The sequence below is a fragment of the Lycium ferocissimum genome, chromosome 11 (assembly GCF_029784015.1).
Source record: "Lycium ferocissimum isolate CSIRO_LF1 chromosome 11, AGI_CSIRO_Lferr_CH_V1, whole genome shotgun sequence".
Lineage (NCBI taxonomy): Eukaryota > Viridiplantae > Streptophyta > Magnoliopsida > Solanales > Solanaceae > Lycium > Lycium ferocissimum.
This window is the reverse complement of record NC_081352.1, coordinates 22,434,836-22,506,924: the sequence shown is the minus strand read 5'-3', so window position 1 is coordinate 22,506,924 and position 72,089 is coordinate 22,434,836. Positions and strand designations below refer to the sequence as shown.

Here is a 72,089-nt window from a genome sequence, read left to right as displayed (position 1 = left end):
GCAATAAAATTCTTTGTTCTTCAAATGATTTAGTAAAATATAATAGCTAGTAAATGAGATACAACAAGCTAGCTTTATTTTTAAGAGTTGTGAACCTAAATGAGATGATATATTGAAAGAAAATTGCATGTCTTGCTCTTCAAATGCCCGGCGCTCAGAAGTTTTGTTATTTGTGTTGCTTTAAATACTTAAATTTGAACTTTTATATTTTTGTGCTGAATATCTCTTGCATTTATCCTGTTTCTCTCTTGATATGGTTTGGTTTGCCTAAAACCTTTTGTTTTATTATGTTGATCGTGCTAAGAATTGGCTTGTTGCTTTAGTCAAGCCACTGGCCCGATTTATTGATGTTGATTGATCTGAAAAAATCAGCTGTGAAGAAGATTTGCTTCTTTCTGGGCTATATAATATACTTCACTGCATTTTGTTATAGGTATGGATCATCCACGGCTGTCCGTACATCCTGGTCCAGAAGTGTACGATGTGTTAACACTCAGCAGACACATCGATCACAGGGTGTGTGGGATGAGACCTTGATAGGACCGAAAGCGTGCCTATTTCCATGTCGTGCGGATCGCGATTTCTGGAAGCACGTGAGGCTTCATCCTTTGCATCCCCGCATACTTGACTACTTTAGTAGGTGTGGATTTAGTGGAGTACTAGAGGTAGGATAGTACTAGAGGTAGGATCTATCCCGTATGACTAGGGAGTCATCGCCGCACTTATAGAGAGATGGCGTCCTGAGACGCATTTCTTTCATTTGCGTACGGGTGAGGCAACCATTACATTACAAGATATTGAAGTCATGTTTGGCATGGTTGTAGATGGTTACCCCTTAATTCAAGCTAATGCTAGAAATATAAGTCTTATGGAGTGGCAACAATTGATCCATGAGCTTCTTTGGTTGGGCACCCGATGAGGATTGTTTTGATGGTGTTAGTAGGTTCCAAGTAAGTAATTTACTTGAATATTTGGACGGCTTAGATGCCATTACAGATCAGACCACAGAAATTGATGTGCAAAAACGAGTTAGGTTGTACTTGCTATGGCTCTGTGGCGGCACTATATTTCCGGATAAGTCCAATAATTTGCTTAACTTAGATTATTTGCTTGACATGTGTGACCTTAACGCAATAAGTACACAAGCTTGGGGAGCGGCTGCGTTGTCATATTTGTATAATTCTCTGTGCCATTCTTCGATCACCAAGGCTAAGGATGTGTGTGGATTCATTCCCTTGTTGCAGGTACGTGACTTTTAAAATTATGTGATTTTATCTGGTTGTCTTATTTGATAGTTATAATCTTTATGTTTTTTTTTTTTTTTGAAATTTTTAATATAGGTCTGGGCTTAGGAGCGAATTATACCGTTGCAGCCACCACATACGGCTCTTCAGTTTCATACGGCTCTTGCACGAAAGTGGACTCATCGTAGAGTCAAATAAAATGAGGCACGTGACGTGCTAGCCATATGTAGGGATGTATTGGACAACCTAACAGATGATCAGGTAATTTATCATAATTATGCTTGTTATTGGCGTTTTGATATAATAGTTACGCATATGCGTAACTTCTTTTCTTTTATTATGATATAATTTTTATGTTCTTTCTATCATAGTTTGTATGGCAGCCTTATTCAGAGGCCATTATTAATCAACTCCCCGAGTGGTGTCGGCGTGGATGAGAGATTTGGATGGCGCAAGTGCCCCTCATTTGTAGGATCTACCGTGAGTGGCACATGGTAGACCGCATTCTCAGACAGTTTGGTAGGAAGCAACATATTCCGGGACCATGTGTTGAGATTCAACCTTTTCATTACAAACGTGACAAGCAGTATGCTATAAAAGAGAAAGATGAACATAATTTTATGTATATAGCTGCTTTATGGTCTGATCGTCGACAAAGGTTGATTCACGCCGATTATCAAACTGAAGAGCCAGGGGTACTATTAGAGTACTTTAGTTGGTATCAAAGTCACTCGCGCACTTTTATAGGAAATCCAGCGCATAATGTGGATAGAGGATACCAACACATGGCAGGCAGGCATGAGGAACTGGTACGTACATTACATTACTTTAATGTTTGATATTTTTATACATGTCGTAAACCACTATCATATCTTATTATTTAATTTATTTCAAGCTTTAGGACATCAAGAATCATATAAGTTGGCTTACGGTACCATCCAAGATCCCACTGATATGTATGCAACTGTTGAACGCTCTACCCATGTTGAAGAACCCACTGACGAAGAGTTTGATATTAGAGGTACTACGTATCTTCCCACTATGAATATTGGGTCTAAAAGAGGTACACTTCAACAAGAAACAATGGTAGGAGTTGATAGCCAGTCACATAATACGAGTAACTTTTACACACAATATGACGGTGTGGCTCCAAGGCGCTATCATAACTTTGATCGGAGTATGAAAAGCTGTGATATTCCGGGATCTAGTAATGCTCCAGGTACAAGTGAATTAGGTGGCGGCAATATCGTTCAACATCGCCCTGCTCAGGTGGAGTCATTTACGGAAAGGTAAATATAACGATGTTTTGTTCACTTAAATTAGGAGACTTCTAACTAGTTGTTCTTGAGATTTGAACGCCTTGAATTTTGCTATGTTTGTAGGTCTAATGATTTTGATGAGAATCCCATATTGACACAGCTCACACAAATTGTGAGCAACAACGATGCAGCTAATGATTAATCAGATGAGTCAGATAGTGATATCCCATTAGATCACGATGAGACAGATAATGATCAATCATCTGGTGATGATGGTCATTCTTATGAAGACGTTACTGCTCGAGGTGATGGTAACGTTAGCTATCATTCCAATTCGATTCCATATTTGGATAATACAGAAGAAGGCTCGGATGATTTTGCCTTCATGAGAGATCTTTGGTCCAGTTCGGCCTGCACTTTGGGATCGTAAAAAACCAGAATTTATCAATTCTTGTATTATGCAATTAGGTATATTATTTCAGAACAAACAACAAATGAAAGGTGCAGTTAGACTATACTGTCTCGAAGAAAAGAAAGAGTTCATTTCTGATCAGTCCAAAGCTAAATTTTGGAAGGTTATTTGCAAGCATCGTATGTTGGGATATGAGTGGATGATCCATTTTAGAGAGATTTCAAGTGGTATGTGGAAGACAGGAAAAATGATTAAGAAACACAATTGTCTCACAGATGATTACAAGGAGGATCATTCTAATTTGAGCAGTCACCTGATTGCTACTACGTTAATACCATGTATTATGGTGGACGCACACATCAATATTAAGGTTGTTCTGGAAAAAATAAAAGGGTTGTATACGTTTACTTTTAGTTATAGAAAAGCACAAAAGGGGCGTAAGAAAGCTTTTGAAATGGTATATGGAGATTTTGCAAGTTCTTTCAAGTCATTGCCCCGATACATGGCTGCCCTACAATATTTTAATGCGGGGACTGTAGTTGAGTGGGAGCACCAATCAACTACAATGCAAGGTGATCACATCTTCAAGTTTATTTTCTGGGCTTTTAAACCAAGCATCGATGGATTCAAATATTGCAGGTCAGTCATCTCAATAGACGACACTCATCTCTATGGTAAGTATGAGATGAAACTGTTAATTCTTTGTTGGAATTGATGCGAACAATAACATTTTTCCACTTGCATATGCTATTGTTGCACGCGAGAGCTTCGAGTCTTGGACGTGGTTCCTTTTGTTGTTGTGGAGACATGTTGTTTTTGAGAGAAGAGGAATTGGACTTATTCCTAACCGTCATCAAGGCATCTTGCAATGTGTCCAAACACACGAATGGTTACAACCACCATTCACACACCATAGGTTTTGTGTTCAGCATTTGAAAAGCAACTTTAATAAAAAGTTCCTCAACAGGGACCTTGAGAACCTGATGTGGTTGGCGGCTACAGAACACCAGAAGAAGAAGTACAAAATGAGGACGGAACAAATAAAAAGGTTGTCACCTCCAGCGCATCTATGGTTAAAAACTATTCCTGTGGAGAAATGGACATTGGTTAAGGACGAAGGTCATAGGTGGGGGGCTATGACAACTAATGTCTCCGAGTCTTACAATGGTTTATTGAAGAAAGCTCGTGGATTGCCTATTACTGCCATGGTCCGTATGTCGTTTAAAAATCTTGTTGATCGGTCTATTGAAAGAAGCTCCCTTGCTGCGTTATTGATTGCGGATAATAAGCCTTGGCCGCCCGTTATTGAAAAGAAGTTCAATGAATATTGGGAGAGGGAACGAAAGCACACTGACATGCGGCAATACAATTCAACAACTGGGGTCTTTGAGATTCAGACATTTGCACACGAAGGTAGGGGCGGAAATATTCATAAAGTCTCTGCTGAAGGGAAAAAGTGTTCGTGTGGGAAGTGGAGAAACTACCATATACCATGTTCACATCCCATTAAATTTTGTGATATCCGTGGCATTCAACCAAAGACCTATGTTAGCAAGTACTACAGTTGTAGGTTTTACAGACAAACGTATATTGGAAAATTTTCACCCTTAGGTGATGAGGCATATTGGCCACCTTCTCCGTTCAATTTAATTGCAAACACTGAATACGAGCGAACTTCAGGAGCGCGGAGTACAACTAGGAGGAGGAATGAAATGGATATAGCACTTGCTCACATGGTTAGGAAGTGTAGTAGGTGCAAGGAAACAGGTCATAACTAGAATCGTTGCCCCTTGCGAAATCAGTAGTTGTTTTTTTTCGTTATTATGTTTTTTGCCTAAGTTCTAGGTCATTATTTCCTTATGTAATCTTCTATGAATATGTTGTTGTCTTTATTGTGTGACATTTTATTCAGATAATGTGTGATGTTCACATATTATTTCACAAATTTTTAATTATTGTATGACTTTATTTGAGTTAAAATATTTTTGAATCAAACGTGGCACAAAATGAAAAACCAAAAATAAGTTAACATAGCAAATATATATATATATGGGAAATCGTGTACTTGTACATGATTTGCTAAAATTAAATTTTGTAAATCGTGTACAGGAACACGATTTGCAAAAAGAATTATATCAAATCGTGTCCATGTACATGATTTACCTTATACATATTTTTTTTTAAAGTTAACAGACGGGGACGTTAATTCAATTGGGGTAAATCGTGCAGGGGTGCACGATTAACCCCTTTTGGTCTATAAAAAATTTCACGACCCCTTTTGGAAAATTTGGTCCATTTTTGTGCCATTTCGGTGCTGGTATCTCCTCCACGTTATCACATTCATTCATCTAACTTCAGCACAAGGTTTGCCAGATTCTTGTAAGAAATAAAAAGGCGTTGCAAATAATTACCGAAAACACCATCTCCACAAAAAACCTCACGGGAACAACCATCTATCACAAGGTTCTCAAGTAGAGGGAATTTATTGATAAAATGCCACAATGTCCTTTATCTGACATAAACTTTGTGCCTTTGTCAAATTCTTGACAGTAGTCGTTGCAATGATTTCTACTTTGCAGTGTCCACCCACCCTGGAGTAAGTAAATACAAGAAATTTCAGAATTTTGGACTCTATTTGTGATAATTTACCACTACAATTAGTGAAATCCATCTTTCCAAATTTAGGCTTTGATTTGTATCAAGCACAACTCTTGTGGATAAGGCTCAATGATTTGCCCCTTGACTCGAAGTAAACGGAACATGAAATCCGAAAATACAACATCAATATCTATCTCGGCATCATATAAAAGAGTGACCTTAGATTAGAAAGCATTAAAATGTATGAACAATCTGATCACCCTGGATACTTAACACAACAAATGACTATATTTCACAAACTGAATTTGTTCCTTTTTGCCTTCAAAACACCTTTTATTTCTTTATTTGCATATAGTTCAGGCTATGCTAAGAGGATCAACTCTCCAAATTGACCTCTAATTGATGGATGAATCTCTATAATCCATAGATACTGGCTGGTTAGTAATCTTCTATGCTAACTATCTTGCCAAAATCCTAGTTAATGCATATTTATGAATCAATATCCACAAAGAGCGAAAGAGGTAAAAAGACAATCAGTCAGTGTAGTAAGACCGTATAATAAAACCTTTTGAGCAATACATATGTTAACAGAAACTTTGAAATCAATAAGTCAAACTTAGCCCAAGATGAATTCGACTTAGCTGTATGTTGTAGCAATGTCGAAATAGCCTTCTAGGTTAAATGCAACAGGCTATTTCCTTGCACTTAAGATTTTTCTAGCTTGAATAAGTAGATTAATAGATACATGACTGAAAGGGGGTCAGCAAGGAGTTCAATTTATTCATGAAAAAACAAAACACATTCATGAAAAATCATAGGTGTTTAAGATTGTATCTGATAATATATCAAATTTGTAAAGGTAAATAAAAAGATTACAGTATGTAATTATTTTCATCATAAAAAGGGATCCACCTTCAATTAACACATTATTTTGCAAAAGATCAATGCCGGGGAAAAGTTCGCTAGGCATCGAAAATAAATCAGTACAACAATGTCTGCACTAATCTCTGCGCAAAGGTAGAAGGGATTCTTTGAAATATGTAATTGATAAATAAAAACCCTAGGAAAAAAAAGTATGGATACCTTTTCAAACCGCCGTCTTTGTCAGAATGGTTTACGATGACGGTTTTGCAATAAGCGAGGTTTCTGAACTCTTCTTCAGAAGCAATCTTCCAAACTGTCGGCTTCTTCGATGATGGGGCTTTCTGATTTGATTAATAATGGCTTCAGAAATGGCAGGTGTGGGTTGCGGAAAAGGGATTGAGAAGGAAGATCAGTTCTTCCCTCGGATAATGAAGACGAAGAGACACAGGGTAATTAAGAAAATTGAAGACGTGTCGTTTAATATGTTTATTTGAAGATTAAAGACGCGACTTTTAATAATTTAATTTGATGAATAAAGCATATTTTGGGGAAAATAAGGGAAAAGGCCAAAAATTTGACAAAAAAGATAAATAAGAATTCTGCTCTATGGGGGCGCCACATAGGCGGGCCTATTGCCCAGATATATATATATATATATATATATATTAAGTGATTTTTTTCTATAATTTTGAACCCAAATTAGTTAACTTAATCACAATTTTGAGTGGGCTTTGAGCTTGGATGGTCAAAGTTGTCACATCTAGTAATTACAACACTTGAATGTCAAGTGTTGAAAGTACTAAAGGTGACAACTTTGACCAGCCCAAGTCAAAGTCCACTAAAATTTATGATTAAGTTAATTATTAAGTTAGTTTTTTTTTTTTTTTTTTTTTTTTTTTGTAATTTTGGACCCAAATTAATTAACTTAATCACAATTTTAGATGACTTGTTGGTACAAATAACTGACTTGTTGCAACAAGTAGGTTGCTAGTTGTAACAACTCATTATTTGTTGGAGACAGCTTCAGTTTTTGTCTCTGTCTCATAACAAAATGAAACAACCATGTGACTTGTTGGAACAACTAGCGTACTTGTTGCAACAAGTATGTAACTAGTTCCAACTACTTGGTTACTTGTTGGAGACTGCTTCAGTTTTTGTCTGTTTCATAACAAAATGCAACAACTAAGTGCCTTGTTGGAACAAATAACTGAGTTGTTACAATACGTAGGTTACTAGTTGCAACAGCTCACTTATTTATTGGAGACAACTTGCTTTTTGTCTCTGTTTCATAACAAAATGGAATAACTATGAGACTTATTGGAACAGCTAACGTACTTGTTGCAACAAGTATGTAAGTTGTTCCAACTACTTGATTACTTGTTGGAGACAGCTTCGGTTTTTGTTTGTTTCATAACAAAATGCAATAACTAAGTGACTTGTTAGAACAAATAACTGACTTGTTGCAACAAGTAGGTTACTAGTTGCAACAGCTCACTTATTTGTTGGAGACGGCTTCAGTTTTTGTCTCTGTTTCATAACAAAATGCAACAACTGAGTTACTTGTTGCAACAAGTAAGTTATTTGTTGCAATAGATTGGGTACTTGTTCTTCAGTCTTTGTTTCATCCAACAACGGTAAAATATGTCCTACAGGTGTTGTACTTGTTGCAGCAAGTAACATACTTGTTGCAACAAGTAACTCAGTTGTTGGAAAGAGTAGGAGCTCTCCAACAGATTTCACAGTTGTTGCATAAAGTACAACAGCTATTGTAAATTATTTATTCACATTTTTAGTAATTGTTGCAACAGATTAGTAAATCTGTTGCAACAACTTCATAATTTATTGTAATTGTTGCAGAAACTACAATAGTTGTTGCAAAAAGTTCAGAAGCTCTTATACAACAACTTTAGAACTTGTTGCAACAACTACAACTGCAACTGTAAATTGTTGGAAAATCAGCAACTAGGGCAACTATACCCAAATGAACAATTGAAACAAAACAGTATTGTTTTACTTACCAAATGAGCGAAAAACACTTATGAAGTAATGCCCAGTGCTACACGAATGACATTCAGTCAAAAAATTGCAAAATCGGATGATATTTTTTCTTGAGCAATGGCGGATGAAGAAGAAGAAGAAAGCAGCAATAATGCGGACCAAGAAGAAGAAAAAGGAAAAGAAAGCAGTAGTAGAAGAAGGAGAACAAGAAGCGAAGAGACGAGAGAGAGAGAAGAACCAAAAATGGAGAAAACGGCGCTGAAGAGGAGGTTTTTTTTTTTTTTTTTTTTTTTACCCATTTTGGTATTTTAGGGTTTATATTGGTTGGGTCAAAGTGTTAAAAATAAAACTTGGGGGCAAAGTGTTAAAAGTAAAGTTTAGGGTCAAAGTGTTAAAAATAAAACTTGGGAGCAAAGAGTTAAAAATAAAGCTGAGGGTGAAAGTGTCAAAAATGAAACTGTTGTGCAAACTCAAAACCCCTTAATCACCTCTACTCAATAATTAAAATTTGAGTCACCTCCACTCAACTTTGAAACTTAAAAGCCACCTCTAATTCAATAGCCCTCTCAAATGTTCATCTAAGCACAAGCTGTTGCGACACTGAAGTTCTCTTTCAAAGACGTTTTCGACAAAAACGTACTTTTCAAAATAAGTAGATTATAAAAGGTTGACCAAATAGGCTCTTACTACTTAATCTTAGGGCTTGTTTGATAGCTGGTTAGAGTTATGCAGATATTAGTAATAAATGGATTAGTTATGAGGGAATTTATATATTATTTTATGCATAAATTAGTTATGCAGGGTTTAATTATTCATGTATTAGTTATTCTATCTTTTATACTACATAAAATAATACATAGATTTCCTCATAACTTATAAATGTATTAGTTAGGCGGTTTCTAATTAATTGCAAACCAAACACCGTATTAATTTTACATATGAATAACTTACCTCCCGACTAGCTACCAAATGTGGTATTACTTATGCAGGATTTAATACATGTGCTACCAAACGAACCCAGTGTATGACTTCCTAGTAAACTACAATTACCTCCTCCTAATTTATCTCCTTCACGAGAGAAAACCATATACATTGTTTTTCTAATTAACATTCAGACTATTATTCGGCTGAATATTTATTAATGGTATAAGAAATTATAAAATTTTAGTCATTAAATAATTCCTAGAAAATTATTTCAATTGTTTTATTTGTCTCATTGTGGTGAAGAGGGTATATACACCACTCATACAAGTGATCCTATTTGACAGGCCAGCCAAATCGAAGTTGGTCTTATGCTCTTGGTCAAGTGGATTTTGCAATAATCCACTATCAGACGTGGCAACTCTGGATTGGCTGCAAGAGAGGAAATCAACTTGTTTAGACTTTTTTAGACATAATAATAATGTACCTACAAAAAAAATCTAGTCATAAATAGCGGTGTTGAATTTGGACAAATGAATGAGAATGCAAAAAATTAACAAATTATCATCCACCAATGAGGAAACAGATAATGATATTTTAGGATAAGGAATTTAGTCCTTCAGAGTCATATATATAGTGCAAGACCATGAAACTCAAGCCATAAATCAAATCTTCTTTCAGTGTAGTAGCAGCATTCAAGTGTATTTATATTTGTTTCTACAATGGCTGCTGCTACAATGGCTCTTTCTTCCCCATCTTTCGCCGGAAAGGCGGTAAAACTCTCATCATCGTCCTCTGAAATCACTGGAAATGGAAAAGTCACCATGAGAAAGACTGCTACCAAGGCCAAGCCTGTCTCCTCTGGAAGCCCATGGTACGGTCCTGACCGTGTCAAGTACTTGGGCCCATTCTCTGGTGAGTCTCCAAGCTACTTGACTGGTGAGTTCCCTGGTGATTATGGGTGGGACACTGCTGGACTTTCAGCCGATCCAGAAACTTTTGCTAAGAACCGTGAGCTGGAGGTGATCCACTGCAGATGGGCCATGCTTGGAGCTCTTGGTTGTGTCTTCCCCGAGCTCTTGGCCCGTAACGGTGTCAAGTTCGGCGAGGCTGTATGGTTCAAGGCTGGATCCCAGATTTTCAGTGAGGGTGGACTTGACTACTTGGGCAACCCAAGCTTGGTCCACGCACAAAGCATCTTGGCCATTTGGGCCTGTCAAGTTGTGTTGATGGGAGCTGTCGAGGGTTACCGTGTTGCTGGTGGGCCTCTTGGTGAGGTTGTTGACCCACTTTACCCTGGTGGTAGCTTCGACCCATTGGGCCTTGCTGATGACCCAGAGGCTTTTGCTGAGCTTAAGGTGAAGGAGATCAAGAATGGTAGACTTGCTATGTTTTCCATGTTTGGATTCTTTGTTCAAGCTATCGTCACCGGAAAGGGTCCATTGGAAAACCTTGCCGACCACCTTGCTGATCCCGTTAACAACAACGCCTGGTCCTATGCCACAAACTTTGTCCCCGGAAAGTGAAGTTCATAAGAATAGAGTCTCCTCTAGTATCAGATTGGATGATGTTCTTGTAAAGCTATTGTACATTACTGCAGATTATTTAAGAATTTTGATCAATTTTCTAGCTCTCAGTTATATTTTTTGTGCTATCCATAAATTAATACAAGGTAAGAGGTGTTTAAGAGGGAAAACTGGCAATTCTGAGGTACTATATATATATATAGTACTAACAACAAAGAATTCTAAGGTACAAACAATAAGTTGCAGCACAGAGGAAAGCATATAGAAGTAACTTATATTCGTACTTTTAAGCATTAAGAGAAGTTATTACAGACAAGGTATATATTTGATTCACAGATTTTTTTTGAACTAAATACTTATTTACCTGTCCTGACAATTTGAAGGAATGAACTTGGATATGAATTCGGACTAGATATATTTGATTCACAAATTTGAGCTATATGTATTTATTTCACGCAATTTTTTTTGCCTCTATTTATCGTTTTGCTCATGTACTTCAACTATTTCATGTTTTCATTTTATTAGGTAGACTTTTTCCCCATTAGTAATTATATTATACAAACTCCTCGCAAAAGAAAACATAACGAAAGGACAAAAAAGTGAACTCAATAAGAAACTTGTGGATTTCATTGACACAATATATAGTAAAACTCCAAATTTAATTAATTGGTGCAATTACAGTAAACTCTTGGAAATTAAATATTCATGGCATGGTCTATCAATAATAAGTTGAGATAGACACACTTAAAGAAAGAAGTGCTATTATACCTAGAGCCAAAGCTAGCCTAGTCTCCATAAGATACATTTGTAACTACTTTACAGCTTCAAAAACGACCTTGTTATAATTTGAATAATACTTCTTCTCCCATTTCATCCAATTATTAAAATTATGTAATTGACCAGTTTGTGATGATGGTATGTTCATTTCTTTAATACGCATTCGTAGAACTATCATGTTTTCATCCACAATCTTACTTCCACCATAATAGCCATCTCGATTTCTGCTTGCATTAACCACTAGCCTCGCCTTTCGTTTCAGGCTAGTGGGACATGAGGGAGGATTAATGCGCAAGCACCTAGTACTAAAATTTAAAAGCTTAGAACTAGAGATCAATGAAGTTATTTCCATTCTTCCTTAATAAACAAAAAAACAAATGAATTACAAGGCAGAAATGAGTTCACAACGTTTGAATGAGCTACTCAATCGATAAAGCTAAAAGGAGAAAGGAAGATGACTCTAATTTTTGGTGGACAAGAAAAAGAATTGACAAAAATATGATTTGTAATATTACATGTGACTAAATTGGAGTTGTATTTATAGAGGGGAGTGGAGGGAAAAAGTTTCTTCTTCGGTGCAGAATTCACGTCGCTGCAACTTTGAGACGATTATTGCACGTGAGTAGTGACAGCCGCAAATTAAAAGGATATAAGCCCATTCATAGACAAAGACATCGACAAGATGAGATTTGATTCTATGTGCCACTATATAGACTAAGACATCGACAAAATGAGATTTAATTCTATGTTATTTGTCTTTTAAAATTTATAACTCTTTAAAAATTATTTTTTATACTTAATTGTTGTGCCCTACTTTTTTCTTTTAGTGTATTTAAAAGAGATTTCCACTTTTATATTTGGTAACTCTTTAATTTTAATAACTCACTTGACATTTTTTTTAACTTTTCTTCTTCTTTTTATTTACAAGGTTAAGTTCTTGAATATGCCTTTTGTTAATAAGTATGTCGGGTATCGATTTGACAGAAAGAGAACACTTTAGAAAATACGCGGAGAAGTTGTAGGCGGAAGTTGAATGAAACCAAATTTACCAGCGGTTGAAAGTAAAGAATATTTCAATAGCACATTCATGACTAAGAGAATTGATCATGGATGACACGTAAAGTATCAAAGTATACATAATAATCTTTTCAAGAGAAATAATATCATCAATTAGCCGTAAGACCATCTCAACAGTGGGTAATGAGTCTTCTTTTCATGTAGAACTTCTTCTCCAAGATTCCAACCCGAAAAAGAACAAAATGAAGATAACGTGCTTTATATGTATATAAAGACTTTAATTTGATAATTCAAAGTCTTCTTATGTGTGAATGCAACCTCAGTATTATACCGTCCACAATGTATCCTGTACAAAGTTGTTACTACTTGTTACATTATCTTACTAATATTTTGTCCTTTATAAATGGATTAAAAATTGGTATTGAAGGTCATTCACAATGCATCCTGTAGTTGTTACATTATCTTAATATTTTGTTCAGTTAATAGCTTCCACCATAATAACCATCTCGATTATTTCTTCTTGCTTTAACCACTAACCTTAACTTTCGTTTCAGGCAAGTGAGAATTGAGGGAGATCTATCCATAGGAACCTAGTTCTAAAATTTAAAAGTTTGAAACAAGAGATCGATGAAGTTATTTCCATTCCCTTATAAACAAAGAACAATTGAATTTTAAGGTACGAATGAGTTTACAACGTTTGAGTAAACTACTCGATAAAGCTAAAAGGAGAAAAGGAGACGACTCTGATTGTTTATTATTGATGGACATGGAAAAGAATTAACAATAATATGATTTGTATTATTCCAAGTGATAATTTTGGAATTGTATTTATAGACCGGGGGGTGTTGAGACGATTGCTCGTGAGTCGTGACAGCAAGGAAGCCAATTCATAGACTAAATCGACAGGACGAGATATGAATCTATATTATTAGTCTTTTAAAATTATTATATTTCTTTCTTCTTCTGTTTTTTTTTTTTTTTTTTTGGGTCAAATTGCAATAGTATATTCATGACTAAGAGAATTGATTCTGGTGGAGACATAAATTATCAAAGTATAAGAATCTATTGAAGAGAAATAATATCACTTGAGTTCTACGACCATTATCATTATATAATAAGGCCTCATTTGTTTGCACTTATCGGCGTCCGAATCAATAGCTTCCGTGGGGTCGCATTTATTTGAATTAAGATCTAAGTACTTATCGTCCGAATATGTCTTAATCATTAAGATCTTCGAACCAAGTCTTAATATCATTAAGAGGTATTTTTGTATGGAACTTTTTTATTACCAGCTCCAACCCCAACCCTCCACCTCAACCCCACCCCTACCCGCTCTCCACTCCAACCCCACCCCACCACCCACCTACCCTCCACTCCAACCCCTCACTCCCCACCACCCCCACTCCACTACCAACCCCAATCCCACCTCACACCACCCACCCCCACTCCTCACCACCTACCCCTACGCCACACCACCCACCCCCACTCCCCACTACCCCCGCTTCCCACCACCAACCCCACCCCCACTCCCCACCAACCCCACCATCAACCCCTACCCCACACCACCCATCGCCACTACCCCCATCTCCCACCACCAACCCCACCCCCACTACCTCCCACCCCTCACCCCAACCACCCACTCACCCCTCCACCCCCACTCACTACCCACCACAACTACAAAACATCTCCACCATTACTAGTGAGCATAATCGTTTCATTTTTTTTAATCAAATAATATATTTTTTAATTAAATTTGTATGTATTTTCTACTATTTAGTTACTTTTTAATTTGAAATGTATATTTATTATGTTTAAATAAATACATTATGCATATTCAAATATTGAAAAACAAACAGTTTTAATCATTCAGTGTTCAGACCTAGAGACAACATATTAATGATTCAGATGTGCATTCAGATTCAGACGTCTTAGTCTTAATCTTAATGAAAACAAATGAGGCTTAAGTTGTGTTTTATGTAGAACTTTTTCTCCAAGGCTCCAACCAAAGAAAAAAAAATGAATATCACGTGTTTTAAATGTATGTATAGACTTTAATTGGTAATTCTCTTCTTTCTGGGACATGTATGAATGCAATTTCAGCGTTATACAATCCATAGTGTATCTGTAGTTGTTACATTATCTTAAGATTTGTCCCACATATAATTGGATTAAAAGATGGTATCTAAGGTCAATCCTTGAAAAGGAGCCTTGGAGTAACTGGTAAAGTTGTTGTCATGTGACCAGGAGGTTACGGGTTCAAGCCGTGAAAATAGCCTCTTGCAGAAATGCAAGATAAGACTACCCATAGAAGGATGTTAGTGCACCGGACTGGCTTTTAGCAGTGACATCATCCAAGGTCAATCCACAATGTATCCTTTAGTTGTTACATTAGCCTTATAAGATTTGCCCCATATAATTTGATTTAGAAACGGTATCGAATTCAGATTATAGTGCTTCTAAAAAATGTGAGACCAATTAAATTGAAAGAGCTGAGTTATAAAGTACTACTTAAGTCCCAATTTAAGTGTCTTAGTTTAATCAGACACAAAATTTAAGAAATAAAGGGAGATTTTTTAAATCTTGTGGTCTTAAATTAAAGATGTTTGTAGTCCTTTAAATCTAATGATCTTAAACCTGTCATGTAGAATGTTAGAATTGAAAAATTTACTAAATATAGAAAGAAAGAAAAATACTCTTTTTGAGACCGACAAAAAAAAAAAAGTAAGACACTTAAATCGAGAAGAATGGAGTATTCTGAAATAGTTGCACGTGGGAGCCGCAAAGAGATGGAAAGTGGATCCATTGATAAGGAGATACGATATATCATTAAACAAAGGGAATTAACAAACATGATCCCTGCTTTTTGGGCATAGGTTTAAAGTAATCTTTTAAGAATACGTTTGAGTAAATTTAGTCTTTTAAGTTTATCAAAAGAAAAAAAATAGTTTTCATCAAATATTTCAATAAATTTTATCATTTAGAGTTGGAGGGAATGGTAAAAAAAGAAAGAATAAGCAGATATACTAGAAAAGTATCATCCAATTCTAGAAATCACAATATAAGAAACTGCACTATACACAAAATAGAAGAAGTTATAGTTCGACCTTCTAGCCGAGATAGTAGCATGCCTTGTAATTTAACTGTCTATTGTTTTCAAATCGTGTAGCTGCTTCAAATGTTGTGCCAACTGAAGTTTTCATGAACCTTTATCAATAATGGACCATAATTCAACAACATTAAAAAATTCTTCAACTGTTCATATTAGCTCTCGGAATTACTTTTGACATCAAACACCAAAACGGAACAATTAGGTAAGATGGAATATCCATCAAACACCAAAACGGAACAATTAGGTAAGATGAAATATTCATATTTTTTTAATATGCGTCGGATCTCACACAAAGCTCTAATAGGATCTCAAACATGCTCTGATACCAATTTAAAGAAATAAATAGTCATTTAAACTCCAATAATTAAATAGTTATTTAATTAATTTAAGAAAAAAATAAAAGCTATAAGAGTATTAGTTGGTTCATAGATATTGACAAAAATCTCTCAAGCCTAAAATTTTAAAAAGTATAATTAGTAAGGATAAGAGTGTTTATTGGTGTATAGACCTTGAGTAGGGGTGTACAAAGAAAATCGATAAACCGCACCAAACTAATAATTCAAACCAAACCAAACAAAAAAAAAAAAATCCGACTAGTGGTTTGGTATTAAAAAAATAACCCGATCATAATTGGTTTGGTTTAATTTTAACTAAAAAAGTCAAACCGAACTAAACTAACCCGACATTACATATATACACTTTTATAAAATATTGTATATAAATATAAAAATATTTATTTGTAATGTATTTTATAAATATTTTTTAAGTTTATTCATAGTTTTTGTCTTATAACATATTATTTCAAGCTTAGACTTAGAATTTTGAACGGTCCAATAAGTTTTATAGCCGATAGATGTTAGTAACTCAAATGAAATCCAAACAAAAACTCAATCAATAGTAATGCTAACAAGAGAAATTCAATTCTAACACTAACATATTTAATTTTTAGTTTTGCATCAGTTTAGACGGTAAAAATACATAATGTAATTTTCTTTTATCATGTAATTAATACTTATTAGTCGTATTTATTTTAGCATGACTTAGTACTTTATGAACATTTTTGTTATGCCTTATTAACTACCAATATTTATTTTATGCGATTTCATTATCTTTCATATTGAATATTTTGTTACAATGTCATCACTCATCTCACATTTTGTGTTATTTTATTAAGAAATACCTTAATTATATAGTTGCATCTTATTTGAAATATAAGTTATATATTTTGTACAAAGACTTTTCAAATAAAAAACCCAAAAAACTCGAGAAAATCGAAAAACTCGAGAAAACCATAGATTGAAAACCCAGAATTTGATTGTTTTGATTTGGTTTATAAATTTAAAATCCGACACAATTGGTTTGGTTTGATATTTGGAAAACCCGTACCAACCCAGTTCATGACTTCACCACTTAAAAAAAGAAGGAAAAAATGTGTTAAGTGGGAATTTATCCCTAGTTCTCAAGGTAAACAACTCAACATTCAACAAAGTGCACCATTTAGCCTTTTTGCAGCACAAGTGCCAGCAGGTAATATTATGCCAATTTTAAAAAATATATACATAAAATACATAATTTAACAGAGAGACCATGGGTCACATCCCCCATATTTTGCCTATAATTCGCCCCTGCTCTTTATATACTTCTATATGGGTTTATGTTTCGTAACTTTTTAGTTTAACTAATTATTTGTGCACCCAAGGGTATCGCCTAGTGGCCAATGAAGTGAGTTGAGAACCCTGAGATCTCAGGTTCAAATTCTAGCAAAGGTAAACACTCAGTGATTTCTTTTCATCTGTCCTAGCTTTAGTGAATGTAGTTACCTGATACCTATTGTTGTTGGGTAGAGGCGGACCGTGATTTTGACACGTAAGGCGCACTAATGACCAAATGTCTTAATATTGAATTATTTACATGTCAATTGTTACTGTCAAAGTTTGGCATGCAACTCTTTGAAAACTTAATAATTATGATAAGGTATTAGTAAAATAGTATAAAGTATAAACTTCAACATTGGAAGAAGGAGAATGTGTTTAGAATGGGGGAAAAAAATTGATTTGGGGCTTCTTCTTTTCTTTTTTTGTTAAGGGAGGACTAAAGAATAAAAAATAAAAAAAGAAGTTGTGGGCTTATTAATTTATTTATAGAGAATCTACAAAACAAACTCAACAAAAAAATAGAAACTAAACTGCTATAGCCAGGCTCGAACCCGAGTTTCATGTAAGGACAAAAGGAGCCCAACGACCAATTGCACCAAAGTAGTGGATATACCTCAGGGGGGCTTTTAAATATACATAGGTTTTTTACGATGTATACACCATATATACACAATGTTTTTCCGAGGTTAGCGGTGGCACGAGACTCCTCTCCTAATAGGATGGGTCTGCCTCTGTTAGTGGGAGGTGACAGGTATCCTGTGAAATTAGTCGAGGTGCAAGCAAGCTAGCCCGAACACCACAGTTATAAAAAAAAAAAAGTTTAATTAATTATATGTGCACATTGTTAGAAATTTTAATAGAAAAAGAATGAAAGAAAAAAGAGAGAGAGAACAGAGAAACTGTCTTGGACAAGATTACAAAGTCGAACATTCATGACTCGCTTTGCTGCTCTCTCTATTGCATCTTAGAATGTTCAGTTACCCCCCCCCCCCCCAACCCAAACAATTGTGGTCGACCTTCTGATCAGTTTGCCTTCTTTCTCTTCATGAAATATATTAATATCCGAGCACCAACTTAGTGTAAAACGACATAGAATAAGTGGAATCTCATACAAAATGCAAGGGAGATCGTTACAGAACTACCTGGCAATATTTCAAAGGAATGAGGACATTGATTATCATAAAGAAGGTGCAAGGCATGATATTAACATCATCTCAAAAAAAGAGCTCTTTTTTCCTAACTTTTCGGAATAACAAACAATGCTTCTCGAATACAACACGTCTATTATCAGTTAGTCCTGAAATTTTTTAATTAGATTGAAGTGAAACATCTCTCTTACATAGGAGTTTTGGTACTTAATCCTGCTACTATTCAGAATGGATACATCTGAATTAATCATGTCCCAAACTTAACTTTTGAAGGCATAGCTGATTCTACATACTTGCGTACATAATAAACAAAAATATATATTTTTTCTATCGCAAAATATTTGTCATTTTTTGAGAGTTAAATTACATAAATTTTAATGGCAACACTTTTAGATGTATTTTTTAAATCATATTGATATGAGAAAAATTATGACTTATAGTAGTATATATTTCCCGTATGGTTTTTTAGTATTCAATTTCAAACTATTAAATAATCTAATCTAATTTAGATTCAAAGATTAATTAATTGAATTGACTCTAAAAACAAAAGGTGACTAGTATGTTTGGGAAAAAGAGAGTACATTGTAGTGACGACAAAAACAGGACAACGAAAGAAGCCACTATTCAAAAACTCGGCTCTGCCTTGGAATAAAAAATCTATATATAATATTAAATGAAAGATAAAAGAAAAGTGAAGACTCTCTGGCCTTCATTCCTATTTATCTTTTTTCTCATTTTTTGGCATTTTTCTTTATTTTTCTACGTAATTTAAAAGGCTTCATCCTTATACATTAAATATTCCTTTGCCCACGTACATCACTACCTATACAATAAATCTCAATTAAACCCTTGAATTCAGCCCCCGTAGCTACATTGGCCAAAAACCGTTTTCCTGTGTACTTAATCACCAATAGTTACCCAATTTGTTCATCTACTAATTGACTAGTGGGCCCGTGCCACAATATCATTGTTACGGACAACTGTCCGAAGGAATCATTAAGCTATCCAGGACCTCAGCTAAGAACAAAGCTTCAAACATTAGACATAAATATTACATGGCATGTTTAATTTTCTATAGTGGTAAATACTTGCGCCTGTTCAAATGTTACAAAAGGACGGACTCTGTTATTACAAACTGTATCTCTGTTCTACTGCTCCCTTGTGAACTTTTTACAATTTAGATAAAACTCTCAACAGCACAAGTATGAAATCATCGCAAGTTGTAACATACAGATGATATAGTGCAAATCGAGCTATAATACTGCATCATTGTGAAACATATATGGTGTTTAAAATGTCTCCATTCTCATGGCGCCTTTGCACGTGTGCTTGATGTTTGTCCTCATGGCAAGAGTGGCAAACGATCCTCTAATAACTCTAATGAGTAACTTGAGACACATTACAAAAAAATAAGTAATAATAATAATAAAGATATAGCCACTGCCCTAATAGTCGTGATGAGTGAATGATCACATATATAATATTATGCCACGATTGGAAGCCAACTATTTTATTTTATCAACACGAATGCGGTTGTGCTGTGTTGCTCTATCTACAGTAACAGTCAAAAGTTTCACCAAGCTACGCAAGTGTCTAACAAACATAACGACTGTAAGATTGAACAAACTAAATATCCTAAAAGAGCTACTATGAATATGTTTTGCTCAAGAGGCAGTGATTCTAGATAACAAGGTAGCCCTACCATAAGTTGTAGGTACCAGAGTTGAAAACTAAAGCATTACATGCTGGAAGGGGCGTTTAGCAACTTTGAAATTTGATGTTTGCAAAATACTAATCTACAATCTGCTTAAAGAGAGGAAATAGAATTAAGACAACTTAAAAACGAATTGGATTTGAAGAAATATCTCGGGGAACTTTAATGTATCAATCTTGTATAAAGCGTATAATAGTGTGTAAAGGTGTTTATACACAAATATGGGCTAAATCGGGTGTTTACACACAAAGTATGGGCTAAATCGGCATATATACTTTCAAAAATAGAGAGAGAGCGAAAATTTTCCACTGATGATTAAGCAGTCCCTATTCTCCGAAGCTAACTTCAAGTTGGTAATGGCTTCAACCATTGACTCCTTGCCACCAATGTCACAAACCTACAGTCCTGTTGAACGCTTGAAGCTAGTGGATCAACTGATTAGGCAGTTAGTAGTTCTTGTATATAGTTACATCCTGTACTTAACTAATTTAAATTAGCAGTGGTTAGTTAGTTAGAGGGGTTTCTTAGTGCTAAGCAGATAATTAGTGGAGAATTTTTCACTACTCAGATAGAGGGGTTTTAGTTGTAAGATTTCTAATGAAACAAACCCTGGAATTGAACAAAGGCATCCGAATTGAAGCAATTCACTTGAAAGGAGAAGAGCGTCAAGCAGCCTCAACTCTACCTCTAGAGGGCTCCGTGGATAAATTTGAGGTTTCCACCCTAGCGAAGGACATATAAGGAAATAGAACTAAGAAAACTCAAAAAATAAATAGAGAATGAAGCTACACAGACACGCACATATATAATATGAATGTATATGTATATGAATTTTGCTATGAAACGGTTCAAGTCAAATTACTCACTATATCGACTTGGCGTGAAAAGGAGAGGGTTGTAGGAATGGAGGTAAAAGCAGAGGAGAAAACTATATCACCTTTATTGCTCTTTGAATCATACCAAACAAAACTAACCCATGCGTACATCACATAAGTGAACAAAACCAACCAATTTCTCACTTTTACCCTCCGTCCCTTCTAGATAAATAATTAATGCTTTCAGGAACACTTACATGCAACATATAGCTTTCCTGGACAGCAAGATTTGCACGTTTAAAATCTACAGTTAATATTATCAAAAAATAAAAATCTGCTGTTAATGTAGCAGATTACCAAATCGGAGCATGAAATACTCAATTTTCATTTTTAAATCACAGGTTCAATCTGAAACGAACTATTTTGAAGTGAGTGATTACCTTGGATAGAGCAAAAATGGATAAAAGTTCGGCCAACACCCAATTTCTTGTTTCAGATTTCTGAGTTCTAGAAATCTAACTTGATAATTCTGACTTTTGGAGAAACCTAACATATATATCAATTTCTAGGTTTCTCTGACAAACAAGAAGGTTAAAAAAATCAAAGGAATCGACAGATTCAACGATGAAGGAAGGAGAGGCTAAGAAATAAAAGGGAAAGAAATGGATATCAAACAGACGGGAAAATAGCAAAAGAACGAAATCTCAAGCTACTTCAAATCGACAAAATGGATAGAGCAAACATGAAAAGAGACAAAGAACTCTCTACCACACGCAAGTAAGACTATGTGAGCTAATGAGTAAGTGACAAAGATATCCTTGATTCCAATTTTATTGACTTAAAACATCCATGTCGAAAAATCTAACATAGAAGATATAACAACATGGTAAATGAACGATTAGCATAGTTTTGTAAGAGATAAATCATGATTCCGAACACAATTTCTCATGTAATGACATCAGCCCCTTTAAAAAGTACAAAGCATACATAAGGAGGTATTGTCAAGCCTAACATATATATCAATTTCTTCTAGAATATTGAAGTTATGTATGTGACTTTTCAAGAGGTTCAGCGGAATAAAATAATTTGGTCATACTCACTTTCTTGGTAAATAGTTTTACTGTGTTATCGAGATTCGAGAGTCGAGAATCATAAGAAGATCGGATGTTTCAATCTTCTAAATGATTTGAATTAGGTAGTCGAGTTGGGCAGCATTAAATTCGAGCAAACAACAATACTATATCATATACCATACCATTAACAGTCAAAGTCAGTTGTTAGAATTGGTAAATCAGCATTCATAGCACGCAACTCTATATATACAAGATATCATTCTATATATATATATATATATATATATATATATATATATATATATATATATATATATATATATATATATATATTAATAATAAACATGCAAAGCACTCAAATTGAGCAGTACCAGCCAAGGAAAAGAAGAAAGCTAAATAAGCATACCAGTCACCCACAGGCTTGCTCGACGATAAGTGCTCTTCATTTAGCGAAAGAAAAATGGTTTCATCGTTAATTGCCAAAACCTCATGACACGCAGTAAGCATCGGCATGGCTGTTGAGCACTCATAAAGTCATAACATAGTGATAAAATGTTACACAGAATAAATTAGAGAGAAGATGTTGGCTTGAACAGAGCAACACGCAATGGAGAAGACCCATTAACAGAGAAAGCTAGAAGGCAATGAAACCTCATAAAGAAAATGATGAATATTAAGGATGATCTTGAACGTTTTAGAGCAATGGGCAAAGGGCAAGGGAAAGTGAAAGAATTGATGTGCTGGTGGTTGATTTCTAGGGTTGAAGTACACGTTGGTAAAATGATGCCAAAAGTCTTAAATGCCCTCAACTTTACTTTTATTACCACTTAAGCAACCATGTTGAAACCATCCTTAATTTATATATAAAATATATATATATATATATATCCTATATCATGCATTGTGTCCTATTGTGCATTTTTTACTTAGTAAAAGTATTTAGTAACAAAAATATTGTGGATGATCTTACTTTTTAATATTTTCATTCAGTAAATTAGTTTTGGTATACTTATATTTGATTCTAAGCAAGAACGTAACATGTAGGCTTTTAATTTTTTTTTTTTACAATTCTTAAGTACATCAATTTTTGCAATGTATTATTTGTTGCAGGGATAAGCAGAATATCAAATGGTGGACAAATGAAATTAAAGAAAACTAGAAGATGACTATGGGGAGATTTGAGGTGAAGGACAAAGGTTTTGTTAATGTTTTTTCTTCGTTTCATTTAAATTGTTTAGATTTAGTACTTCTTAATTACTTTGCAAAAAAAAAAAATGATTTGATTATATCTTTTTCACCACATATAATGTATCTAATTTTCTTGTAATCAGGATATTTAAATAGCTTACTTTTATTTATACTGATTGTTTATTTACTCTTTTTGGTTTTTTTTTCTTCTTTGGATTGAGCTCCTCTTTGTTCATTATTTTAGCTAGGTAACTAATTTTTTTCTTTATTTGTTTTGATAAATGGTTACTGGAGATGTGATAAACTGTCAAAGAATAGGAACGTTGAAAAAATTATCTACAAAAATTAGGTGATTAATTGTTTCGTCGCTATTATTTTGCATGCTACAAGGTTTTGATTTTAGTTTTAACAGATTATGTCAATAAAATTTAATTCTATTTCTCGATATACAATTAAAAATTAGATTTTGTATGGTTACTTATCGGTATATAAAAGATGAAATCTACGAAATTTTAGTTTTAATTTTACCTTTTAATTTTAGTAATCCTTAAAACATTCTTATACAAAAAGTTAACTAAGTTTTATTGGGTAACTACATTTAATAGTATATGCTCCAAATAATATAAATGTATGAATTAGCTCATGAACTGACACCAAGGGATGTTGGTAAACAAAAAGAGAGTATCTAAATTTAATATTAGGAACTAGCAATCTTTTCATAATTTCAGTAATATGCTATGCTAAGTTTGTTTCGGTTTTCTGTTTGTTCTTATTTTTCTCCTTTTTAGCCATTTTTTTTTTCATCCTTTTGTTTCTGTTTAATGCAGTTCAACTTAAATTTAGAATACGAAAGTCACAATCGAGCAAGCAGCCATTTGCTTCCATTACTAAAGTCCAACAAATAGTTGTTTCCATTTTGCATTTTATTTGATGGTTCAAAAGTCTCTATTAAAGAAAAAGCCTTGTATTAAGAGCTCAAATTTAAAATGTAACGGAATGCTTCACATATTAACAAGTAACCGGGGTAGATCTAACATTTTCGACATTCTGTATATTAATATTGACAATCCTTTTTTTGATTTCCATTCAAGTTAACATATAGTTGATATATTTCATACTCGATCTTGATGTCTTGAACATATTCTTTCAGTCAAAAGATTATAGATAACTTATCTAATGAATCATGAATTAAAAAATAGTAGAATAATAAAAAGGGAAAAGGTGCAAATATATCCTCAACTTTACGATTTAGAGCAGATATACTCTCCCCCCCCCCCCCTCAACCCACCCCCACCCCTTTATAAAAGTGGTGTAAATATACCTATGCCGTTATAAAATGGTGCAAATATAAACTTTTTGCTGACGGAATTTTTTATTTTTAAATCATTTAGTTTATTGTTTAATTTAAAAAAATACCACATGGCTTTAAAAAAAAAACAGTCTACCCATTTTTTTTTTAGTAGATATATTTTTTTAAAGCCACATGATAATTTTTTTTCCTGGTGGGTCGGGGTTGATTCGTTTAAAAAAATGGGTAGTCTTATTTTTTTTAAAGCCACGGAGATATTCTTTTAAACGAACCAGACCCGACCCACCAGAAAAAAAACTTACCATGTGCCGTTAGAAAAATATATCTACTAAAAAAAATGAGTAGACTTTTTTTTAAAGCCACATGACATTTTTTTAATTAAAAAATTAGCTAAATGATTTTTTTTAAAATCCCGTTAGTGAAAAGGATATATTTGCAATATTTGTGTAAGTGCAGGATATATTTGCACCATTTTGTAAGGACAAGGGTATATATACACCACTTTTTTACGAGGATTATATCTGCTCTAAATCGCAAAGTTGAGGAATATATTTACACCTTTGCTCTAATAAAAAAGACGTTTGATTAATAAACATTGTTTCTTACATTAAACTATAACATTACTATTTATTCATATTTTATATTTTTTCGCGCGTACAAGTCCACTAATTTATGTATAATTGTATTACTTTTAATCGACACTCGTATAGAGATAGGTCAAACATATTCTATAATTAATCTTAAAACCTTTTTATGATGTGTCTTACTGTTGGTTTTCCTAAAAGAACGTGAACATCTCCTTCCTATTTTAATTGATTTAAACGTGTTGAATTTCCTCATACTAGTCTCAGCGTGCGCGCGTTGCGCGTGTCCCTTGTACTAATGAGACTAAATTTTTAAAAATAATATTAAAGAAACGTGTTTGAGTTATAATATAAAAATTAACAAATTTTGGAAGTTTCAATATGATAAATGTGAACATATTTATGATTAGGGTTCATAAAGAATCACGAGTCACAAATTTATCATCGAAAGATATTACTCTATTTAGCCTTTCTTTTTGTCCATTTTCCTCTCTTTTTTACGGTTATGAAGACATTAATTCGCTCATCTGATAATTGTTGTTGATATCTTTTGTGTTTCTTTTCACTTGAACTATATATTGCTAAAGATATTTTTTAAAGGAATTTAATTTTTTCACAATTCATTACATGTAAGATGAAATATTAATAAGGTAAATTTTCATTGCAATTTAAATTAGAATACCCGTAATGGAAGAATTCTTGTCTTTCTCATTATCCTTAATTTTTCCTTTTTTAAGATTCTTCCTTATAATTTGTTTCCAACTATGTCTAAACAATTTAATGTCAGAAGGAAAAAAAAACTCCCAATATCTCCTTAATTTTAGGATTTGGATAATTAAATGTCTATTACTAAATATTAGGGGAATAATTAAATTAATATAGTATAGATTAATTTGAGAAAAACTTTAAACGACAATTTTGTATGTTATAAAGTCTTTTAATGAAGGACAAAAAACTCAATCAGCATTTTAAGGCACACATAAAATTAACAGATTTCAAGTTTTCAACATTACAAAATAAAGGAGTTAAAAAAGTAAAACCAAATCATAGTAGAAAATTATCTTTTATTAGCAAATAAAACACATAAAAGAGAACCAAAATAAACAAAGAAGGGAAACTTTTGTTATGCGTATAGCTTTAGCAAACTACATACCATGAATATATGATAACCGATACAACAATCAAATATAATATTTTATCATGTAAACTAATCGGTTTGAAACTTATTTGACGTGATTTTACACTTCTAAAAGTATCTGTTATTAAACGAAATAGCACAAAAATAAATAGAAAATATAAAGATTAACAAATACAACTATCAAATATAAAATTTATTATGTAAACTTATCGATTTGGAAGTTGTTAAAAGAAATAAAAAAATAAAATAAAGATTAACAGATACAACAATCAAATATAAAATTTACTACGTAAACTTATCGTTTGAAACTTACTCTTCGCGACTTTACATTTCTAAAAATATCCGTATAAAACAATGAATACATTGGATTGGGGAAAAAGCAAAAAGATTGAACTAAATATAAGATGAAGTATAATACCTTAATCAAGATAAATTGATAAGAAAATAACTCATAAGAACCCAAAATTATAAAGATTACAAACACAGGAAAAGGGTAAACATTAGCTTTATTATTATAGTTCAACAAAGAAAGAAATATATTTCAAAGAATTATAAGATCAAAAAAGTTGAGGAGTACTTACAAGAATGAAGACATTGAACATACGTATGAGGCATAAGCCTTTTATAAATAGATGGGTTTTTCTAACCCTAATAGAATTTTAATTCCTCTATTCATGATTACAATTAGGATTTAATTAACAATAATTTAAAAGAAACAGTAAATGACAGTTTTGTAATAATAATTTAAAAGAAATAGCAAATGACAATTTTGTCTATTGTGAAGTCTTTTAATGAATGGCAAAAAGTTCAATCAATATGTCTAAGGCCCTTCACACTTTTAATATAGTATAGATTCTCTGACGTCGTATTTTATATATGATGTATTAAGAATTTAGGTATTCCTCCGTCCCAATTTAAGTGTTTTATTTTTCTTTTTGTCTGTCCTAAAAAGAGTGTCTCTTTTTATATTTAGTAAGTTGATAATTTAAATATATTCTACATGGCAAGTTTATAACCACAAGAATCAAAGGACATTTTAATACATTATATATATCTTTAATTTAAGACCACAAGATTCAAAAGTCTCTCTTTATTTCTTAAACTTCGTGCCTAGTAAAACTAAGACACTTAATTTGGGATGGAGGGAGTAATATACATCATTAATATAAATAATTCTTACATCTTCATGTTAATTAATATAAATAATTCTTACATCTTCATGTTATTTTTGCCTGCTGTAGTAGCTAAGATATTTTATTTTCAAGATATTAAATCTCATATTTCAAAGGGTTGATCCGTAAATTTCATTTGAATGACCTAATGGTGTAAGTAAATATTTATATCGATAATGTATAAAACTTAAACTTGATATGAATTATGATGTAATCATTTAAAAATTTGGTTATATCAGTTTGCCTTCTTTCGACAATAATAATGCCTTTCTTTCCTGTTTTAGATGTGCTTCTTTTGGATTCTTCTCATAAACTAATCCAAAGAAGACTTCAAACAAAAGTAGTAAAATATTATCTAAAAAGAAACTATTATCAAATTCAACTTGTATTTCATTTTAGTCTTAGAATATAGAGGTTACAAAACTTTTACATTATCTTTAAACACTGGTAGACACTATAAAAAAAAGTGCAATTAGCGGAGGTCAAAATTGCAATTTGTGGAGGTTAATAACCTCCGCTATTTTCTGTCACGGAGGTTGACCAAACCCCCGCAGTTAACGCCGCCACAATCAATTTGCGGTAGATTATTGCGGGGGTTCGGTCAACCTCCGTAACAGCAAATAGCGGAGGTTATTAACCTCCACAAATTGCGTTGCTGACCTCTGCAATTAGCTTTCAGCCTCTGAAAAGTTTTGGGTGCAAGGGAGGTTACGAACCCCCACAATTTACTATACCAATTTGGGTTTTCAACCCCACTACCTTTAAATATATTCTAGAATAGATATATTTATTACCAAAAATAAACTTTCAAACTTTTTTCTAATATAGATCTGAATATATTTAACATTTAAATGGAATATCAAAATTGAGAAATATCAACGTTCCATTAAACTACAAAATACTAAGACAAGTAAATGTCATCAACCGAAATGTCAACAGTCTAGTTTATTCAATTAATCATATTACTAGAGCTGGAAAATCTTGCATCCATGGATCTGCTAGCTACAACACTCGGCTGCAACAAAAAAAAAAAAAAAAAAAAGAGAGATTTGTGAATACATTACCCGAAAGAACGGATAATTAAGAAAAATGGAAAAGATAAGGCTTCAACAAAGATTGATGATCCTCATGCTCCTAAAATATACATTCAAATCCAAGACCAATTAGTATCAACTCTTTGATTAACATACAGAAGATGGAATGTCATGAATCAATTCCAAAAGAACAAGGCAATTCCTCGAGAACCTTAACTCTTTATGAACAAGGAAGAAACCATCCGCGGAAGATTAAAGTTGAATAAATTGATCAGTCGTCATAGTAGATGTTAGAGAATTGTAAATAATGCCCAGTTTTGCCCATTATAAGTATCACAACATTATTTTTGTCTCTAAGATTCCTAAAGCACATCTAATCCTAGTAATTGACATCTCACTAGTGGTGTTCCTGGACAAATTCCAGTTTTATTCAGAAAAAATAAATGAGTACACCTGAGAGAACTAATCCAAAGTTTATTAGCTATGTGCAGAAAATATCAAACTTCACTCTCTTTTTACAGGTAGTAGCCTTGTTAAATCTTCATGGAACTGAGTTTTCACCAAAAGATTAAGCTTAAACGAGCATGGAGAATATCAACTTTAGGACAAGTGACAAATAATTAGTGAAATAGAGAAGAAGACGAGAGATAAAGTCTAAGAATACATATTGCATAGTTTTGCCCATTATCCACAAGATACATCACTTGCAAATTAATTTAATATGAAAGTTAAATTCATATCCCAAGTAGCGAAAATGGGATAAATTTAGTGATTTACCCACTTACATCCATATCCCAACTATGATTTAGAGACATCAAGTATGCCAAATAGTAGACACTCTACAGTTTCTTATTATAGAATAATAGAGGAGTTAGTGTAGTCTTCCATATAATTATTTCTTGTGTTTTCGGGGGTGATATTCTAATAGCAAGAGCACATATGTTCCACTTCAAGAGAGCCACCCCAAAAACACAAAAGCACCTTTCTTTCCCTGTTAGACTGCAAATTAGAAAAACCCATCCTAAAATTTGAATCTCCTAGCTTCCTAACAATCAGAAGCCAAAAGGAACAGGGAAGACAAAGTAGTTACCTATAAAAGGATAACATCCAATTACTACAAAAGGAAAAAGAAATACCTAGAAAGGTTTAAAGATAAGAACCACATGTTTACTTCATGAAATGAAAAGCATTTGACCAATTATAACTTCTTGATTTCAATAGTTGAAGTATTTAGCAAAGACTCAGAAAAAGTAAGAACATAAAATTCGATTTAAATTTGAAATTAGTTTAAATTAGTCCATAAACATAAACCAACAGTAACCAATTCATGTGCGACAGAAGAACTCCATAACCAGCAGACACTTAAATTACATAACTAAACAATGTACTGAAGTTAATTAAAAAAAAAAAAAAAAAAAAAAAAAAAAAAAAACCTAGCAGGATAAATACTACTCTCTCTCTCTCTCTCTTCTTTTCCCTTTCCGCAACTCAAGCCGTATAGTTTCAATCCTTTAAGTACAGCACTGCTCTATTTCTATACATAATAGAATGTTTAAAGTTCAGCCCGAGAAAAAGCAATAGCTTAGCTAGCATTACAGAGAATTTAGTCGTTTACTCCGTTCATAACTATCTTTTTAAAACAAGGGGTAAAAGCTTTCATATTGAAAATTTCTAGTCAACCCTCAGGACAAAAAAAAAAAAAAAAAATTAATAGCAGGAACTAAGAGTTATGCACATTTAGAAAAACCCTTCCTAAAACCAAACAGAAAACTAAAATTTAGTAAGTGGGCAGTCAAGAAAATTGTAGGGAAGTGAAGAGACCAGTAAATCAAGCAGATAATTAAAATGAGCAAATTTTTTTACCGTTGTAGGAGGAGAACCAAAGATCTTGGCAAACTGTTCGGGTATTGACCCTTCCTTCATTATCATGTAGGCTTTGAGAGTATTCAACAATTTATATGGACAATATACTCATATGGCTCATATCCATGGGCATTAGCTTCGCACTGGTTGTGGATTGAATTACTTGAGACAGCATTGTATTTATTTGGTTTCCAATTTAAACTTTTTCCTCAACCTCTTTAAACCTTTTAGTACTCCCAATCATAGCAGGAACTCATGCTCATTAATATTAAATAAACCTTTTTTCTTTTATCTTTCAAAAAAGGTGAAGTTTTCAGTTCAGGTGATGAGATGAATTAACAACCTTTAAGTTATGGAGTTAAGATAATTAGGCACCAGAAACAGAATCACCATGTATTGATACAATCAACTGCCAGGCAACTTTAGCCTGGACTCAAATTGGACAACAAATATAAATCAATCAACAAAATCATACAATGTGTTTACCCCACACCATCATAAATCTGTACACTATATGGTGTGTTAGTGTAACCTACCAATACATGGAATCGCTGAAGAGTTGAAAGAGTTAAGCTTAACAACATAATGAGTTAAGCTCAATGTCAAACAAACAAAACATGGAATCATATATTGTTAATCCTAAGAGAAAGGACCAGACTTAAAACTATTTTGGAACTAGATCAATTGTTCACAATCATAAGCACATCTATGGATCTTTTAGGCTCACTGAACAATACTTAACCAAAAATAATACAGGGAATAGTTTGAACTTAAGCATCAAAAATAAACTAACTCCATGATGATTAGAAGACACAAAACAAGCAGATGCAAAATAGAGAAAGTTTAACCTAAAGCTTGAGAGACATAGGAAGCAAAGTCTAACCTGTGAAGAAAAAATCAAATTAGAGAGAGAGAGAAACCAATATAAATCAACAGCTATGGGAAGTTGAACAATACCTAAGATTGCGAAATCGAACAATAGCTAAAATTGTGAAATCAAACAATACCTATGTGAAAAGATGAAGTAAATCGAAGCTTAAAATACGAACATAAAGCTTTGTTCTAGATTTCGAATTAAATTGAAGCAGAAAACTAAAATTGAAATAAAATCTAAACATAAAACTAAAATCAAAGTAAATACAAACATAAAGCTTCGTTTAAAATCGGTGTAAATCGAAGCTTCGTTCTAAGATCGAAGCAGAAAACTAAAATTAAAGTAAAATCGAAGCAGGAAACTAAAATCAAAGCTGACCCACGCTATTAAACCTCCGTAATTTACGCCTTTTTTGTAGTGAGACTTTTATAAAGTTTATAAATAAAATTTTAACGTGTATCACTGCCCAGAGGATGAAGGACAGGCAGTGTTTTGGCATCAGGTTTATTCCAAACTAATATTTCGACACGGAATGTATTCCAAACTAATATTTCGACACGGAATGTACATTTTTATGCCAACATAAAAAAAAAAAATGGATGAATATTAAATGTGAACCCATAATTATGGAAATACAATGAATTCAATGTAAAAAACCTTAAAGATCAAAACCGTCGAGTTAAAATCCTGGGGATCAAGGATCATGTGCCATTCTTTCAATTTGTAGCTAAACACCAAGCTTTAAGTATGATTGGTGCAATTACAGTAAACTATTGGCAATATCCATGGCATGGACTATCAAAAAGTAAGTTGAGATAGGCACACTTAAAGAAAAAAGTGCTGCTATCCCTAAAGCCAAAGCTGGCCTAGTCTCTATCAAGCACATTTGTACCAACCTTACAATTTCAAAAACGACCTTATTATAATGTGAATAATACTTCTTCTCCAATTCCATCCAATTTTTAAAATTATGTAATTGACCAGCTTGTGATGATGATATGTTGATTTCTTTGATACGCATACGTAGAACTATCATATTTTCATCCACAATGTTGCTTTCACCATAATAACCATCTTGATTTCTTCTCGCATTAACCGCTAGCCTCGCCTTTCGTTTCAGGCTAGTGGGACTTGAGGGAGGATCGATCCACAAGCGCCTGGTATAAAAATTTGTATTCTTAGAACAAGAGATCGATAAAGTTATTTCCATTTCTTGATCAGCAAAAAAACAAATTTAATTTAGAGTACGAATGAGTTTGAAACGTTTGAATAAGCTACTCCATCGACAAAGTTGAAGGGAGAGAGAGAGATGACTCTAATTTTTTATTGGTGGACACGACAAAGAATTGACAAAAATATGATTTGTATTAATCCAAGTGATTAATTTGGAGTTGTATTTATAGAGGGGAGAGGAGGAAAAAAGTTATTTCTTGGGTGCATAATTCACTTAACCGCAGCTTTGAGACGATTATTGCACATGAGTCGTGTGACAGCCGCAAATTAAATAGAGAATTTATTTGACAGTAGTGTACGCGTCCGCGCGAAAATAAGAAAAAAAAACTAAGAAACATGAAAAAAAGGGGGGGTAAAAGCGAAATCGAATCCATAAAATAAAACTGCAAAAATTTCTTCTGTAATTTATGTCTTAACTTTTTCCGTTACTCCATGTCTTTGACTTTTCTTTCTTCTTTGTTTATAAAAAAAAAAAAAAAAAAAAAAAAAAAAAAAAACTTTCTTACTTCCCTGCCCTTTCATTTTCCAAAAATAAAATTTCCCTTTTCTTCCACCAATTCCCAATAGTAAACGTAGAAATACAAAGATATTTAAATATACTTCATATTAAATATAAAAAATGAGGGGGGCAGGGATGAATAGGTGTTGACCATATTACTTATAGATTTCAATAAAGAGTGCAAGATAAAATTTGTGCAAAAATAGATCATTATTGGCCTCAACATCAGCTATATTGTTTTTCTACTTTATTTATATCACATAATTAGCATGATAATTAAGAGAGCTCCATACAAAAAGGTCAACTGAACCATGGATAAAACCCTTCTGTGTCGCCTCTTTTTACCCTTTTAGATCATCATCATCATCATCTTCCACTCTACTTCCCCTCAACTCTTCAGTTCAATCATAATCTTTTCTTCATAGTCCCTGTAATCTACTGGACTCAATCAGTATATGAAAGAAAACACAATATTAATAATTGTCGGTATTATGCTACATAGGTATGACGCAAGTTATTTCTAACTAACATCAAGGACATCAAATAATAGATAAAACCTTCTGATGATAATCACTTAGACAGAAAGCCTATTACAAATTCAGTAAAATAATAATAAAAATCTCAAGGACATGAATAAGAGGAAACACTTCATCAGATTGAAAAATCATCCGAATCTCCTCCATATTATCATTTTATATGATCCCATAACAAAATTGTCACGTGTCCCTCTATAAAATTCAATGAACATATAACTTTAATTCATGCTTGTTTAGAGGAAATGAAAGAGAAATAAACAAAATAAAATATACATATATATATATATATATATATATATATATATATATATATATATATATATATATATATATATATATATATATATATATATATATATATATATATATATGTATGTATGTATGTATGTATGTATGTATAATGATACAAATAAAAACAAAAGAAAGTACTCACCAACAGCTAGCTTAGTAATCGGAAATTTATCACCAAAATAAGAAGATGGGGTAGTCAATCAAATATATATATATATATGCTTGTGCCACACCACGTTTTAGCAATTTACGTTAAAAATGATTAATTGTAATTAGGGACATTTATCACTAAAATGCCTCAAAAGCGTTACTCACTTTTTAAAACTCATTATAGTCATCTTTAATACTAATGCTTTTAATACTCATTGTAGTCATCTTTTAACGTTACTAATTCTACTCGTTATTTTGCCACTTTTACATTTTTTTAAGAATATGTAGAACAGAAATTTTAGGAGAAAAAGGTTAAAAAAAAAAAAAAAAAAAAAAATAAAAAACACAAAAAAAGATAAATACAATTCCTGATTAATGAGAGGTGCCACGTCACCGTGTTATTCCCAGCTTTATATATATATATATATATATATATATATATATATATATTAGTTAATTTGTCCGCGCTTCGCGCGGTTATAATAAATAATATATAAAGTGAATTTAGAAATATTATTCTTATAACTTTAGTCAAGATAAAAGGAGATGAAATTTTACTAAGTATATAAATATAATTGATAATATTCACGTATATAAATACTTTAATTAGAATTAGAACATAGATGAACTATTATTAGAATACAACTGAACATTGAATTATTTTTTTTAAACCTTTATTAACTGCAATAATTTCTTTGTTGCTTTGGGTTTCACATATAGTTTTTTTAATCCATCGTATATCACGACCAATTATTGAAAGCACTTGTTGAAAAAATTAGAATATAACAGATTATATAGTTCATTTTACCTTCTTTTAATTATATAGTTAAGATCTGTTTGGATAGAGATTAATTTAGACTAAATTCCGAAATATCTTTAACATTTACTTTTGCTAATGCCCATAATGTGACTACCTAATATTTCTTTACGTGGATAAGTGTCATGTTCTATTCACTTTGGTCCAACAAACGTCACAAAGTCTTGGATTTGTCCCTTGGACTACATTTTCATCGATCTAAAAGCGCGAGTAAATAGTGTTCACTTCTTCTTCAGAGGCTTCAGCCTAGAAGTCTGCTAGTCCTCCTCTTTTTCCCATCTTCCATCATGAGCATCACAATAAGCTAGAAGATAATCAAACATATAGTTTTCTTCCTGCACAGGGGAACACAAATTGAAGAAATTGAATTCCACGATGTAATTTTATAATTTAAAACCTCTTTTCTTGGATTGTTGTCACCAACTATTAGGAGTACAATGTTAGATATTCCAAACATTCATATGCATCCATGCTATATATTCCATTTAATTAAGCTTGGAGAAATAGTATTTAAAGTGGTGCAATTTTTGGTAACAAAAATTGCTATGATGGAATACATTACCGCTAACTGTTAAGTAAAAGTAGCAGTGCATGTAATTCAGTCTCTTCTCAATCGCAGAGTCTTGAAGTTTGTCATTGATCCCTGTTCATAGCGACAAAAAGAGGCATCATTACTCCAAAAACCTGACAAATCAAAAGAATGAATGAAAAAAAAAAAAAATCAACATGTAATGGCAATGTATAAGAGAGCATGCAAATGATGAAATAAAATTCATAAAATCCCTAAGATTAACTTTTGCGTTATATTTAAGATCGTGGAACATCACATTGAAAATGAAGAACAAAAGTTAATCAATCTTCTTAATGGTGTGATCATATACCAGAACTTACCTCAAATATTCTTTTATCAATACTATCATATTTTTGTCTTTATAGAAAGTACATAAAAGAAGCAAAGAAGTAGAAAAATTATGTTAGAGAAGATTTCAAAGATTAAGATCCTTAGTAAAATGTTGTTGTGTTTATATGTAAAGATAGTAAAGAGGGGCAGATGAATGATCATCTAACCTCCGCGCGTTACCTTTTCTTTTCAAAACGTCAGAATTCTTATAAACCGAAGTAACTCCAAAAGAAAATAAGTAGAAACGAAATTAATGAGACTAATTAAGAATTAAAATTAATGAGAGTTATTTAGAAAAAAAGCATATACCCTCTCTTTCGAATTGTTGCCGTAACCATGCTTCTTTCTTTCTAATGCTCATTACATGCAAATTAAATAGCCTAAAAAATAAGTAGAGGAAGTAACCTTCTCTGTAGTTATGGTAATTTAATGTGAGTTATGAATATTATTAACTAATTTAGAGGAGAAGTTACGGGGATAAGGAGGTGTGAGTTATGGAGATGACTTTTTGAAATAAAATAATTTAGAAAATTGAAGAAAAAGGCAAAAAGGAGAAAAAAGATAAATAGGATCCTTGGCCAAAGAGAGGTGTCACATCACTCTTCTTTTGCCTACCTTTATATTATACTAATGTCTTTTTGCCCGCGCTACACGCGGCTATAACAAAGATATAAATACGAATAGATATTAATGTTCAATATTTTTTAATAAAACATCTTTTCATGATTCTTTAAATAATCTATACATAATATTTTAACTAAAAGAATATTGAGTGAGATTTAACTGAAAGAATATTGAGAAACATTATAATCGAATTTGAAACTCATTTAATGTCAACTTGAGTGGAAGTTAGAAAAAGTAATGAAAAACTGTAAGGCAAACCTAATAGATAATCTGATTTATTTAATTCTCTGTAAACGACGTAATACATGTTTAAAATATAAAATAAGAAAATGTTTTCATTCATATGTGTATGTGTATACACAAACTATTTAAACTTATAAGGGTACTAACATTAATATATAGAATATCTAAAAAGGTGGATTTGCCTCGATTATTTGTTAACATGTGAGCTGAAGCATTTTAATTATGCTTTAAACTTGAGCTCTTTAATAGTACAACTTTTTCTTTAGTAGAAACTTTTGAAATTTATCAAAAAAAAAAAAAAAATGGCAACATCCATTTGGTGGACTTTACTAATGAAAGCAAACAGTTGATATATCAGTGAATTTGAATCCGAAATGACTGTTAGTTCCCAATAATGAATTTTTATATAAACTTTTTTTTTATGATAAAAAAAGGGCTGACTTCCGTTTAATGTCGAACTATTAGCTAATTCATACACTGTGTTATTTGAAGCATATACTTTTATGTAAAATACAACTTAATATACTTTATCAATGAAAGTTATGTAACTTTTGTATAAATTTTAAAGAGTACTAAAAAAGGTAAAATTATAACTAAAATTTTGAAGAATTTGTTTTATAGCTATAATAGCCATACGGATAAAAATATTCAATTCGGTTTCGGTAGTATATTCAGAAATGGAATTTAATTTTACGGACATGATATGTTAATACTAAAACCAAACCATTTAGCATGCAAAAATAATGGCAATCAGACAAATAACCAACTAATTTCTATAGACAATTCTAACGGTCGTATTATTTGACAGTTTATCACATCTCCAATAATCACCTACTAAAATAATGAAAAACAAAGAAAGAAAGAGGAATTAGTTACGGAGTGAAAACAATGAACAAATAAAAAAAAAACAAATAAAAAATTAGTATGAATAAAATTAAGTAATCTAACTATTCAGATTATAAGAAAATTACATACCTTGCATGTGGTCCAAAAGAGATGTGAAATAACTTTTTTCGCAAAGTCAAATATGAAGAACGCTACTTGTGGATATTGTCAAATTTCCCCATAGTCATTTTCTAGTCTTCTTTTTCATTTGTCCACCATTTGGTCTTCTCCTCCTCCCTCCTCTTCTTTATCCCTACAAGAAAATACATCACAAAAATTGATAGACTATGAATAAGAATTGTAAAGAAATACTAAAAATTAATTTACTGAATGAGAATTACGACAAATAAAATCATCCACAATTTTTTTTAAAAAAATACTCCTAATGCATAGCCAAAAATGAATAACACAAGGGGAATAGCTTACCCAAAAAGAGAAGAAGAATAAGAAGATATATAGGTCATGAAATAGAGTATCAAAAGGCAGAGGAATGAAATTTATTGTAATTATCAGTTTCTAATTAATTATCAAGAAAAAAAAAACGGCTTTACGTTGATTATTATGAGTAAATATTGCTGTTATGTGAATCAACAGAGGGTTACTTGCGAATTGGGATTAATTAGTTGTACGTGGGATCACAGAGGGTTAAACGGCAAAGGTTATTTAAGGCTTTTGTTAATTCAATAGCTTATTTAGGGCTTTTCTTAATTCAATTATTTAGTAAATTATGTAGAGAAATGAAGGCAAAATTGTCAAAAAAAAAGGAGAAAAAAGATAAATGTCAATAGAGGCCATAGAGAGGTGCCACATAGGATTGTTTATGCCTAGCTTTATATTTTATATAGATATAGATTTTTTTTTTTCAACTCACTTGACATGTTAAAGCCTGTAAACTCCCAATGACATTTCGGTATATACATGTCTTTAATTTAAAAGTATAAAACTAAAATATTTATTTAATTTATTTTAAATTCCGTGCTTGGTCAAATCGGAGAAACAATTAATAACTTTTCTTCTTCTTTTTATTTACAAGGTTAAGTTCATGAATATGCTTTTTTTTTTAGGAAGTATGTCGGGTATGGATTTGACAATATAATGATAGAAAGAGAACACTTAAGAAAATACCCGGAAAAGTTGTAGGCGGAAGTTGATCGAAACCAAATTTACCAGCGGTTGAAAGTAAAGAATATTTCAATAGCACATTCATGACTAAGAGAATTAATCATGGATGAAGACTTTAATTTGATAATTCAAAGTCTTCTTATGTGTGAATGCAAGTTCAGTATTATACCGTCCACAAAGTATGCTGTACATAGTTGTTACTACTTGTTGCATTATGTTACTAATATTTTGTCCTTTATAAGTGGATTAAAAATTGGTATCGAAGGTCAATTCACAATGCATCCTGTAGTTGTTACATTATCTGAAGATTCTGTTCAGTTAATAGCTTCCACCATAATAACCATCTCGATTATTTCTTCTTACTTTAACCACTAGCCTTTACTTTCGTTTCAGGCAAGTGAGACTCGAGGGAGATCTATCCACAGGCACCTAGTACTAAAATTTAAAAGTTTGGAACAAGAGATCGATGAAGTTATTTTCATTCCCTTATAAACAAAGAACAATTGAATTTTAAGGTACGAATGAGTTTACAACGTTTGAATAAACTACTTGATAAAGCTAAAAGGAGAAAAGGAGACGACTCTGATTGTTTGTTGGACATGGAAAAGAATTAACAATAATATGATTTGTATTATTCCAAGTGATAATTCTGGAATTGTATTTATAGATCGGGGGGTGTTGAGATGATTGCTCGTGAGCCGTGATAGCAGGGAAGCCAATTCATAGACAAAATCGACAGGACGAGATGTGATTCTATATTATTTGTCTTTTAAAATTATTAAAAGTAATTAGTATATATGGTCTTAGAGTCCCCTTGGCAATCCTTCCATCATTTGCATTTTTTTTCTGCTTCCTTCTCTGGAAGAGGTTTATGTTGTGCCCCTTTGCTTTATTTTGTAAGCTAACTTTATTTGTTCCTTTCTGCCCTTAGCCGTTTTGGCTCTTATATATCCGTAGTTGGGATTTGTCGTTTCTTCGTGGTCGTAACAATCACTTCAAGCAGTGGAAAGAACAAAAGATGTGCTCCAAGTCCTTGAGCTGTTGAACAGAATCCAACCATTATATTTCTTTGAAAAATATTTTTTATATTTTAATTTATATATCTTACTCTCTTTTTTATGATCACTTTTATATTTGATAATTATCCTTTAACTTTAATATCCCCTGTGGCATGTTACATACTATAAAATTCAATGAGTATTTTGATATATTACACATATCTTTAGTTTAAATTATACGATTGAAATATTTTTTATTTTTTAAAATTTTGTACCCAGTCAAACTAATGAAAGTACGAGTGGATGTCGACTTTTCTTCTTTCTGAATTACAAGGCTAAGTTCATGAATATACTTTCTACTTTTTTATACGTATATCAGCTATCTATTTGACAACGATCGAAACAAAACAACTGAGATAATAACTGGAAAAGTTGTAGGCGGAATTTAACAGTTGTTGAAGTTAAAGAATATTTCAATAGTACATTCATGACTAAGAGAATTGATTCTGGTAGGGACATAAATTATCAAAGTGTAAGAATCTTTTGAAGATAAATAATATCATTTGAGTTCTACGACTATTAATATTATATAATAAGTTGTGTTTGACGTAGAACTTTTTCTCCAAGGCTCCAACCAACGTAAAAAAAAAAAATGAATATTACGTGTAATTTGACTAAACTGTCCCTAATTAAATATGTATTGGGATTTGATCACATAACACTTAACAGGGAAAAATCTAAAAAAATAAGGTTAATTCTTTCTTGATTTGATAAGTGAACACTCTTTTTAACCGAAGAAAAAAAGGCTAAGTGGACACTCTTTATGATCTGGAGGGAGTATTAAACAAAGGGAATAACAAATGATCCTTGCTTTTTGGGGATAGGTTTAAAGTAATTTTTTAAGAATACTGTTGAGTAAATTTGGTCCATTAAGTTTATCAAAAGTAATCATTTTTAGTTTTCATCAAATATTCTAATAAATTTTATCTATTAAAGTTGGAGGGAATGGTGAAAGAAAAAAAAATGTAACCAGAAATCTTTGGGAAATTCACATCTAATCCTAAAAACCACAACATAAAAAATTGCGCCATACACAAAAAAATAGAGCAAAAAAAGAAGAAGTTACATACAATTCGACCTTCTTGTTGATGTAGTAGTGTGCCTTGTATGACTATTTTTTTTCCTAATCGTGTAGCTACTTCACCCGTCAATGCTATGCCTCTTGGAATTTTCACGAATTTTATTAATAACGGACTATAATTCAACAACATTTAAAAAATCTTCATCTGGCTCTCAAAATTACTTTTGCCATCAAACACAACAAACGGGATAATTAGGTAAGATAGAATATTCGTATATTTTTTTATATGCTTCGGATCTCACACAAGGCTCTAATAGGATATGAAATATGCTCTGATACTAATTGGAAAGAAATAACTAGTTATTTAAATTCCAACAATTAAATAGTTATTTAATTAATTTAAATTCTTAGAGGAAAAAAAAGTCTATAAGAGTATTAGTTGGTTCATAGAACTTGACAAATATTTCTCAAGCCTAAAAATTTTAAATGTGTGATTAGCAGGGGTAAGAGTATTAATTGGTGTATAGACCCTGAAAAAGGGAAAACAACGTATGTATACTTAATAATAAGCACAAAATATTAAGAAACGTAACGAGAGTTTTCAGTTTTCAAAACATATCGATAGAAATTTTAAGAAACATATACAAAGGCATAGAAAATTAAAAAGACAAATTTTTTAGCCCTAATAAAGTTACGCTAATCATGCAATCAACGTGATATTTGTCCCTAATTCTCTCCCCCCTTCACAAAATATCCAATTTTATCCCTTATCTTTTCCATCATTGTTCACGAATCCAACATCAGTGCCAATTCATTCCTAATTTTCTCCATCCCCAAAAATCCAATTTTTCTTCTCCGTTTTCCTTCATTATTTTTTCACTAATCCAATCTCATCAAAGATGCGTCTCATCGTCGTTGTTGATACAGGAAAAGAGAGGATAATATAGTTATGATTCATAAGAAAAGAGAGACGAGAACTTGCAAGAGAGACTTTTCTCTTTACTCTTCTCTTTACTCATCTCTTTTCTCTTTCCTTCTTTAGCAAATTCAATAATGAATTTCATCGAAGCTTTGTTTTGAAATTCGGGTTTCTAAAACTATTATATTTGGGATTGGGTATTGTTGCAAACAATTGAGAATATCTTTATGAACTTATATCTCAATTTTGAGGGTGTTTGGTGAAGATTAGAGTTAATTTTGGTTGAATTTTCATATTAGAATACTGTATTTTAGAAATTGTATTAATGTTGTATGAAAATTATATTTTAATTGTATGTTGTTGTAGTTGTGAACTTTATGGTGTAAATTCATTGTTGAAATGTAAATCTATGTCAGTTTTAATATTTTTTTCGTGGTCTGGATTTATGAATTTTTATTTTTTTGGACGAGAGAGTACTTTTCCATTTTCTTGTGAAGTATCTATCTTCCTCAGCTTTTATATAGTTCTTTCGATTTGTAATATATTAACGAACCCAACTATGATGTTATGTTCGAATGCCTAACAATACAATATAATGCCACATAGTCAAATTCGGAGCTGTTTGAAAACTGGAAAAGCCTAAAATGCGAGAGATATCTAATTTTGAATATACGAAATACAGTTACTTACATATTTCGGTATGAAAATTGTATAAAATAAGTATAAAATGTGTATATTACTGTATAAATTTTGTATAAAGTATCGTGTTAGGTTTCTGGAAAAATAAATAAACTTCGTGTATAAAAACTGTATAAAATCTGTACGAAATATGTATATCCTTTGTATAACTTTTGTATAAATTTTATGTTAGATTTCTCAAAAAACAAATTTCGTGTAAAAAAAACTGTATAAAATCGGTTTGTAATATGTATCTGACTGCATAAATTTTGTATAAAGTTCATGTTAGGTTTCTGGAAAATCGTGTATAAAAAGTATAAAAAATCGATATGAAATATGTATGTAACTGTATAAATTTTGTATAAAGCTCATGTTAGGTTTCTGGAAAAACCACACGTCAAATCTCGCTTATTGCTTCAAATCTCGTTCACAATTTCGTATACAACATTGTATAGATTCTATATGAAATGTGTATATAACTATATAAATTTCATATAATGATCATGTTGGTTTCTGAAAATTTAATACAACTACACAACAGTATATACAACGATCATACAATATTCATACAAATTTAATACAACTATAACAACATTCAAACTTAAAATACAATTTTCATACAACTCAGCATACAATTATAATATAACTTTGATAGAATATTCACCTCGATCCACCTATATATTATACATATCATATACATATTACATTCAGCTATAATACATGTGGTGAGATTTTTATTCCTATTGTTATGCCAGTAAACACCTGATTTGAATTCATAAGTAATACACTATGAGATAACTGTATGAAATATGAATGAAAGTAGCATATTGCTATTGCGTGAACACGTGATCTTAAATATTCCTGTCTTCTTTAGCAGCTTTTCGAGTGATCTTGGAAACCTCTTCTTCTCCCTTATCTTCTTGATTATACAATCCAAATTTTCACGGTTTCTCATTGGTAAATCTCCATACCTTAAACCTAATGTTGTTATGACCAACAATCAAATATCAGATATTGGTTATTATCTCCCTCAAATACCTGCAATCAAAAATATTATACACAAAACAATATATTTGAATGAGTGATTCATAAATTATGCACAGAACATATAATATATAAACATATAACATACAATTTATGTATATTTGACACAAAGGAGGAAGAAGTGTATAGACAAACAATCTTACACTTATACACATACATACAATTTATATATATATTTGACAAAAGGGGAAGAAGTATACTACATGTTTACATACACATGTTATACAAATATTATATATTCAGGTTAAAACTTTAAAAATAAGGCACAATTTCTTAATAAAGCTTTCAGATGACCTATATATATATATATATATATATATATATATATATATATATGTACAATATTCATACATATTTCATACCTATTTAAAATTAACTACACAATTTACTACACAAGAACTAGGTAGAAAATCAGTCAAAACTAGTTCAAATCTTATCCAAATAGCCCGGAATTCTAGATTCGAACTCTCCTCAACATTCTAGTTCTTTTGAGATATCACCCACTCAAAAGAAATTTAATTTACGGCAAATCGATTTTTCAAACTCGAGCTTCTATCTCCTTTAATGGCTTACATTGAAGTTTTTTTTTTCTTTTTTTTTTTTTTTAAAAAAAAAAAAAAAAACTTGGTTCTTCTATTAAAAAATTAAAATGACAACAGAATGAAATCATGGGTGAAGTTGAGAGAGAGAGAGAGTTTTTTTAGTAATATTTTCCACACAGCAAATGGAAACCAAAACAAAAATAAACTAGACCACTGTTGAAAGTGGTCTGTTACTAAACTGAAAACGAGAAATTCGTGGGTTGATGAAGATGAATTCATGATTGAGGTTGAGTGAAGGATGAAAACTTTAATGAAAATCGCAAATAGTGGCATAGAGAGGAAATTTTAAAATTAAAAAGGAATTTTGATGAAGAAGGAAACTGAAATCAAGTTCCAAAAATCGTGGGGTTCAATAATCAAAATTTTCTCTATCTTAAATTAAGCCCAAAATCGTGCGTATACTGAAAACCCAAATCTGTTATGTGTTTTAATTTTGTTGGTATGTTTTATGAAAATTACTTTTGTCATCAAACACCAAAAGTGGACAATTAGGTAAGATGGAATATTCATACTTTTTTTTTATATGCGTCAGCTCTCACACAAGACTCTTATAGGATCTCAAGCATGCTCTGATACCAATTTGAAGGAAATAAATAGTTATTTAAATTTCAAAAATTAAATTGTTATTTAATTAATTTAAATTCGTAGAGGAAAAATAAAAGTCTATAAGAGTACTAGTTGGTTCATAGATCTTGACAAAAATCTCTCAAACCTAAAATTTTAATAAATTTGATTAGTAAGGATAAGAGTATTTATTGGTATATAGACCCTAAGAAAAATATTTCAAGTAAAAAATTCTAAATATCTTTAACGATTATGATAAAAGTGTTAATTACTTGAGTATAAACCTAGACTTTCAAAATAAAAATCCATTTTTTTCTAAAACTTAGGATATATACCTTTGCCTTTTGAATCTAAAATGTGAATGATTGTAGGAAAATAATGACATATAGCGTTATATACTCTTTATAAAGTTTCAATACTAAGGTAACATCATCGCTTTGGTCATGTGCACAAATGTTACTTTCTCTTTATCAAAGGTGAATCTAAGATTTTTAGAATACGAGTGAACCACTTAAGAAAAGAAGGAAAAAATATGTTAAGTGGGAATTTATCCCTAGTTCTCAAGGTAAACAACTTAGCATTCAACCAAGTGCACCATTTAGCCTTTTTGCAGCACATGTGTCCGCAGATAATATTATATCAATTTTAGAAAATATATACATAAAATACCTAATTAACGGTGAGACCATGGGTTCACATGCCCCATATTTTGCCTTTAAATTCGCCCCTGCTCTTTATATACTTCTATTCTACAGGTTTGTGTTTTGTAGCTTTTTAGTTTAATGAATTATATGTGCACCCAAGGGTATCGTCTAGTGGTCAAAATAATCGAGTTGAGAACCATGAGGTCTCAGGTTCAAATTCCAGTAGAGGTAAAAACACTCAGTGATTTCTTTCAATCTGTCCTAACTTTAGTGAACAGAGTTACCTGATACCTATTGTTGGTGGGAGGTAACAGGTATATTCTGAAATTAGTCGAGGTGCAAGCAAGCTGGCCCGAACACCACGATTATAAAAATTTTAAAAAAAAAGTTTAGTTAATTATATGTGCATATTGTTAGAAATTTTAATAGAGAAAGAAAGGGGAAAAGAACAAGAATACAGAAATGGTCTTTGATAAGATTACGGACTCGAACATGTTAAAAAATTATTACTAGTATCTCAAAAGAATAAGAATCAATTTTGGAATTTCTCTAACATCTGTTATTAAGTTTGGTCAAGATAATTAATACAAATATTGAATTGCTTTAATGATTCTATTAAAGAGGAAAAATGCAGTTGCCAAACGTTTGAAAATTTAGTTTGATCATTTCAATTGCCTTTATGGCCATTATTTCTCTTGAATTTGTAGACGGTGGCAGAAGACTAAAAGGCTCACTCTTTTGCTTTATATATGACTTTACGGATTCATCTTTAGAGGGTGAAAGAAATAGCAGAAATACTTCATATAATTTTGTATTCTTTGGATTTTCTTTGAGATAAATCTTTGTTAGATTCTGGCTTCTAGTTTTGTACTAGAAGAGCTTGTTGAATCCTGGGGGATACACCCATACCGGGTGAAATATCCTTAAGGACAGTGTTTTAATTGACATGCCTCAAACTTTTAAGAATTTCTTGCAAGGTTCGTGATCAAGTATTTTCCAAAGTTCGTGATCAAGTATTTTCCATAAGAATTTCCAACAAGTGTTTGTGATCAAGTATTTTTCATAAGAATTTCCAACAGAACATTCATGACTTGTTTTGCTGCTATCTCATTTTTAGATGTACTTTTTTATCATATTGATATGAGAAAAATTGTAACTTATGGTATATATTTTTCGTATAGTTTTTGAGTATCCAAATTTTACTTTAGAAATATTAAAGAATGTAATCTAATTTAGTTCTGAAGATTAATTGATTAACTGACTCTAGAAGCAAAACTTGAGTGGTCTTTTCGGACAAAGGGAGTATATTTTGGCTACGACAAAAACAGGACGACGAAAGAAGCCACTACTCAAAAACTCGGCTCTGCCTTGGAATCAGAAATTTATGCATAAACTGTATTACTTTTAATCAATACTCTTATAAAGATAGGTCAAACATATTCTATTATTAATCTTAAAACCTTTTTATGATGTGTCTTAAGGTTGGTTTTTCTAAAAGATACGTGAGCATCTCCTTCATATTTTAATCGGAAAAAGCTCAAATATGCCATCGAACTATTGGAAATGACTCATTTATGCCACTCGTCAATAGTTTGACTCATTTATGCCATCGCCGTTATCAAAATGGCTCATTCATGCCATTTTTTCATTAATTTGGGTCGATTTTTTTTTTATTAATTATGGATTTAAAATTGGGCTGGTTGAATTAAACAACGTGGAACTCTAATTGGAGGCCACATGTCATATCTGGTATTGTAAAATCAGTGTTAATGAAAAATGGCACGAATGAGTCATTTTTGTAACGGTGATGACATAAATGGTACCCAAACATTGACGAAAGTGGCAGATAAATGTAGCCCATTTCCGATAGTTGATAAGATATTTGGCCTTTTCCGTATTTTAATTGATTTAAACGTGTTGAATTTCCTCATATTCTCTGACGTCGTATTTTAGATACGATGTATTGAGAATTTAAGTAACATACCTTATTAGTATAAATAGTTCTTACATCTTCATGTGCACGAACGGTAACGTAGTCTAGAGATTTACCTTATTTTGACAAAATAATGCCTTTCTTTCCTGTTTTATTTATGTTTCTTTTTGGATTCTTCTCATAAAACTAATCCAAAGAAGACATCAAACAAAAGTAGTAAAATATAATCCAAAAAGAAACTATTATCAAATTCAACTTTATTGTATTTGATTTTAATCTAAGAATATAGAGGTTACAAGACTTTTACATTATCTTTAAACAATGTTGGATTTTTATGAAATGCATAAATCAATTTTGAAAGTGTGTCATTGCCCTGAGGATGACGAACAGATAGTGTTTTGGCATCAGGTTTATCCGAGACTAATATTTTCGATACGGAATGTACATTTTTATGCCAATTTTTAAAAAAATCAATGAATATTAGATTCGAACTCATAATTTAGAAATACATTGAATTCTCTATAAAGAACCTTAAAGATCAAAACCGTCAAGTTAAAATCCTGGGGATCAAAGATCATGCGCCATTCTTTCAAGTTTCAAAGTAGCTAATTAACACCAAACTTTAAGTATAATTGGTGCAATTACATTAAACTCTTGGCAATATCGATGGCATGGACTATCAAAAAGTAAGTTGAGATAGGCACACTCAAAGAAAAAAGTGTTGTTATCCCTAAAGCCAAAGCTGGCCTAGTCTCCATCAAGCACATTTGTAACAACCTTACAATTTCAAAAACAACCTTATTATAATGTGAATAGTACTTCTTCTCCCATTCCATCCAATTTTTAGAATTATGTAATTGACCAGCTTGTGATGATGATATGTTCATTTCTTTGATACGCATTCGTAGAACTATCATGTTTTCATCCACAATCTTGCTTTCACCATAATAACCATCTCGATTTCTTATCGCATTAACCACTAGCCTTAACTTTCGTTTTAGACTAGTGGAGTTTGAGGGGGGGTTAATCAAGAAACACCTAGTGCTAGAATTTAGAAGATTAGAACAAGACATCAATGAAGTTATTTCCATCATCAATGAAGTTATTTCCATCCTTGAGGACAGAAATGAAAAATAAGAAACTTCTTCTGGATGGACACAATAAAGTGGTTATAGCAAAAATATGAATTGGATTATTCCAAGTGATAATTTTGGAATTGTATTTATTGTAGGGAGAGGTAAGGGAAAGGTTCCTAGTTGGGTGCAGAAAACACGTGACAGCCGCAAATTAAAGGGCGAGAAGATCAATTCGTATACAAGCAGACAACACGAGACGTGTTATACCATGCGCACTTTAGTTTTTTTTTTTTTTTTTTTTAATAAAGCTTTTGTACACTTAACTTGACAAAAGGATTTAACAGCTTTAATCATCGAATTTACTAATTATCTAAATTACTTTTTAATTATTTTTTTGAAGCGAACAATTCACTAATTGGAATAATATGGAAAGATATTAAGAAAATAATAAATAACTTCTTATTATCTTAGAAATAATAAATATTTTGAAACAAATACAGTTTGTCAAAACGATTAACATTTTGATGTAATGTTTATGCTTTTGTAGGAAATTGAAGTGAGACTTTCTTACCAGGTTCATGAATGTACTTATATTTTGATAAATGTTGTATGTCTATTTCACAATGATGGAAGGACAATAAACAAAATTATAAGTGGGAAAGGCCCTAAAAGATTATCCTACTTTCCTGATTAGTTTGTCCCAAAAAGATTAACATTTTTCTATATTTAGAAATAATTTAACTTTATGAGATGATTTACAGCCACACAAATATCTAAGGTTTGTTTGGACCACACATTTCAAAAGTCTTCCTTTATTTCTTAAACTCCGTACCAAGTCAAACTAGGACAATCTTTTTGGGATATTGGAGGATTGAATTGAAGGTGACCCAAATCTGACCTTTAGGCTGCGACAGGGCACCTGACGAGCTTCTATCCATGAGGCGAGCCCTCTAAACTAATCATGCAAATAATTAAAAGATGAAGAAGAATAGTACTCAAAGTCTCATAATATAAAGATAAATGCAGAAACGAAATACAAATATTGAGTCTGCCCATAAACCCCATAATATATTTAAGTCATCGAACTGCTAGTCTGAATACGAAGATACGAGATGAAGCTCGGAGTACTACTAAGTCAACTAAAGAAGAAGAGGCTGTCATGATCTAATGGCGGCTCACCTCGACTGAACTGGACTGAAGAAAGCTGGAATAATCAGGTATCGCCTACCTGTCGCCATTAACCACACCTGCACACATACAAACATCAACAAGTGTGAGTCTAAAAGACCCAGCAAGATCATCGACACACTCTCAGCTTACCCCTGGGGCAAGTCTTAGAAATCCCTGATAATGTATAAAAGCAAATAACTAGTACAAGTATATATATACACAGGCACTAAAGCTGAAGCTGAAATCATGAAGTATAAACAAGAAACACATGAAATACACTGAATCTGAATCTATGCTCACGAGACACGGTACATATTTGTCCATGTCTTACCCCGTCTTCCAGAGTAGGGATTATTTACCCACAATCTTACTCGGGTCACTTATAATTCTGGCATCCACCTCCGGCGGAACCCAATGGGCCCTGTCGGAGTCTGTCCCTCTAAAGATATGATAAAGTGGAACAAATATCCAATCCAGACCAAGTCAAATTTTTACATATATAGTAAGTATCTATTTAAGCGAAACTACGCTAAAGGACTCATACGGTCATTACTTTAGACACTTGAAATTATTCAATTTAGATCATGCTTGCCCAATCACACTAACCAAATAGTTTAAATGCATATATCCAACACAAATCATATGCTTTTTATGAAAAGCAAGTAAATTAACGCTTTTAAGCCTCACTTGCCTTATAAACGGTGCACAAACCTCACTTGAAACGCGAAATTCTCTTCATACGACCTCCAATAGCCTCAATCTATACAATAACATAAATAACGGATCAAATTTAGTCTAGGAAAACTAATATCATAATTTTTAGGACACCTCGGGGTCAAAGTAAATCCTTGGTCAACTCAAACCAGCCCCTCGGATCAACGGTCCAAATCCGAAATTGATTACATGGACACGTTATTCATAAGCCATGTAGTCTGAATCTATAATCAAGATCTAATTTTTATGTCAATTGATGGGTCAAATCTCAAGTTTCCTAAATCTCAAGCTTAGAGCTAAATCCCAATATTCTACATCTCTCCTAATATCACAGTTTAAACTCAATATTCAATTACAAATCTCCTACTACAAGACTCATGTCGAAAAGGGTAATAATCATACCATAAATATACTAATACCTTTGGATATGTTATAGCCGAACTGTTGAAGCTAACCTTCCCTTAATTCTTGTCGTTAATCTGCTAACCAACATATTACTCTCTCCATCCCAAAAAGATTATCTTAGTTTGACTTGACATTAAATTTAAAAAATAAAGAAAGACTTATAAAATATGTAGTTCAAAACAAGCCTTAAATATTTGTGTGGCTGTAAATTCTCTCATAAAATTAAATTATTTCTTCATATAAAAAGATATCAATCTCTTTTAAAAAGTTAAAAAAGATAATCTTTTTGAAATTGAGGAGTACTTCGAGAACTCCTTCGTAACCAACCCAAATAGCAATCACGTTGCCTTCGATGTTGCCGCCGCCATAAAATCCAAAACAATCCCTACGATGTGCGTCCTTTTCCTTAAGTCAGCCCATATTTTTCCTATGCCAATCTCACGTGCCAGCAATATGTTAGTGGGGATTGGCCCACTTTTCACCCCTGTGTAACTTACCCAAACGAATCCGCGACTTAAGTAGCACAAAAAATAAAAAGTTGAACCAAACTAGTGCAAAAAAAAAAAAAAATTACATTAGTAGTATTCACGCACGAAAATGGAGAACCATATATCGGTCCCCCATCTTCCCCACCACAGACCCGTTGCCTCCCCCACCCGCCATTAAACCCGATTCGGTGGTCCCCAACCCCCATAAAATGCTAATTTCGTGTTATTTTTCAATCCAAAACTCAATATTCTTGGTATATTGAAGTGTAGGAACAAGTTTCTAAGGTTGGATTTCGGAATAGAGCGGCGTATAACACATTTCAAAAACTCAAAAAAAAGCTTCAATCTAGGTATTTCACTACGAATTTTCTATTACATTGTTAAATATATTATTACCCTAAGCATGGTCATTGTATAACTGTGGTGGATTACTCGTTTTGCTTTTTTTTTTTTTTTTGTGCGTTTTTGGGACGTCAGGTACCTTTGCACCGTTGGGAATGTACCATTTTTTTCCATTTTTTTTATTTGTTTATCTATTGTTAATTAGTTAATTATTTATTGCTTGTTTATTTAGTATTTGTTAATTGTTGGATTAGCGACTTAAGTATTTATTAATTGTGAGACTAGTTATTTCAATTGTTAGACCGGCTAATTATTTATTTTGTTTTTGTTAAGCCAATTGTTTATTTGTTAATAATTTCTTAATTGTTTCATTAGTTAATTAATTGTTTATTTGTTAAATATACGATAATAATTTATTAATTTTTTGATTAGTTACTTAATTGTTTATTTATTAAATATATGATAATAACTTGTTAATTATTTGATTAGTTAGTTATTTGTTTATTTATTAATTATTTATACTAATTGTATGCTAACTAATTGTTAATTATTTGACTTATCTTTATATTTTAGGAATGAAAACCCTTAGTTTAGGATTCATAACCCGTAGCTTAGGATTGAAAACCCTTAATATAATTTTCTATAAAAGATTACATAACTAATATTACTTGTTAATGATTTATTTAAAATACGTAAAACAGATGGGTCACCACAATCTTTAATAAAATTTTCGATAAAAGATTACATAACTAATACTAATACTACTTGTTAATGATTTATTTAAAATGCGTAAAATAGATGGATCACCACCCTCGATCCGGGCCCTTCGACCGAGAGTTCTCGTATCTTCACCGAGCATAGGTCGCAACATATATGGACATCCAACCTGCTGGCCGAGTCTCGGTCCGTACCCGGTAGGGGATTCGGCATGAGAGATCTTAGCTGCTCGCCCCCCACATCCTCGTGTCCAGGATATACTACGTCGGGACGGTATCTACCAGTGCGTCGAAGTTGGTCGGGTACAGCACGATAGGTCGCTAGTGACGGCATTGATTGAGAGGTGGCGACCGGAGACGCAAACATTTCATCTCCGCACCAGTGAGGCTACCATTACCCTTCAGGATGTGGAGGTCATTTATGGGCTATAGGTTGATGGACGCCCATTGTATATTGAGGAGCCTCCTGTGCTGCCGCCCACGGGATGAGTTGATTTGGCTCACCGGTTTCGCGCTCCGGATGGTCATATTTCCGGCCGAGTCGGTACGTTGTTGTCGGCCCTTTACGCTCGCTTGTGCCTCGCGTACATGCGGCATCCGATTGGAGAGGACACGCCTCGGTCGATGTTGATCGACGTGGGCGTCTATACCTACTCATCATATTCGGGGCCATCCTATTCCCGAACACTTCGGGTTCGCATATGAGCTTCGAGGTATCTTCGGTATATCGACGATCTCGCCGAGATAGGATGTTATAGTTGGGCGGCCGTGTCCGGGCTACATGTATCAAGGATTACGCCGATGTTCTATGGGCACGACGGTAGAGGTCCCTGCATTTTGCTCTCTCCTTCAGGTAATATATTTAAGTGTGTGTAATTATACACAAAATATATTTTTTTAAAACGACGACTGATAATTTTTTTTTTAAATGACTATATCGATATGGGTGTGGACTAGGTTGAGACCTTTTCGGCCCCGTACCACCGACCCTCCCGCTGACTATCTTACTGTGCCGATGCCATACGCGCGGAGATGGTCGCGAGGAGTACGCCGACGTGTGGAGACGCACCACAGCCTTCTCCCGTTTAGGGATCAGCTAGACCGCATGACGGCGCAGACGGTATGTTCATATTTTGGATTCACACGCTAGACCACATAGCTACTATTTTAGTCTTTTGTTGTTAACTAGTTCAATTTTTTTTACAGGCTTTTATATGGACGCCGTATGATCATATTTTGGATGAGCTGCCGACGTTTTGTAGGGCTGGTCAGCACATGTGGATGTCGCGGTGTCCATTGATACATATGGATATCGTTGAGTATCACGCGCCGACCGCGTGTTACGGCGATTTTGGGTATGTACAGAATATACCCGCGGCTACGGTTTGGGAGCATGACCACTATGCGAGGGACGAGCGTGCGGGCGTCGATGATGCATGGCGACTCCATATGCAGCAGCAGGTCCAGAGTTGGGATGTGAGGATGGCGAGCCTAGCGGTGGTCGGACATGACACTCCCATCCATGTGTACATGGAGTGGTACATGCGGATCACTCGCATCATTATTGGCAACCCCTCTAGGCGTCGTCCAGATGGCCTGGGATATGTAGCTCTCGCAGGAGCGTACGAGGCGTTAGTAAGTTTTATTAGTCTTAAACTTAAACCATCGTTTTATGTACTACTTTACAAATTTATTCAATTGTTAATATTTGCAAACATATGCAGGTACGGACCGTTCAGATGATGCGCTATGAGAGCACTGCCCGTACGGAGGCCCCCGAGATGGCGGAGTATGCAGCACGGATGATTGAGCTTGCCGAGACTGGTATGAGACAGGCACATGACTTTGAGCGTCTCCATGAGCGTGTTCCCAGTGCCCCACCTGGGGCAGCAGGTGGTCGTGGTCGCCGAGGAGCTGGTGGTCGTCGCAGAGGTGGTAGGGCTGGCAGAGGTGATGAGGCTCCGTCGACTATAGAGATCCAGCCGAGTTCTTACCGGCCGGCAACTACAGATATCCCATCGACTTCTCATTCCCGTCCGTCGACTTCACAGACACCTCTGTATACGCCGGACCTTTTTTCAGGTTATGTGCCCTGGCCTTCACTTTCACATCCACCAGTTCGTGATCCACAGGGTGAGCGGCCGGTTCGTGATCTACAGGGTGGCCTACATCTGCACTTCGACGACTCTATGTTCGAGGACTTCGTGTTTGATATGGCACCATCTGCATCTCCTGCTCCGGGGGCCGCTCAGGAGCCCTCTCACCAGGCATCTCAGGAGGCCGTCGACACACAGGTTTGACTTTTACAATAAAGTAAAATAATTTATTAATTATTTGTTTATTTCAGGTTCATTTTAGAATAAATCAAATCTAAATTATTTATATATTATTTCAGGTTCATTGTTCTACGCCTGTGGGTCCACAGGAGCGACCCATCCAGGAGACTACCTCATATTCACCACCACACCCATCTCAGGAGCCTACAGACCCATCTCAGGAGCCTACTCAGGCGCCCGTTGACACACAGGTTCTATTAAATAAATAACGTTAATGTATTCAATATAAATAATAAATGGTACTAATTATTATATACTTTTCAGATTCATCCTTCGGCACCTGAGGTGGCGACTCCCGACGAGGTAGAGGTCGAGACACCAGACCACACTCAGCCTGAAGTTCTGAGTGTGCCAGCGGGACCAGATCCCAAGAAGAAGCACATTCTAGTCAAGGGAGCACGGGGCAGGCGAAGAGATGATGATCATGACTTGGAGCGCCCTGTTATTAAGAGGAAAAAGGGCGATGGAGATGATGACGAGGGCGGTGGGGATGGTATGAGCCTTAGGCCTAGGGATAGTCTCCGACATACTACTTGTGGGACCCATCCTCGATAGTGTATATACATTAGTCTTGTAAACTTTATGGTAAATAATATATATTTTTTTGCATAGTTAGTCTTTATTATTGTTTTACACTTCCAAACCCTAAAATCTGTGCGTGAAAGTGGAAAAATACATAAGTGAAAAAATACATTTTACCCTTTCACGCACAGATTTTGTGCGTGAAAGTGGAAAAATATTGTTATACCCCGCGTTTTCAGAGCATAAGTATGGCATGTACCTCATCGTAGTAATGGAGTGTCGGAGACGTCCCATGATGTTTTAAAAGGCACAAACCATGGAAAGTACGTAACAACGAAGAAAAAGGGTGAATTACGACCTCGTAAGTCGTAATCGGGAAAGAGCATTTTGAAACACGAGAACATGGCCATTATTAGTATAATGAATGACGAATATCATGTATGGAGAGTTTCGGAATATTTCGAGATCGAGTAGAGTGAGGAAAATAAGCTCGACGAAAATTTGAGAAATGCTGGGCGAATTTTTAGTCAACTTTGGAGGCGCATATCTCATAGTATATGTGGAGTTTTAAGGTGTTTTAAAAGCCTAAAATGAAGTTCGTCGAGTCTAGTTTGTAATGCAATAAACCGTTCATTGATAGGACATCGGAGTAGAGAATTATAGACGTTACAAACTGAACTGTCGACGCAGAAACAGCATTCTGCAGATGCGCTACGATCGCTACGATCGTAGCTACAGTGAAACCGACGTTGGCATTTTTTTAAAAGGGACAGAAACCTCATTTTTTTCAGCACAAAATGTCCCAAAATTTCCACAAACTTCAGCCTCCAAAAGGGCTCTTATTCTCACATGGAATTGAGGATTTTGCACAAATTTCAAGCAACCAAATGCTAACCGAGGTCCGGGCAATGCGTAGGCGCGATTATAATTTTGTTTTGTGTTGAAGTGAGTTTGAAGACAAGAAAATGATGAAGATTTGGATATTTTCATAAAAGCAAGGTATGAATCTTCAAATCCCTCTCTTTATTAAGTTTGATTAAGGAATAAGAATAGAGTTATAGTTTGTTGTATTGATGTTGTTGAATTATGGATTAAGGGGCTGTTTTAGGTGGATTAAATGGATGAAATTAGCTAAGTTATGATGCATAATAATTGTTGATATTGTTGTTGTTGTTGTCATGAATCAAATGATGAAAGTAAAGGGAATTTGATGATTAGAGATGAAGTTATATTTGTTTAGTGGGCTGTTCTTGTTGAATTGTTGGATTATGGATTGAGGGTTGAAGATAAATTTGGATGGAAATACATATATTTATCTTGTAGGATATTGAGAATGTTGTTAGTATTAATTTTGACTTCTTTACGGAAATAAAGTTATTAATTAGTCGTATTCCAAGTTGGTTGGTTGGGAAATTTAGAAAACATTGTGTGGTACATTTTTATGGCATATGTTGGTGTTGGAAATGATGTTATTACTATTGGTTTTGTTGTTGATGTTGTTGGTTTTTGAATTGAAATTTCGGGCTAGGCACTTAAAAGAAATGCCGCCCCGAATTTCGACAGAATTTAAAAGGACTTTCATTAAGTGTTTAAGACGAGCGTATGACGATGATCCTAACGATATTATGGATGGTTCTATATGTAGATTACGAGGCCACGAATAATTCTTAAGCGAATTGCAAGACAGGAAATAGGTCGAAAGTCGAGAATTTGTCTTCCAGGTATGTAATGCTTACCTTTTCTTTCTTTTGGCATGTCTTAGTTGTAAGTAGACTATGATACGAGTCTCGGGGTAACTCTATTCTTAAGATCCGAGCACGTATACGATTCTTATTCACTTCTTGATGTTAACGTTCTTAATACGGTCAAATTATGGTTTTTAAGTCTTTTGTATGGTTGGATTTCAAATGTTGCATAAAGAATGTTGTTTTTAAAAGACTCTGTAACTACGAACGACCGTAACTTTCATAGTCGAGCTCGGATCGCTTCGAAACGTTCGTAGGAGATTCTATAATGAATAAAGTCTCCAACTTTCATAGATGGACTCAGATTGGTTTGATACTAGTCCGTGGGCCCCGAGACTTTCCTTTGTGTAATGCTAATGGCTTTTGAAGGGATTTAGTGCGACTATCGTCTTAACCCCCGAGCGTCAATTACTTACTTATCAATTGAGTCTGTAACGACGAGTATGTCCCTGGTTTCCATAAGCTATTTCATATGGTTTGATACGTACCTATGATTCCTAAAGTTCTATTTGATATGTTCTCGAGCGACATTCGGAAGAAACTTGATGTGACTATTCTCTCGATTTTAAATGATAGTTCGTTTTGACTATTTTATGAAGTTTTTGAAAATGTTTTAAACTGCATATAGTCTCCCACGACTCTGCTCGTGCATATGGTTGTTATATCTTTCGCCGAGTCCCGGGCCGGTCATGTTATCGTGCGCACTATGTGATATTCCGGAGTATGATGTGTCCGGTTCGCCGAGCCCCTCGCTAGAGGGCTGGGTACCGTGTATATTTGGTGTTATGCTGTGTTATGGCGTTATGATGTGTTATGATGTGTGACGGGGATACGGAGATATGAAACCTTCTGGTGTTATGCTGTGTTATGGCGCTAACGACGGGCGGGCGACCATATTCTAAGAGTCCCATGCATGATTTGTGTTTTAATGAGTAAGCTTTTTGATATTCTGGATATTGCATTTACTTTCTGTACTTCTGGTTTTGATTATGATCCTGTTTACTATATTTCATGCTTTGCATACTCAGTACATATTCCGCACGACCCCCTTTCTTCTGGGGTCGCGTTTCGCCGCGCGGTACAGAGATACTTGTTTGGGTGATCCCGGCCTTAGGACTCTGTTGTCGGTGTCTTGGAGCGCTCCCTTGTTCGGGAGCCTATGTTTTGGTACGAGATTCTTCCGATGCATATGTCTATGTCTATTTATGGGTACGGCGGGACCCGTCCCGTCATATGATTTTGTTATGATTCTTAGAGGTCCGTAGACACACATGTGTGGGTTGTGGGTAGTCTTTATTCGATTATGTCGGTGTGATTTGTGATTTGAACGTCCCTCCTATATTATGATAGCCTTATCGGCTTATGTGTGATATTATTTGCTGCATTTGTGACAGCGATATATATATATATATATATATATATATATATATATATATATATATATATATATATATATATATATATATATATATATATATATTTGTGACAGCTTTGGGGGCGACGTTTCACTTTTCTGTATGTATAAGATCTGGTTATGCCAGCTATGATCTGATGTCTGACCTTTGTATATGTATAGTCTGTTTGTACGTTGATTATGGTTAACAGGTGCGTATGGGTGCCCAGCTCGGGCACTAGTCTGACTACGGGTTGGGTCGTGACAAATATACTTTTCCTTTTCACGCACAAAATCTGTGCGTGAAAGTGGAAAAATATATTTTCCACTTTCACGCACAAAATCTGTGCGTGAAAGTGAAAAATGTATTATTCCAAACCCTAAAATCTGTGCGTGAAATTGGAAAAATATATTTTCCACTTTCACGCACAAAGCCCTTCAAAACTATGAAACATGTCTGATCGTACCGGCATATGCGTGCTGTCTGATCGTCATAAAGGCATATTGCACAATATGGATAATTTACCGGGGTGGCAGCCTCCCTTTGTTTACCATCACTATTGTTTAAGGCACTTGAAGGCAAATTTGCAATCAACGTTTCACAATGGCACTCTAAACAAATTGATGTGGAAGTCATGGAGCATCAACAACGAAAATGGGTTGCAAAAATGGATCGATCAAAGTCGGTGAGTGAACCCGCATACGTTTGGTTGATGAAGCTCGATGTTGAAAAATGGACGCTTCATGCTGATGGAGGAAAAGATGGGGCATGCTCACAACAAACGGCTCGAGTCTTTCAATGGCTTGTCGAAATCGCTCGAGGACTACCGTCACCGCAATGGTGAGAATGACTTTCAAGCGAGGTGGTGGAGCGATTTGTTGTTAGGACAAGGCAGGCGAGAGCGATATTAGCCGACGGCGGGACATGGATGCCAAAGCCCTTCAAAACTATGAAGCATTATAGAAAAAAATGTGAGCGTCACCAAATGACCGAGTATGACCCAATTCAACATGTGTATGAAGTTAGGACGGGTTATTACAACGGTAAGGGTGGAAACGTGCATACGTTTATGAGGCAACAAGAACATGCACTTGTGGTAAGTGGCAAACGTACCACATGCCGTGTTCTCATCTTGTCAAGTGCTTCGAGAGAATGAGAAAAATGGTAACAAATTATGTGGCGGGGGAATACAAGGTCCACGTTACCTTAGAGCATATTCCGGCCAATTCCACCCACTTGGTAATGAAGCTTATTGGCCAAACGAGCCGTTTTCGATGGTTGCTAACAAGGATTACATTAGAAAATTGGGCATTAACTCACGGAGTCGTAGACCCAATCAAATGGATGTTAGTGAAAGAACTTATTCTCGCAAGTGCTCTATATGTAAGCAATATGGCCATGACAAGCGTTCGTGTGGGCAACAAGGCCGTGGTAGTACAAGCACGTCTCGAAGTAATAGAGCCTCTAGAACTTGAAGATTGTATTGTTATTGTAATTTATTATTGTATTGCTTTGAATTAGTAATGTAATTAAATGGAATGAATTATTTTTTAATTAGTATAAACCTCTCGTATTGGATGAATTATTATTAAATCAAATATTTAAATTTGTACATTCAAATATAATAAAACACTTAAATCAAAACCCTATAAATATTACAAGTTTCAAAACTTGCTTGGGGCACTTTAGAACCCCTAAAACGACGATCCAAACGTTTAGGTGGACTTGATGTAATGAGCCGACATTATTGTACGCAAAAAAAGATATTAAGTTTTATATAAAATATTGATATTTTGGGATTTTAAAACATGACTAATCTTTGCCCAAAGTATGGAAAAAAACGTGTTTGGAAAGGTGGAAAAGTAACGCAAAAAAAAAAAAAAAATAGTTGACACCATTCACGCACGAAATTCGTGCGTGAAAGGCCCAAAGTGCATTTTTGCAGTTTAGTCCTTTCACGCACGAATTTCGTGCGTGAATACTACTAATGTAATTTTTTTTTTTTTTTGCACTAGTTTGGTTCAACTTTTTATTTTTTGTGTTACTTAAGTCGCGGATTCTACCCAAACCTCTTAAAAGCCAACTGAAGGATAAAATATAAATTTGACCCCTCTTGTTACTTATAATTAATAACCCACTTCATATATTGTTTATTTGAGTATCAGTAATGTTTCAAAGCATAAGTAAATATATAAATAAATAAACGTATACATAATTATATTTCATAATTATCCGCTTCGATATGAAACCCGTTAAAAAATTAGTAAACTATAAATAAGAAAGTAATTCTAAACACTATCGGCCGGTTACAATGAGCCAAACAAAACTGCGGTTGAAATGAATGAATATTTCAACAACACGTATTCATGACTAAGAGAGACATAAATATCAAAAATCCACGTATAAGAATCTTTTTCTAGCTAGGATAATTGGATAAATAACATCAAGTTTTAAGACCTTTCATAAACATTGTATAATTAATTGGGTTGAATGTACTTAGGACGGACCTATTCCGCAACCAAAAAGAAATCACGTGTTACATAAACTTAGTTTAACAATTCAAACTCTTCTTTTTTAATTTCTGGAACACGTGAAGGAAATTTCAGCATTATAAAATCCACATAAATCATCTAGTTGTTCTTAGATTATCCAAACCTTTTTCTTTTTTTGTCGTCCCAACTAAATGGATTGAAAAAATGGTCTCGGAGGCTGAGGTCCTTTGAGCCCTTTAACAAGCGGAATATTCCCACAGTAGTGAGTTTTTTTAGTTTTATAGTGAGGGATAATTTCAAAAACCTTCATTCATCCGTGGTTGTCGGAAAGTAGTGTCTCGGTATTACAAATCGACCAAATCTCTTGGTATGGCCGAGTCCATATTGGTTAATTAGTGAGAAAAAACAAATTAAATAATTAATGGAACGAAACCAATGGAATCCATCGATTTTTCTAGATTACGCAATTACAAAATGCACCAACCGGAATCGAACTGAGGTTTGTACCGTGGCAGGGTACTATTCAATCATATTTTTGCATGAAATTAACCGACAGATTTCGTCTTTTAAAAAACAAAATTAAATTACTGACGTCATCGGTTATATTTAATGAGTTGACTGAAGTGTTAACCAAAAAAATTGACTGACTTGATTAACCAAAAAAACTGACTGACTTGATCGCTTTGCCGAATATTAATTATCATTTATTCTTAATACAAACCGATTGATTCTGCCGGTTTAGGAAACAATAAATTTTGTGATTCAAAATGCGCTAAAAATATTGGATGGATCTGCTGGTTCCTTATAAAATAATTGAAAAAAGATATTTGCAGTTCTGACCTTGTTCGTCTTTGTCGGTTTTGTTATCGGTAAACTATACCAACGAAGTCTGTTGGTTTGCTTATGTCGGAAAAGACATGTTTATTTGTAGTAGAGACGCTGTACATGTAAACAAAGAAGTGATAATATCCATAAAGCCAAAGCTGGCCTCTCCATCAAGTACATTTGAAACATCGTTATTTATAAACTAAAGAGAATAATATAAGTAGAACTAAAAGGAAGTAATTATGCAATTAATATAGATCCCACACTTAATAAAAAAGAAAATAAATATTCTAACTATATTTCTAGCTGGACTAAGAAAGAAATTAAATATTTTTATGATTAATATAGATCATAAAGTAAAAGGAAAATATATTTTAATATCATGTTTTCATCGATCCACTAGCTAGCTCCCACTGAACCATCTCCATTTCTTGCATTTACCACTAGCCTTAACTTTCGTTTCTTCAGGCTGGTGTAGCTTATTAAGAGAGGATTGATCCATAAGGTGATCGATGTATTTGAATTGGTTTTCCCTTAAGTTGTCACAAGCAAAGCAGATTAAGGATTTGATTCTTCTGAAGTTGTAGTAATGTGGGCTTCTTCTGTGAGTAGGAGTGATCGTGGTGTAATAAAAGAAGGAAGTGAGCTAGTGTCATTTACTATTGTCAAGGAACAAAGTCTGTATGTTGCCATAGAGGTTTAAGAATAGGCCCTGAGAAATTACAAGAACTCATGTTCAAGTCATGTGGTAAAATTAAATAGCTCACCGATTCAGTTATCTTACCAGCAAACTTCACGCTAGAAAGATATAAATTCATGAAGTTGTAGTAATGTGGATTTCTTTTGTGAGAAGGAGTTGTCGTGATGCAATAAAAGAAGGAAGTGAGCTAGCCTCATTTACTATTTTCAAGGGACAAAATCTCTATAGGTTTGTCAGCTTCCATAGGGGTTTAAGAATTTAAGGCCCTGAGAGATTACAAGAACTCATGTACAAGCATGCAGTGAAGTTAAATAGCTCATTGATTCAAGTATCTTACCGGTAAATTTCACGCTAGAGAGATATAAATTCATGAGATATGTACTTCTATTCAGTTGGTCACCGGGAACCTAATTGTGAGCTCGGTATTGTACGATAACTCAAGAAATTTTAAGTTGGAAAGGTGAAAAGCTCTTTCGGACAATATCCCACATAATTGTATCTCAAAAATTGTAGAATTGTTAAACAAGTAGAAGAGATGTCACATCGTAAAGTTCAACCTCTCTTAATTAGGTCAAGTTCTTACGGAGCAGTTCAAATTATGAGGTCCAAATTTAAGCATATATGGATGCTCGTTCCAGAATGGAGAATGGATGATTTAGAAAGATAAGAGATTTCAGAAGTGATTTGACCTATAAATTAGAACCCCATAGAATCCTAATGTGTCACGCTAAAAAACACACCAATTTTAGGTGAAATGTGCGATCGAGAAAGAATGTTATAAGACCGAATCAACTGCTTTCAGATTGGAGAGTTAAAAAAGGCTATTGTTTGAATGAAACTTGCGTTGAAGTTGGCTGAAAGGGAGGTTAAGCTATCATGTGTCCTGTCATTTCATCACAATAATCTTCATCCCATGAGCAACAATCTGTGCTCCTATTCCATGAAATTATTTTTAGATAAGAATCAAGACAACCAAAAACATCAAGATTAATTTGTGGTAAATATCTGCTTGAACTGTAGCAACATGAGCTTGATCTTGGGACACAATTGAGGTAAGGATGAAGAGAAATCAAGTTGACATAGAAAGGCATATAGCAAAAACAATGCTAGTTTTTCTGAACTAGAAAGATCAAAACTAAGTTGGTAAAGAAGGAATCAAGAAACCTTAGCTCCGTTCTACCATATTGAGGTATATATAGCACAAACCAAAGAGAATTTACTACTGTTGATTTGCATAATCAATTCTAGGAAGCTCACCTAGTCATTTTTAAACAAATTTAGTGAGGTCAAATACATATACACATTCTCTGGTGGATGTTCCTATAAAAATCACTATAACCATCTCGATGTGTGACGCATTATGTGAAGATTATTTAATCTTTAATTTAATAGTACTAGTCAACCATGAAATAATTATTTAATTACTTTAAATTCTTAGAGAATGAAAAAGTCTATAAGAGTATTAGTTGGTGTATAGACCTGACAAAAACCTTTCAAGTCTAAAGTTCAAAACAATTAGTCAGGATACATAAGAGTATTAATTGGTGTATAAACCTTGACAAAAACCTCTCAAGTCTAGAATTCAAAAAGTTTAGCCAGGATAAGAGTATTAATTAGTGTATAGCCTATAGGTCTCGATAGAAACCTCTCAAGTCCAAAATTCAAAATAATTAATCAGGATAAGAGTGTTAATTGGTGTAAAACCGTGACAAGTCCTCACAAGTCTAGAATTCTCAAAAAGTTTTACACCCCGTATCATAGAACTAAGGTTAGACTTGTATCGTTAGAGTTTTAGTGAAAAAACTGAAGGTTTGAACGTTTTGCGAAAATGGTTGATAGGCCTACTTCGGGCAGTCATAACCCCATGATTAATTGGAAATTTGGGAAAGTACCCTTAATAAAAGTTGTAGTATGTAACAATACGTCCATTAGGTGTTTGGTAAAATGCTTAAATGACCAAAGCATGAATATTAGTGCTAATATAGAATCCCTTTGACTTGTATTGCTATAGATTAAAGTTGAAAGGGTTGACGAACGTCGTATTACGCTTAGAAAGCAGGAATTTAAGGTATGTGAGGCTAACTCTCTACGTTTGGGAATGTTAATGATTCTCCCTACGCCACGTTCTTTTACAACGTTACTAATTGCCCCAGAAATATAGTTAAGCTTAGTTCTTTGAATAGTTGTAGAACTTCTATTCTCTGATTTCGTAATTCGTTCATGACTTTCATTCCGAATGTTGTGAGCTCAGTACGTATGTCACGACCCAACCGGAGGGCCGCGACGGGCACCCGGTGCTAACCCACCCGGGCACCTCTTATCATACTTTCTCATTTACATCTAGGTGAGCCACATAGCTAAATCATACTTTCCATCCGTTATTCATACTAATTCCATTGGGCGACAATTCATTCATATCATCATTAGCAACTATGCCCATATCAATGTACATAAGCCGACGAGGCTAACAAAATAATATCCAAAATATAGGCCGACAAGGCCAAACACATCTTACCATATACACATGTCTACGAGCCCTAAGAAGAGTTTGTCGAATCATATAGGCGGGACAGGGCCCCGCCATGCCCATAAATATGTACACAAAAGAATAAATACCAAAAGTTGTAGCTCCGAATGAAATGGAGCTCCGCTATGTAGTCCCTGAGTAATGAAGCTACAGATCAAGTCTATCTCCTTGGCCACCTGCGGGCATGACGCAGCGTCCACAAACAAATGGACGTCAATACGAAGAATGTACTGAGTATGTAAAGCATGATCAACATCACTATGAAAGCATAATTGACAACATGTGAAATAGCATAGGGTGGGAGATAATAGTATCATCGTCATAACACTTACTTGTTTTTCATAGGGACATTCCATTTCCATTGCGTATCCGTGTACATACATCCATATCCGTACCCGTATTCGTATCCGTACTCATTTACATTTCGTATCCATTTTCGTATTCGTAGTCATATTTCCATTCATACTCATATTCATATTATATACATATCATATACATTGCATATACATAGCATACCCGACCATGAAGGTTCGGTGTTTCACATACCTGGCCCTACCAAGGCTCAGGGTCATACATACATGGCCCTACCAAGGCTCAGGGTTATCCGTACCTAACTGCAGTGGTGCGCGCGATATATATATACATTCTACCCGGCCATATAAGCTCGGGGTTTCATAGTAGCCACACATAGGCACATATACATAAAAGCTCATAAGCATTTTTAGCATCATTACTATCGTCATTCATTACATCTATCCCTAGAGGGTTACTCACCATATAAGGAACTTAGTACAATCGTAACATATCGAGGATCATGAGCTTAGTAGCTTTTAGAGATAGAATCATTTGGAGGATATCATAGGCTCATAGAAGAATAGATATTTGGACAAAGAACCATGCCTTATGAAAGAAGGGTTAGCCTTATATACCTTTCCGTTCAACTATTCTATCACTTGCACGTTATCCTTCAATGCTCACGTTTCTACCTTCAATAGAGTACATACTAACATTAGAAAATCGATAGCTTACATACTAAACTAAAGCTAGAGAAATTTGGGCAGCACCTCCTTTATTTATACGACTTCCTCCATTATATCAACTCCCAAACATCAATAATAACATTCACAACATCATAACAATAGCCTTTATTCACCTATATTATCCTTACTTCTCAATTCACTTCCAATCACCCATATTCATGGTCATAACACACGATTACGTTCATTCATATACAATGTATATCCCATGTTCTCAATATCATTTATAACATGATTATAATCACAATACATCAAGAATCATGACTCAATCCAACTATTACTCAAAAGTGACACTATTTCCACATTCATGACCCATTTTCTATTTCCTTCTATAATCCAAGTGTTTCAACTTTTCAATACCTTAAATAATATGGAAATACCATAAAAATTACCTTATATGATGTAGGAATGACCCTTGGGTGGAAACAACTCACTTGAACAAAACCCTAGTTTCACCTTCACTTGGATTTCTTGTCTTGGATGAACTTTAATGGGTTTCTTACACTTGATTCACTTGGTTTGATGAAGTTGAACACTAATATCTCTTGAATTCTTGTGGGAGAAGTGTTCTAGAGAGTTCTAGAGAGAAGGGGTGTGAAAGGGAAATGAAATGAAATGAAACTTGGTCCCTTATTAATAACACAAATCTGTCCCGACCAGTTTCTACGGACCAACATACGGTCCGTATAAATTATACTGACCATATGTCTGGCCGTAGATTTGGTCCAGAGAACGGTGCAAATCTGGGCTGATTATACGGTTGAACATAGAACATACGACCCGTATGTTTTATACGGCCAGTATGTTTGGCCGTATAATGCCCAGTTCTCCGAAGTTCGTTCTCGTCGACTCGTTTGATCTCCAATCCTTATGGAACCTTATTGACACTTGTTTATCACCTCATTAACAATCTAAAGGACGTTATAACTCTTCTCCAAAGCATCATTAAATCATCATTAACTTGTTACTCGTAAATCCTTTCCGATACATATCGTATGCCTTGCCTTCTCTTGGCAAACTTTCTCGTCTAACATCGAATGTCTTTGAAATCTTAATTAGGGTCATCAAATGTCATTCCTTACTTATTGCAATACCGTATACTTCGTGCTCTTCGTTAGCCTATTCACTGTGCATCAACGGAAAATTTTTCTGAGGTGTAACAACGTAATCAATATAGACTTGTGTTTGATACCCATGAGTCTCAGTCTAGAATATACTCAGCATGTTTATAAATAGTAAAGCTGCAGGTCTCTTAATCAGTTCATGAATACATGTCTTAGTATAGTAATGTTCAGTATTCCAGAGTTATGCATTACAAACATGATCCTCGTGTCCTTGATACAAATTGTTGACTCGTTGAATACCTTTAAATGGGCACGGGGCATGACGCATTTTGCATGCTTATAGTTAGGCACAAGGCCACGTATTTGCATGCTTATACTTAGGCACAAGGCCACAGATTTAGCATGCTTATACTTAGGCACAAGGCCACAGATTTAGCATGCTCATACTTAGGCACAAGGCCACAGATTTTGCATACTTATACTTGGGCACAAGGCCACAGATTATGTATGCACATATATATTGGGCCTAAGGCCACAGACCATGATTTTCAGTAAATGTGGTTCTCCATTCTAACAGGAGTATTCATATCTTTACTTCCTTTGTTCATTTCAGTTATCAGATATCAGTTTCAGTTTCAGCACTCTTTACATGTTTATTGATTTGGGTTGCCCTATCTCCGAGCACCCCATTTACAGTTCTTTCTTTCGCCATTACTTTACATACCAATGTATTGACGTTCCCTTTTATTGCCCGGAGGCCTGAATTTCACGACACAGGTAACGATTTACAGGTTGACAATTCAGAGCACTAGGATTATCATACCAACTATTTGGTAAGCCCCAGTTCCCTCGGGGCATTATCACACTTTACAGTCTTTTCAGTATTTCTAGTCAGCCATGTATGCCGGGGGCCTTGTTCCGGTAAACAGTCAGACTTTATTATTCTTAGAGGCTTCATAGACTATAGTTGCAGTCAGTAAGATGTTTAGCATGTTTTTGTGTTAGCCTTGCTGGCCACTTATCATACTTTCGGGCTTATTCAGTATTTTCGCATTTATGATATTTCGTACAAACTCTTAGTAGATCATCATATATTAGTATTATTTTCATTTAGTATGTTTTGATAGCACATATTAATTCAGCCAGCCAGTTGGTTCGCTTGGTCACATGCAGTCAGGCACCGAGTGCCGTGTTAAACCCGCTGCCATGGTTCGGGGTGTGACAAAAATAACTCAGGATAAGAGTATTAATTAGTGTATAAACCTTGATAAAAACCTCTCAAGTCTAGAATTCAAAAAGATTAGTAACCATAAGCAGAGGCGGATCTGGGATTTAAACTTTAGGAGTTCAACCTTTTAAGATTCTTAGCGTCGAACTCATTATATTTTAAAAGTTACGGGTTCATGTCTACTATTTATTGCAATTTGATAAATTTTTACACATAGATTATGCTCCGCATTGAAAGTTAGGTGTTTAATTGAATCCTCACCCAATATGCTACATACTCCCCTGACCATAATAGTATTAATTGATTAGAGACTCTGACTAAAACCTCTCAAGTCTATAATTCAAAAAGAAAAAGTCTAAGAGTGATAGCAGAATTACAGTAGTTAGAAGTGAAGTCCAGGAATCAGTTAGCATTTAAAAGTTAGTTGGCCATGTTAGCAGTTGGTGAGAAGAGCTAGCTAAGCAGTTTTCATGTTAGTTCATTAACTGATTCATTGTCACTGTCAAATACCTGTAATTATTCGAGTAGTTAGTAGATATTTTCCATTGTATTCAACAACTATAAAGCATTGTAATTGAAGGATTCCAATCATCAATATACAGATTCATAAATTCTCTCTCTAAACTTCTATTCTCTCCTCTAGTCTATTCCAATTCTTCTGGTTACATTGAACAATCAATTTCGAGTACTCAAACCTAGAATTCTTATTGAATTTCTATATTTGAGTAACATTGGTATTAGAGCTTTCGAATCGTTGGATCAAAATGACAAAATCAACTCGTGCAACTGAGAATTCTAATAGTGAAGTGGGTGAACTTCATGAGATGATGCAGAAAATGTTAGCTGAAATGAGCACTTTAGCTGGTGAAGTTTCAACGCTAAAGAAACTTGATCAGTTACTGTTAGAGATGAAGGAGAAATTGACAAATCCAGTGTTACACCTCAGAAATTTCCTGTCAGCGTACAGTGAATAGACTAATGAAGGGCATGACATACGATGTTTTGATAAGTAAGAAATAGCATTTGATGACCCTAGGTAAGATTTCAAAGACATTTAAGGTAAGGGAAGAAAGTTGTTAAGGAAAGCGAGGTATGTGTTGTGTGTCGGGCAAGATTTACGAGCATCGAATTAATGAGAGTTTAATGATGTTTTGGAGAAGAGCTATAACGTCCCTTGGATTGGTAATAAGGTGTTAAACAAGTGTTAAGAAGGTCCCATAAGGATCGGGAGATCAAACGAACGACTCGAGAGATCATTTCAGAGAAAGGAGTTATACGACCGACTTATACGGTTCGTATAACATTATACGGTTCGTATAAGGGTCCGTATAATACCCAACAGGGATGATGATCGCTAGTGGTGAACCACGACCACTTATACGGGCCGTGCAATGTGTCTCCATGGACCGTATAAGTGTCGCATGGAAGTCCCGACAGACTGATTAAGTTGCAAACATAAATACATGTTCCCACTTCATTAATTTCATTTCCCATATTTTTTTCATCTCTCTCAAGACCTATAGAAGGTTCCATATGCTTCATCCACAAGAATACAAAGGGAATTGATGATCAACTTCATCAAACCAACAAGAATCAAGAGTGGGAAACCCATTAAAGTCATCTAAGTGAAGGAATTCCAAGAGAAGTGAATTAGGGTTTTGGTGCAAGAAGAGTATTGCCACTCAAGGCTTGTTCCTACACTATCTAAGGTAAGTTTTATGGTATTCTCATGTTTTTTAAGGTCTTGAAAAGTTGAAACACTTGGATTGTAGTAGAATATAGAAAATAGGTCATAAATATGGGAATAGTGTCATGGTTGAGTAGTAGTTGGAATGAATCATGAAAATGGATATGTTGTGATTATAAGTAGGTTATGAATGATATTTAGAACATGGAATAAGCATTGTATGTGAAAGAACGCGATAGTGAACTATGATCTTGATTATGGAGAATTTGAAGTGAAATTATGAAATGCGGATAATACAAATGAATGATGATTGTTGTTTATGATATTGTGATTATTGTTATGAATGTTAGGAGCTGATATGGAATATGGAGGAAGTCGTATAGACAAAGGAAATGCTGCCCAATTTTCTCTAGCTTTAGTAAGTACGCCTCTGTAATCCGCCTAGCTAATGTTAATACGAATTCCCTCAAGGTAAAGACGTGAGCATGGAAGGAGAACGAGCAAGCGATAGAATAGCTAAAAGAAAAGGTATGTAAGGCTAGTCCTTTCTTTCTAAGGCATGAATCTTATAGCATGATTTTTCCTCCTCCTCCATGAATTTTCCTACATTCCGGGAACTAAGAGTCTATGTTCACGAATAGCCATATGAGACAACAGATACATTACAAGTACGATAATGATGATGATGAGTTTAAGTCTAAAGATTCTAAAGTTCCTGATATGCTAGTTCCATAAAGTTCTCACTATGAATACGATATGATGTTTCTACAATCTAATGACCCTACTTACGATCCCTTGAGATTACTCTGTCAAGTTACACTCACCTTAAAATGTTAATTCCTTCAAGGTGAGATATGACGAATATGATCACTCCATAATGTAATCGTGGTCCCTCGACCTTATGTCACCCCGATATTGTTATAGATTGTCTATGAGCTTTAATGCATGTCCTACGACAAATGTTCCGGAAAAAAAGTACGAGTCTATGTTCATAGAGATTTCATATGAGATAAAGGTAGAGATATGCCATAGATACGATAATGGTAATGAAGAGCCTAAGTTTAGAGACTATAAAGCCTATCATACGATATTTTTATGAAGTTCATGCTATGAATATAATATTATTTTCATAAATTGTCCTTAATTCAAATGCATGCTCTATGAAAAGTTGTGATAAACTTATGAGATGTATGTGATGATAAAAGAATTCTGTAGTAATGGCAATGATGATGACGGTAGATATACCGAGCCTCGTTATGGCCGGCACGAAGACATGTATGTGATATTGTCGAGCCACTACGTGGCCGAATACGGATGTTGTCGAGCCACTACGTGGCTGAATACGGATATTGTCGAGCCACTACGTGGCCGAATGCGTATGAACAGATACGGTACTATGATATGTATATGTATGTGCATTCCGCGACCATTAAGAAAAGGTAAAGTAAGCATGACAAACATCTCGTAAAGGTATTTGAACTTTCATTTTATGCTGCCCTTCACGTTTATTTATGTTACTACTTATGCTTTACATACTCAGTACATATTTTGTACTGATGTCCTTTTCTTTGACACCGTGTGTTCATGCCCACATGTGTAGACAGGAGGTGACCCGCATTCCTGGGGAGTTACTCAGCAAGCTTACAAAAGCACTCCATTACTTCGGAGGTGCTATGTTGAATTGTTATTTTTTGTATATATTTGGGCACGACGGGATCCTGTCCCGTCCTTATGTTAGTACTCCAGTAGAGGCTCGTAGATACGTATATGTGGGTAGTATGGTCTCACAATGTCCTTATTTTATGTACATTATTTTGATAGCCGAAGGGCTTATGTATATAAAGGTAATTATGTTTCGAAGTGAAAAATGGTTTTTCCTATGAATTGAGTATAAGATTAATGAATGAACGCTTAATGAGTACGTCGGTTAACGGTATGAGCGATGCTCGGTATTTAGCCCCGGGTACCCGTTATGGCCCCTAGTCGGGTCGTGACAAAAGTGGTATCAGAGCAGTTCAATCCTAGGAAGTGTCTACGAGCCGTGTCTAGCAGTCTTGTTTATGGTGTGCCGCACACACTAATAAACACGAGGCTACTGGAGCATCTAGGAAAAATGACCATTCTTCATATTAAGAGATCGTGCGATAGAGCCGTGTTATAAGATTATCTCCTCCCTAATAGTGTGCTATGATTTCAGAAATGCCGCCAAAGGGAAAAGCTACAGCCGCCCAGAAGGGCAAGACTACGATGAAAAGACGGGTAGGAAGAGAGCCACTAATGAATGTAGGAGAGGGTGAATCACATAATGAGGCTACATCTAATACTTCTCCTACCCCACCTATTATAGAAGAACAAGAAGCGGGCTTCGTACTCGGCTCCTATGCCTCAGCCTCCATCGGCTACGCTTCGGGTCAACAAGTGACCGAGGCTATCAGTTATTGACACAGTTAGTTACCGCCGAGGCACAGCGGCAAGGTTCGGGTTCAAATGACAGGGCCGTTAGTACTAGAGCCCGTGATTTCATGAGTTTCAATCCTCCGGAGTTTTTCGGGTCAAAGTTTACGA

The 72,089-nt window shown here is 34.0% G+C and overlaps 2 protein-coding genes and 2 long non-coding RNA genes across 4 annotated transcripts; 2 read left to right on the top strand and 2 right to left on the bottom strand.

The window, feature by feature from the left end:
- The first annotated feature begins 9,954 nt into the window (after positions 1 to 9,954).
- Positions 9,955 to 10,918, top strand: LOC132036308 (chlorophyll a-b binding protein 40, chloroplastic). Its single transcript, XM_059426617.1, has one exon. The coding sequence runs from the start codon at positions 10,019 to 10,021 to the stop codon at positions 10,820 to 10,822; it is 804 nt and encodes a 267-aa protein (XP_059282600.1). The 5' UTR covers positions 9,955 to 10,018; the 3' UTR covers positions 10,823 to 10,918.
- Positions 10,919 to 19,541: 8,623 nt separating this feature from the next.
- LOC132036869 (uncharacterized) lies at positions 19,542 to 21,965 on the bottom strand. The gene is made up of 2 exons (XR_009409699.1): positions 21,498 to 21,965; positions 19,542 to 19,916 (listed from the first exon to the last, which is right to left on the bottom strand). It is a non-coding gene; the product is annotated as an uncharacterized LOC132036869 (long non-coding RNA).
- Positions 21,966 to 31,879: 9,914 nt separating this feature from the next.
- Positions 31,880 to 48,072, bottom strand: LOC132037343 (uncharacterized). Its single transcript, XR_009409848.1, has 2 exons — positions 47,587 to 48,072; positions 31,880 to 31,949 (listed from the first exon to the last, which is right to left on the bottom strand). It is a non-coding gene; the product is annotated as an uncharacterized LOC132037343 (long non-coding RNA).
- Positions 48,073 to 53,324: 5,252 nt separating this feature from the next.
- LOC132038126 (uncharacterized) lies at positions 53,325 to 54,858 on the top strand. Its single transcript, XM_059428849.1, has 4 exons — positions 53,325 to 53,602; positions 53,692 to 54,261; positions 54,363 to 54,494; positions 54,568 to 54,858. Exons 1-4 carry the CDS (start codon positions 53,417 to 53,419, stop codon positions 54,856 to 54,858), a joined length of 1,179 nt encoding a protein of 392 aa, XP_059284832.1. The 5' UTR covers positions 53,325 to 53,416.
- The last annotated feature ends 17,231 nt before the right edge of the window (positions 54,859 to 72,089 follow it).

Excerpts from the sequence above, each read along its gene's own strand:
- LOC132036308 (XM_059426617.1), top strand. The coding sequence starts at position 10,019 with ATGGCTGCTGCTACAATGGCTCTTTCTTCCCCATCTTTCGCCGGAAAG.
- LOC132038126 (XM_059428849.1), top strand. The coding sequence starts at position 53,417 with ATGCAGCAGCAGGTCCAGAGTTGGGATGTGAGGATGGCGAGCCTAGCG. Across the intron at positions 54,262-54,362 it reads AGGAGGCCGTCGACACACAG|GTTCATTGTTCTACGCCTGT; the intron begins GTTTGACTTTTA and ends ATATTATTTCAG. Across the intron at positions 54,495-54,567 it reads AGGCGCCCGTTGACACACAG|ATTCATCCTTCGGCACCTGA; the intron begins GTTCTATTAAAT and ends TATACTTTTCAG.